This window comes from Armigeres subalbatus, chromosome 3 (assembly GCF_024139115.2).
Source record: "Armigeres subalbatus isolate Guangzhou_Male chromosome 3, GZ_Asu_2, whole genome shotgun sequence".
Classification (NCBI taxonomy): domain Eukaryota; kingdom Metazoa; phylum Arthropoda; class Insecta; order Diptera; family Culicidae; genus Armigeres; species Armigeres subalbatus.
In genome coordinates, this window is record NC_085141.1 from 98,670,140 (window position 1) to 98,722,369 (window position 52,230).

A 52,230-nucleotide genomic window follows, 5' to 3' on the forward strand; every position below is an offset into this window, starting at 1 on the left:
GCCAAATACACTTATTAGACATAATGGCGTTGATACCGCGACTGATGACATCATGGAAGCCTTGGTTGGTTTGGTAGATCATTTGATTCAAACTCCAGGACAGTTTGGAGATCTTACAACATCTCATATGCCTGTATTTGAGACGTAAGTGAAAGACTAATACTCAGAAGACAAAATTGGGTTGACACCGCGGCTGGGGACATCGTGGAAGCCTTGGTTGATTCGGTAGACCATTTGATTCAAACTCCAGGACAATTTGGAGACCTTAGAACATCTCATATACCTGGACTTGAGACGCAAGTGAAAGACAAATACTTGGAGGGCATGATTTTGATGATACCGTGGCTGAGGACATCATGGATACCTTGGTTGATTTGGTAGACCATTTGATTCAAACTCCAAGACTATTTGGAGATCTTATAACATATCACATGCCTGGATTTGGAGAGATCTTACAATACCTCATGTAATACGCAAGTGAATGTATTTAAAAGTATACAACGATCAATAAATTAAGTGAAATAATAATCAAAGATTTAATTTTAATTTAATTTCTGTTGAATTCGATTCCTCCTAGAGGTGTGCGCCACCACCGCCGACGCTTTTGCATCGACGCACAAACCGAAAAATTACGGATATGCGGTCACAGACCGCATCGTGCTTTCGTGCTGTGCGGTTCTTTCTCTCTCTTTGCTGAAGGAAGTTTTTAATACTACCCGAAGCTATTTCAATTTCAACAGTGCTTCTCAGCGCTATTTGTACCCACTGATCCCGATACGATCTATGAGCCTTCGTTTTACGTTGGACCCGTTTGCGGAAGTAAAATTCCGACAAGCTGTGGTAATCCTGCAGCGACACCGATCTGGGAAAAAACCTCTTAGAAGGTAACGTCTCCACGCTCAGCAATGAGCATTAATAAAAACAAGAGGAAAGTTGAATCTCTGAATTCTCCACTTCCTTCTAAGAACCAAGGTTTCAGGACCGTCCTGCCAAAGCGCGGAAAAAATAGAAGGAAGCTGGAGACTTCAGATGTTCCTTCTATCTATAACATTGGAAATAATTCTTCTCCGATCGAACTTTGCAATCAGTTCGATTTGATTCATGACGAAATTGAGCAAATCGAATCTACCTCTAGCCCAGGTGATTCGATCCATGCGAAAAGGCAAAGGTTTCCGCCAATTGTGGTATCTGTTGCCGAGTTTTCTTGCTTTAGGAGTGAGATTTTGAGTAACCTTCAGGGGATCAAGGTTTCATTTCAGATTGCCAGGAAGGGTGACTACCGCGTTCTGCCGGGATCCTTTGACTATCGCAAACGTTTTCTTCAGTATTTAACTGAGAAGCGCCACAAATTCTTCACATACGACGACAAAACTGAGCGATTGTTCAAAGTCGTCTTGAAAGGTCTCCCCAGTGATGATAAATCACTGGAAGAGATTAAAATTGAAATTTCTCAATTACTTGGATGAATGGAATAAATTATGTAAATGTGCTGAATGTGAAAAAGTGTACAACGTGTCATAATAGTATTGACGGTACTAGGACGGTACTCAACATACTAGATCTCAACTAGCCTAATCTTTTGTAATAACTCTTTTATATTCTCTATCTTCTTGTATCATTTTCCGTTAATATATAATTATCACCCCTCAGTTCAATTGTGCGTTAAGCGTTGTTATTAGTTTTCGGCATTAAAGCTGTGCGAGTTTCCATCGGCATCACCAGACTAAGTAAGTTCTACCAAAACAAACGTACTGAAATGGTACATTCATGGTTATTCCAGATCTGTCTTCTCCACATTCACAACAGTCTGCCATGTCAGTAGTTCGTAGCATGATGATCTATCGACAGAAAGCTGGAGCTGGGTGGAGGTTCAATATGGGCACATCGTTTCGGTGGGTGGGTGAGTCACATGCGCACTAGTGCGCCCAAGTGATGGCGGGAAAAATTGAGAACTGCAAGTGAGAACTACGGGAACACGGCCGCGTGCCCGACCCGACAACGAGGCGGCAATGTGAAATTACGCTTCACAAAAAAACCAAATGGATGGGTTGCGGAGCATCGATGAATGGTCGGTGATAGTTTCAAAACGGGCGCGCTTCCAGTTGGTTGTCGCAGTTTGAACGGTTCGGTTGATTCTTTGACAAAATTTGGTGAAGTGCATGAAATTAGTTCAAAGAATGCTTCTGTTTGTTTGCGAAGTGACTACGAGGTGAATGAAAGGTAGCGAACGAAAGTTAATTCAATTAGGATTGAATTACACCGGCTCGCGTCCAGCTTGAGACGGTTTTCGGAACTGGTGACGTATCTGAAGACGATTAACTACCCGAAGTGTTGTGTGTTACGTTGTTGTTGGAGAGCATTACAATGTTCAATAATATGAAGTGGTTGTTGATTTTGGCGATGCAGATGTTGAGTGGAGGTGGACTGTTGGCGCTTCAGGATTCGTCCAACGAGAATCGCGCATCTTCATCGCAGCAGTACTGCACCGATTTAAATCCACAAACTGGGCTGGACGTCGATCAAGTAAGAGAAGATCAGGCGTTTTCTGCACGGAAGTTTTTAATTGAATCAGCCAGTTTTTATTCGTGAAACTTTCATACATAGCGCATTGCCCAACGGGTCGGGACGGGACACGATGAAGTCATTTAGATTGTTATGTGTTGTTATGAACACCGAGTTCCGATCCGCGAGTTTTGTTCCCTGTAGGGCGCAATTGTAGTTGGGTGTATTTTTATTATTTCGTACACATGAACGTATTGAAGCGTTAAATGATTTGGAACAGCTCAGTTTGCAGGAAGGGTGTTTCCCTTAATGGGATGGGTGAGTGCGGTTCATCGTTGTTGGGAAACCATAATTCTATAAAGCTGATAGTGAGGCCAAACTTTCTGTGGATCTTGATAATAATTGGATGCGCAATTTTACTCGCCTGGCATGATTAAAAAATACCGTTCAGAGTAATGATGTCATGTTTGGCTGGCTGACCATCCACGCCTATAGATGCGACTAACAGCATTTCTATGCAAATTAAATTGGTGCATAGCAGTCCTATTGGAGTCTTATTGGTCATCAATAACTACCAATTATTTCTAATCAACTTGCAATGTACGCTACCATGTACTGATATACAATCTGTTCGATTAAATAGATGGCATCTGCACTATGGCAACATTATTAGTTCTAGAAAATGATTACACATTAATTTAGAAAAAATGCTCTCTTTTTTTCTTCTGATTGATGAGTTAATCAAACTCTGGACACTGAGTATACTGGCCCCACATATATTGATTTTTTTTAACGATTATCATTCGACAGTCTCGTTTAAATGCTGTACAAATGATTCATAATAGTGACTGAAAACTGAACCATGATTATGCCACTAAGAAGTAATTAATGTTGGACAAGACGGAGACCGATGGGTCAGCTCGTGTATTAGTGGATGAGAATTGTGGAAAGGATGAGTGCTAAATTAGGTACAAAATAAATATAAAATCGATTGCAGTTCTCGTGTATAAGATATACCTATGCAAATAAAGCAATAATGACGAGCCACAAATTTTCTTTTCGTGTTTTATAGCGCCTTTAGTAGAATTGCATGTTACAAAAAATATCTCATATCAGAAGAACTATATTAATATGACTATAGTCTAATGGCTACAGTTTTGAAAATTGATATTTTTTTTTCATTGACATGAATTTTAAAATGACTTCAGTTCTTCACATATCATGGTATCGTCAGTCCTAATAAAGCAACTGGTAGAGGAATTTACAAAGCAAATTATATTAACAAAGCAAATTATAACTAAACACGTCAAAAAAAACATTCCAACTATGGTTGTAAACGCGTATCCAGGTATCCAACGGTTGGCTATCCAATGGCTCTGTTCTTCGGAGTTGAATCGCTGCCGCCAGATAAGATACCCAAACTTAGTGCATCACGTCGATCCAAACCAACTAAAAATGGAAACTTTTCAAAGCGAAGGGTTATCACAAAAAAAAAACTCGGTGCGGAGGATTTTTGCAATAAGCTGATCAGAACGTCAGTTAAGCGAGGACGACAGTCAGATCGCAGTCAAACAAAAGGTAAAAACCGCAGAACGCTTGGCTCATTCGAAATCGACAGTTTTCATATTCCTGCCACACAGGGGTTGGTCGGTTGATACAATATGTTAGCGAGGTTGGATAGGAAACTGCCCAAGCGGACCATGCTGAGTGCCCGGGAGGGCCAAGCTAGATCTAGATCTGGTAGTACACCCTTCAACTTTGAGGAAGCGGATATTCTGTAGCTGGATCGATAAATGCCAAACTTTGGACATCGTCAAATCACATGTTCTACTGAGTTTTGTACTTCGCAGATTTCACAAATTGTTCGGAAGGGCCTACCGCCGAAATGATGTGAGAATCGGTTGAGACCTATGGGAAGGCGGGAGATGACTTGCTGTTCATTGAGACTGGATATGTCGTTTCATGGTGCCGTGGATCCTTTTACCTTCCCTAGCAGCGTGGTCATGGAAGCTGTCCATTGGTTCTTCCAATCCTAGCTGACGATATTTTTGATCCAGGCATTAGCAAATGAGGAATCTTGTGGTTTTTCGGATGTAGCAGAAGCATATGCAACGGCTTTTTGACAAATAGACACCTGCACACGATGGGAAAATGGGAGGACACCTGCTTCGGCCCAGGCACCCTCAGCGGGTGTAAACGGATGAAGTCCGTAAGCTATGCGGAGGCACTGGTTGAAGACTGGGGAAAGTATGTTGACAAGCTCGTAAAGCAGTCTGCTGTCGAAACGAAAGACAGTCCGAAGTCGAAGGACCTTGACGAGTTTCAGGCTTTGGAATAGGCTGTCTATTAATCTTGAGACTAGTACTGGAGAGACTGCCCGTTGCACACATACCCACGGACACTTTTCCCGGCCGAGATGGTGACTGGACCAGTTAGTAAAAACAAAATTATATCACAATTATATGAATATGTGTTACAATAATTATTCTGTTATAATTTTTCTGTCTTAGATGAAGAACAGAAGTATTCGCGATCGTCATCACAAAATTATAACTAAATATAATATAATTATTCATACGTATTGCAATATTTGTAACACAACCAGTAATAACTTTGTTCTTCTCAATAACATAATTTATTATAATTGTAAGTATTTTCATCACTTTTGATGTAATCGATGTTTGTTCCATTGAGAACATATTTAGTAATGTTTTTGTTAAAACTAGAAGAACTTTTATACATTTTTTGTTATTTTAACTACTAATGGTACATATTTTATACCAACCTCTGTTATTAAAAAATGATGTAACATAATAACAAGATCTGATATAAATCTGTTATCGGGGAAGCCGACCGACGAGGCCCACCGAAGAACTGCATTAAAAGTTGCTTGGGTTCTTATATGCGTTCGCGCCGGAGTGCTTCCGACGACCACAAGCTGAATGTCGTCCGCGTAGATAAAGATGTAGATGTTTTTGGGTAGGCTATGGAAGACCCTGTTCGTGGCAATCAGAAAGAAGGTCACCGCCAGAACAGACCCTTGCGGACGGTGATGGAGGTTCTAAACAAAAGCTGAAATGTTACCAGTGGAACCACATTCCACTAGCTGCTTCAGCACTAGGGGAGCCAAGTACGGTGGAATGCCTTTGAAATATCCAGAGAAACTAGATCGAAGTGATTCCCTTGGCCGAAGGCGCTTTGGAGTACGTTTCGTAATGTACGAACTAGCCACATACACGCTAAAAATGAACTACTAAAAATTTGAGTAAAATATACTACTTCAATAAAATTATGATTGCGCGATAAACTTTTTTTCATCTGTCGTATCAAAAAATGATGAAAGGTCATACTTAACTTCCAGGAAATCATTATTTTATTAAAATAATATCTTTTACTCTGGGCCCTCCTTAGCCGTGCGGTAAGACGCGCGGCTACAAAGCAAGACCATGCTGAGGGTGGCTGGGTTCGATTCCCGGTGCCGGTCTAGATAATTTTCGGATTGGATATTGTCTCGACTTCCCTGGGCATAAAAGTATCATCGTGTTAGCGTCATTATATACGAATGCAAAAATGGTAACTTGGCTTAGAAACCTCGCAGTTAATAACTGTGGAAGTGTTTAATGAACACTGAGCTGCGATGCGGCTGTTTCCCAGTGTGGGTATGTAATGCCAATAAGAAGAAGAAGAAGAAGGGCGGCTGGGTTCGATTTTCGGTCTGGTCTAAGCAATTTTCTGGTTGAAAATTGTCTTGACTTCCCTGGGCACATAGGGTATCTGTTCCTATATCAATAACAATAAGGCAATGCGCATATGACATGCATTGATTTCTCACCCAATAATCAAGAAACATGTGAATAATTATGCTCGGCTCATGTAATTTTTAATTGAAAACAATTTGGTAACTTCAAAAATGAAATTTTCATCACATTACAGAAGTATTTAGCTAAAAACATCATTACCGTCATGCACCTATTTCAATAACATTCAAAAACAGTTAATCCTATGCCTGTACCTATATCAATAATACTGTTTCCAACATAAAATACGCACACTATTACATGTGTGTATACGTAACGATATGATTGCAGTGATGCCGAATTCTTCAATATTTTGTATTTGAGTTGAAATATAATTACAAAATTGCTGTTTTTGTTGCAGTTTTCCATCTTATCAGTTCAATTTTGTGTTTGTCATAATTTATCTTTTCGATATAATTTATTTTACAAACATAAGAGTTGAATTTCACAATGAAAGTTCATTCAAGCATTTTTAAATAAAAATGTTGGTCGGCAACCCTTGCAGATACTGCCAGCCATGTAAACAGTTTGGAATACGGACAAGGATAATTGAGACGTTGTTCGAAAGAAACCTATATCAAACTATAGGAAATCACGTTGGTTTTTTAAATTTAATTATATTCATAGTGAAAATGTGATGTGCTTTATGTGCTGTGAAGTGAATTTTGAAGGGATACAATTGTTTTAGCCCGAAATTGAGTGGAAAACAACGGCGTGAAAACAGATGAATCTGCTAGTAGCAATCGAGCAGTGCATCAAACCATCAGTTCAAAGGTAGGAAAATGCAAATAAAAGTGCTTTCTAATTTTATCTTTTAATAATTTGATTTTTGTAAATTAAAACATTACTCAAACAAAATTTTGAATAATATTCCAAACATTCAAGAATGTGTTCCATCCATTATTGTGTACATACGATGTGAGAAATTGTAAATAAATTGATTTTTTATTTGGTTTATCGACGGTTGGGATTAATATACGGGCTGTTATTAATATGGGAACAGATACCCTAAGTATCATTTATAAATTTGTACAATACAGCTACTTGCTAAATTTTATAGATTCCGAAATATCCTATCTTGCAGAAAGTCACATGTGCAATGAATTCCGAACTAAACTAATCTTCAACAAAATGGTTTTGACCTTCCGAAGAACTTTGTAGAAGACGACTACTTTTTTAATCTTACCGCTTCCAAGATATATTAGATACCCGACCAGTTAGTCAAAACAAAAGTTTATCACAATTATATCAATATGTGTTACAAATAACAATACTTGTAATAATATTGTTATAAATTCTCTGTCAAAGATGGAGGAAAGAAAATTTGATGATCGCCATAACATGATTATAACATAATGTGTTATGTTTATCTGCACCGAAAAAAATTGCCTACATTTTTGGTAGATAGGAATTGGAAAAAAACGAACAGTGGGTAATGTCTATGACATAACCGCTAAGTGGACGTAGGACTTGACTATGCCTTTAAGATACATAATATGTCCAAATTTCTCACATCAACTATTTTGCATAAATAATCGGCGTTGCATACCATTCCTTGGCAAAATCTTCTCATCAAACCGACACAGAAATCAAATCTACCTTGAACAAGAATCATCAAAAAAAATTCAGGAAGTATCTGGCCGGTCACGAAATATTAGCCTCGATAGTGGCAACCTTCCCACTGAAGGACTGCCTGAAATAAACCACAAGTTGGCTCAGCAGGGGATGTAGACTGTATCTCAGCCCTGCCACTGAAGAGCCTTCTAATCCGTGCGATAGCGACTGAAGGAGAACATTATTTTTAACTCTTAGAGTCTTGAAAAAGGCTGTTTGCTTCGCCTAAGTGCAAAAAGTAATAAAACGATCTTTTCAAATAACCGCGAATTTCTAGTGATGGTATAAAAAAGACTGAATGCTCTGCGAGCGAATGCACTTTTCTTTTATACCTTATTTTGAATCTTCTCTGCTTCCCAATTGGTGGGCCAATCAGCTAGTGTCTTGTATCCCGCTTCTTTGTCAGCCAAAGCGTCATCATCATCAACGCGTTCGAGAAGAGCTTCTTCTTTTTTACGCTTGTTGCTCGCTGCTGGCGTCTATTTACTAACGGGACTTTTCGCTAGCCAATAAGCCGGATGTAGTATATTAGACGTGCATTACCGTACAACTTATGATGAAATGCACAATATGTCAGTAGTCCTTAAATGTGTAGATCTTGCATTTGTTATGTGTTCGGCAACACTGTTCATGATGATGATTGTTGCTGAGATGGTGACAGCTCAGTCTTGTTTACCCGCAGCGACGGACGGACGCGATCCTACAACTGGTGACGAGGATGGGATCATAAAAGGTAAATATTTCGAAAACACGGGTATATTGAAACCATTGGATACTTTTCCCTGTAGAGGGAAAAACTGTAGAGGATAGCATTCCTTGTTTGGGTTTTGCGGAGCGAAAACGATGACTTCGCTGCCGATTGGATGAAATAAAGATGCGAGAATTGACGAGAATTCTCCGTGGCGTCGAACTTTGAGAGAATCAAAGTGATTCTCATGGAGTTGGCGGGAATCTGAAGGATTCCTCCAGTATTAGTTGCGAGAATTTTAAGAATTCTCCAGGGGGCAAAGTTCGAGAGAATGTTTGACATTCTCGTGGAGAAGCGGAAATATTTTGGATTTCCCAGATGAAGCAAATCAGGCAGAATCTGTAGATTCTGAAGGTATAGAGAAAATGTTTGGCATTTTCGTGGAGCAAGCAGAAGTTTATAGGATTTCCCGGACGATGAGTTGTCATGCGGAATCTGTGAATTCTGCAGTAGTCATTGTGGTGCGGAGAGCTTCCTTGAAATGTGAAAGGGCGGAAGTCTTCTGGTTTTCCGGAAAAAAGTTTCATTGATTTTGATAGTTGTTGTTTTTCTCAGAGAGCGCGGAGTCCGGAGTCTATGAGATCTACTGAAGCAGGAAAATATAGAATTTTGATGAGAATGACATGCAAATATTACATGGATTACCTCTGAGCACTTGGAGGTTGGAAAAGTAATACATGTTGATGACAGTGAGTGTCGACCCCGGAGAGAAAAGAAATAATGAATGAATTATGATAAGTGGAGGACCAGTATTGGGGCCCTCCTTAGCCGTGCGGTAAGACGCGCGGCTACAAAGCAAGACCATGCTGAGGGTGGCTGGGTTCGATTCCCGGTGCCGGTCTAAGCAATTTTCGGATTGGAAATTGTCTCGACTTCCCTGGGCATAAAAGTATCATCGTGTTAGCCTCATGATATACGAATGCAAAAATGGTAACCTGGCTTAGAAACCTCGCAGTTAATAACTGTGGAAGTGCTTAATGAACACTAAGCTGCGAGGCGGCTCTGTCCCAGTGTGGGGATGTAATGCCAATAAGAAGAAGAAGAAGAAGAAGGACCAGTATTCATATGGTAAAGTCCATTGTTGGCGCTACAATGAAAATGAAGAGATCTGTATTGAAAAGATGCTCCTGTTGCATAACATAAGCCTTCTTGGCATCTGGTTACATTTGACAGGATTGTTGGATTAGTTGGAGATTAAAAATTAAGAAGAGATTGCAGAGGGTGCAGAGGTGCACTCATGGGTGTTTATCGGTGTATTTCACAAAATTCTGTTCTAAGGTATTACCGAGCATCGAATGCTAAGAAGCTAAATTTTGGAAGTTTGGAGAAAACATGTTCATGAATTGACAGTGATGTTTTCACTTACTAAAGACCAATTTTCAGTTTGGTGCATAGTAGAGTTTATTTGATTGTTCGCAGTTAGGCGGTTTGGTAGAGCGTATTGTGCCGTGACTAGTTGCTTAAGAGCGATGCTATCTTTGTCGTCGGAGTAAGACAAGTGGATTCGAGGTGCATGATTCAAGATGCACTAAATAACTAAATATAGTCTTTGTTGCGACCCTTGGAACTTCGCTTGGCTTAGCAGTAAGATGTATGGCTACAACGTTGGATGTGTTAAAGGCGGCTGGGTTCATTTACGACCCTATCTTGAGATTTGTGAGGTTGGAAATTATCAAACTCTCGACTATCATCATGTAATCATGTAAATAACTGAAAAGTGCTGGAGACAGCGATGACCCGGTTCGAGATGTTAAGTCATTAAAGTGGAAAGAGAGATATTGTGTTTCTTCATTGTCTGTGCAATATGATGCGCAGCTGCAATTCGCGAGTGGGCGGTGTTCGATTCTTGTTCCGTTGTAAAGGATTCCAGAATGATAGATCCATTGGTGGGTAAAGGTAGAGTTCTGTAGGAGTAGGAAGAGTACTGACATGTGCCGCATTGGACAGGTCTCCTGATCGTTTGGAACGCAATTTCGTATGGGTATGGAAGATGAATAAATATTGTTCCAATTCTGCCAGTGTCGACACTTTGTAAAACACGCTCTTCAGGTAAAGTAATACCCCTTCGTGTAGGCTTCACGATGAGTGTATGTATATGGAAGGAAGTGAATATTATTATTTGGTTTTTAAATCTTCATGCTTGGAAATTGTGGAAATACTTGATTCGATGGAAGTGGCTTCAGTTGTGCATTGCAACGAGACCGATGATACATGACGTTGGTAGGTGTGATAAGGCAAGCTGATTTGTGCGAGCGAAGGCGTTTAAGCTTGATTCTCGGTTTGGTTTAGGATGCTTTCTGGTGGGAAACATTCTTGATCCCTGGGAATAGTATACCCATTGTGATTTCCACACAAGATAAATACTCATGCAATGGCGGGAATAGAAAAGCTTTCAATTAAGGAAGTGCAGAGAGAATACTAAGTTCAAGTTGGAATATTGAGCCATTGGAGGAAAAGAAGAAGTGTGTTATAAGATGGGTTGTGATGTAGCAACGAAGAGGCTAGACCTGACTATTTGTGATTTAGTATGGTATTTGAATTTGGTAGTTTCACATGAGTGTTGGATTTTTGTTGGTGGCTTTGAAGAAGACAGTTTCTGTCTGCAATTACCTGAACCCTGTCGAAGAATGGTCGAATTCTTTATCCGAGGGCATTTGTCAAAATATAGTAAAGTTCCTTTTGAAATACGTGGAACTGTATATAATGAAAGAGTCGATGCATAAAAAATCAGAGTAGTTCAAACCGGTGTGTGGTGTGAGGGTTAATTTGTAGTATGTTGAAGGTATGCCCGCTGGTGCTAGTGTGCTTATGGTTTGTTTGTCACATTTTACTGTTGCGCTAAAATTCACTAATTGCCACTGAGTTCTGGAGTTTCTTAGTTTGTGTAGTATATACCTACACAAGTGTTTGTTGATATTGAGATTGAATGCCGGGCAGTTCACGTTAGCAGGGGATTTCAAATCTTGGCCAGTATTCTATAAACACTTGCGCTTTAATTCTGGGCGTGGATAGATCTATCGACATACGAGGAGCTAAGAAAAACGAGATTACATCGGTGGCGTACGACTTTTGAACGGCAAAGCTACTTCATATGACCGAAGGTTTAAAGGGGGTTTAGGCTTGATATGATAGGGGGACTGCTATTGAATCCATACCCTTGACGATTTATTGTGTGATAGGTATACGAAACGCACTATTCCAGTAGGATTACTATGAAGTTGTGAAGGAGAGGTGTGTATACTTGTTCTTGAGTTCTCCCTGAGGCAAACATATTCTCACGTTGTACGATGTTTATCTGGACAAACTTTGTGCATAATTATGAGGTCATCAATAACTTGAGATGTGAGTACGAGTTTAAATGTTGAAGAAGTTGCTTGAAACGTTTGCTTCATCAAAAGTCCTTTTCTTTATATCCAATTAGCCTACATTGGATACTGTTTGGTCGAAAAGTGATCTGCGTTGGATAGCGCTTTTGGGTTCATAACCTAGACAATATTATTTAAAAAAAAGACGTATATACTGATATGTTTTGAATGTTATTTACGGTTTTTGTAGAAGTACATGGAGACATGCCAGGTATGCTAGAATACTTATCGGAAAAGTTAACAATATCTATGGATTATCAATAATATGATTATTATTGATTGGATTATGGTGAGCGGTGAACATTATTGATTAAACTATGATGACTTGTAGGCTTATGCAACGAAAGTTGCCTTATGTCAGAAAACGATTTGAAAGATCCATTCGAATGTTTCATCTACAGGAATAGTGCAGGAATCAGCATCCTAACGCTTCATGAGACATTCAGATGATGGGGTAATTTTCAAAATTAATAGATGCTAATTGTGGAAAATCACCGGCCATGGTCGCCTATATAGAAAGAAAAGGGAGGAAGGACATGCAGGAATAGGATTATACTGCAAAAGGTGTATATATAGTGCCAGTCATTCGTGGCAGAAGTGTTGGTAATAATGAGTCGTGACTAAGACAGTTCTTGTGAAGATTTACAGATTTGAAGTGAAGTGAAGTTGAAGATGGAATCCATTATTAAGACACTGGTATTAATCTTGAATTCTTTGTGGGATTGCAGCGATGGTTAGAACGCGTGCATTGTAGTTTATTCAAATCGATTTGGACTGTAATAATGTATCAGATGGTAACAAGTCAACCAAATTGATGGTGAATCTATTCTAGAGACATTTACCAGATGGCAACAGTAAATACAATGACCATTTACTTTAATTTAGGCTAAAGTTCGTCTGGCATAACTTGCTATGATATCTTGAGTGGGTGTGAAAACGTTAAGTAATTCAATATGTATAACCCAAACATGTTTGCCATTTTTATATCAAAAGGGGGATTGTAGTATATTAGACGTGCATTACCGTACAACTTATGATGAAATGCACAATATGTCAGTAGTCCTTAAATGTGTAGATCTTGCATTTGTTATGTGTTCGGCAACACTGTTCATGATGATGATTGTTGCTGAGATGGTGACAGCTCAGTCTTGTTTACCCGCAGCGACGGACGGACGCGATCCTACACCGGACAAGCGAGCTTAGAATTGCAGTTCAGGTGGGAAGTACGTGTTCTTTTCTGAGACAACATTGTTAGTAGTAGAAGGAAGGAAACACCCGGACATGGGATTTCGGGTGATAAGATTTAGAATTGGTAACATGGGACGATCATTCAGTCACGTTCGCTTTGTGTGCGGTCAGTATCAAACAATGTTTATCTACATATTTTTTTATCAATGCCCAAAAATCCAACATTTAATGAAAAATCGATTGATAGTTTATTAATGTTTGAGCTGTTATCGATGTTTTTTTTATCCAAATAAGATTATGTGAGAGATTTGGACATCTTATGAATCTTTAATGGCATGGTCAAGCGAAGTCCTTTGTCCACTTCGCGGTTAAATCAGAAAAATTATCCACTGTTAGTTTTGACGCTATTTATGAAAATCACGCATAAAATTTTATCTCTAGAATATTGGATTTGGCACCCAAGTACAATTTCTATCCCGAAGGGTATTGAAAGAATTGAAATTGATCTCTATTATTGGCTCTCTGAAGAACCGTTTGTTTTTTGGACATACATGCTGCATCATGTGGCTTTTCTTCAGCCTGTCCCGGCTCAGCACCGATGCCGGCCGGTCTCGGCTCGACTCTGCTGCTGCTGCCGGTATCTGCTCAGCATTGCTGCTTTGTCGGGTATGTAGGGTGGACTGCTGATGTACTGGCTAGGTTTCGGCTGATGATGGTCGCTTCGATGGTTTCGAGCCGAAAAAGCGGTCGGTGCAGACTTCATTCCCTGCTAAAATGTGTGAGTGCTGTTCAATCGATGATGCGGTTGCTTCGCTTGTCCCGGTCAGAATGAAAGGAAAAAATCGCGTTGCGCTATTTTATGGCTTCTCGGCAGACCCAGCGGCTGCTCATTCGCTGGTGTCTGCACCAATCAAAACGTGGTAATGGAATGATGCAGGAATTATGCGGTACCCATATTTATAGGTTCCCTTGATCTCAATGTTTTTCATTGAAAACAGTTTCATGCCTATTGGAACAAGTTTTTCGGGTCTTATCAAGCATGGACATGGAAGGCATACTTGAAATCTGTCGATTGAGGGGCTTACCGCAGAAATTCGTCCACTGATACGAACGCTATTAACGTTTAAAATCTTTCAACATAGCGTAACGCGGTCGATTTGAATATTTTGAAATGACACCCGGTATAGTAAAGAGAGACGTAAGTCCTACGTCAAAAACATCACTAGACTAATGGGAGAGCTACATTCTATTGAAATCATTCAAATTTTGAACATATACATATAATTTACGGTCTCATGGAAATAGTTTAGCGGGCCCGAACATTGACTCGGATCACTACCTTAGAACGGTGCTTAGCACGGTACTTTTTGATATCTAACGCTTGTCAGTTGAAAGAGTTGCTGAACAGTACCACCAGAAGCTGGACGAACGGATAGGAGATGCTACCGGATCTGGTGACATCAACAGATTCTGGTGACATCAACGAAGCTGTGACAACAACAGCGCAGGAAGTGTTAGGCACTGCACAGCAACGCCAACCAGATGGTTGGTTGGACAAGTGACAAAATCTAGTGGCTCGTACCCGTTGCAACAGTGAGCGGTACAGTGTAGCAAGGGCAGAAGAGAAACGAATCCACCACAGAAAAAAAGGCAACACAAAAAAATGAGATAGTGATAGCAGAAGCGCAGGAGAACACGGATAGAAACGATATGCGGTGGTTTTACGCAACTTTCAATGGCGCGTGGCATGTGCACCATGTGCAGTGACCGAGAGGGGAATTTGCTGACAGACAAGACTATGGTTGACGTGAAAGGAGTACTTCGAAGATTTATTGAGCGGTGAAAATGAAGGTGTATTAAGGAGCAGGATAGACATAGTCGGCGACGGTCAACCTGTGGAACCACCAACGCAGGACGAGGTAAAGAAGGCTCTAAACGAGCTGTGGGCTACTTCTCCGATCTTCCACGATCTCTTGCCCTCTGCAGCACCCGAGTCACTTTTCAAAGCTTTCTTGGCTTCGGATTTAAATTGGCCAACATGACGCGATAAAAGGAATATGCAGGCGATTTGGTGGATAGGGGTCATTTCAATTTAAATCACCCTGATGTCAAGCTATCACTAAAGTGTCTCCCGATTTTAGTGACGACTACACAAATTTAGTCAAAACTTTACAGAATCCTTGTGTGCTATGATAAATGATAGTTGTCTTTCTCAAGCTTTCTTCCTTGAAGAGCTTCGAGCTAATAGACACATTTGTTTAGAAAATTGTACTTTATAATCCGTAACTACAAATCACTTGTCGAACTTGTTTTCTAGCAGGCAGATCTAATTAAAAAATGTTGGCGACATGTTTTCAAGTCATGGCAACACAAAAAAAAGTCAAATTCAATGATTTCGTAATTTTTCAACCTTCGTACCACGTTGGAGATAATATATGATAAACATGCTGTTTCACATTTTAAATGTTGACAATGAAAACACATTCAGAAGTTAGTGCATTGATAGTTAGCATTATCTAAATGTTTCATCTGAGAAATTTGCTTTGAATATGTTTATTTTTCCCTGATTTAATTGAAATTTCCCTGCGGATTCCCGGTTTTTCCATGTTGAACGAAATCCCCTGAGTACTCCCGGGTTTCCAGGTTTTTCCAGAGAGTAGACACCATGTTCTCAGAATGGGTAATAATATAGATCTTTCCTCTCTATTATGCACGGAAGATCATCTATGAATTCTTTGGGAAAATCTTCAGTCCGCTAGATTTCCTAGACTTCTTAAAGGTTTTCTATGAAAAGGGAAAAAAATCTTTATCAAAATATTCCAACTGATTATTTTCTAAACAATGTCTAGAAGTAGAAAACACTGAAGAAACTGCAGAAACTCATTCAACAGGGATCATTTTCTCAATTTCCGCTTGAAACATTATCCTGGATTTAGTCAAGTGACTCTCAAGATTTTTTTTAATGATCCTTCTATAAAAAGATTCTCAGAGTGTGTTATCAATGCTCATCCAAGTGTTCTTGTCTTCTACCACTTGCACAATAAATCTCCTTTATTTTGTTAGGTACAACTCATCCCAAAGATTCGTTACATTCTTTATCACTAGGCTTCGACACAGAACTGAATAGTGCAATTGAGGCCCCAGCAATCAGGTTCCGCAGGTCGGCCAACCCTGCACAACAATCCCAGCAGATTGCCGGCGTCGTTCAGTGAACAGAAGCGTATATGAATACACAAGTGACTAATCGTTGTTGCTTGTTGACTGGCATTACCACTCTACTTTTGCTAATGAATGTAAAACATTCATCTGCTGATACATTCTCCAATACACTAATAAACATTTATTACACTAGAATGGATCTATATTCAACGACGTGCGTTAGAGCTAGAAAAACATCTATTTGTTGAATTTGCATGCTTCAATTACTGCCATTAATACGTTCGTATGTTGTCTCCCCATCCCAACAAAACAGATCATGGGCCTCTGGTACGGCAGCGAGGTGATCACTCACATCGGTAGCGAGGAAGGCGAATCGATCTACGACACTTGCGTGGTGATTCACCTATCTGATATATCCAATTCGGTTAGTAGGTAGAGGGCAAAATGTTCTCGAATTTGCTCCATCAATCATTGGAGTAATTGCCAACAGGCGAGATGGCTTCAATTGACTAATTGTGTTTACTCGTTTTCCCCTTTTGGTAGACATCGTCCAGTGAAAGTCCACTGCGGGACAATGGACCGGAAGTTCGATTCGGCACAACGTACGGCTACCCGGGTGATAGAAGCCAAGGTCGCTACGATGCGGACGGGAATCGACGCTACCAGACACAACAGCAGCAGCAACAGCAACAACATCAATATCAGTACAACTACCGACAGCAGACAACCTTCCGCTATCTGCGGCTGATTTGGGACGAAAAGGACCACACGTTGGAGTACACCCTCCGATTCAACTCCACGCGGCCCGGATTTTGGATTTCATCGGCCCCGCAGTCCGGATCGATGATCCAGTTGCCGTATGTGCAGTTTACGGGGACGGTTCAGGTGCTGAAGGCCATCAACAACCAGCTGGTGCTGACATTCTGCCAGAGTGTTCCTGGGGGACAACTTTTCTCGGTGGTGCTTACGAGACAGCCTATGGGACTTTCACCTGAGGTACGTACCGCACCCGTAAGTTCGAATGAGGTTTCTGCCGTTGTGGCTGGGATTTTTTGCAATAGTGCGACCACGTTTAGACCTGTAAAACCGTTTATATTTTACCGTCCAATATTTCTTTCTTATTTTTTTTAGGAAAATCAAAGCATTCGGAATTTCCTGCGACGAAAGCACCTCTCGACCACTTCAATGAGAAAAGTTTGTTTCAGCGCAGCAACCAATCGAGCCTCGTTAGGAATGGCCACAAGCGTCCTAACTGTTCTCTTGCTGTTAGTTTTCGCGAAAAACAATTAAAGTATCACGTCAAGATTATCCTTACTTCTCAATCCCTCCATTTCCAAAGAGCTAACAATGCCTATTTATTTAATGGTCAGGACTGCTGCGATTCAGTTTATTTTAGTCATAGGTTTTTGAGTAATTGTGTTATTTAAAAAAACAGGAGAAAGTTGAATCTAAATTCTAAGTGTGCTGTGCAGATCATTACATTTATATTTATGTAGTATTTAGTACCTATCTATAACGCAAAAATCCGAACGCATATAGCTGGTAAGATGCTTTTTACTTTTCGATCGAATTCATCTGTGTCATAATCGGAGCCATTAGTTGGAGTCGTAAAAACAATTAAACAAACGATAAAAACTATGTAAGAAACATAAATAAAAAGTCGTTCCGTGAACTACTCATTTAATTAGTCTAATTTTAGTTAGGCACCCTCTTCACACTACACTGATATCTTGTACTGGATACAACGGTGCGAACAATAACGGATCGGGTAAACAAATTCCGCCGCTGGACTCGGCTCGCGCTTCGCATTCTCCGTGACCCTGATGGTGGCTAATTAACTAATTATTCCGTAGCATAAAACTTATTGGGGACACGCTCGTCACGTCCTCACTCCGGCGAACAGCTGTGAACGATATAGACACCGATCCCAGTATAGAAAGGCCAACCAGCCCACACTATTCTGATTGTGCCCCTAAGCGGTTATCACGACACTTCATCATCGTTAGTATCCGTTGGAAATTAACACCCAGGGCTTCTGTACGTCGTTGCTTTTGGACGTTAAGTATAGTAGCGTCACTACGTAACTCGCTTCTGAAGCTTGATTTTTTCTGCTTAATAAGATTTTAAAACGTTAATTCTGCGATAAACCCTCTCTCAGTCTGTATTGGTGGAAGGGATTTATGGAAACTTCGAGATATCAGACGTCCATAAGAAGTTGATGACCGCCTTATCAACGCAGTCAATGATCTGTTTCTAATATCTAACGACTCAAGAGACAAAACTGTAGAATATGTATCATTATAAAGAATGATAATATTAAGCGCGAGTTAGTCTAATATGAAACGAAAATTAAGCGAAGATATGCTTCATTTGTGGTTAACGCCAGCATGCAGCACGCTCCAGGCTGCACTCCGACGGGATGACGAGCGAACGTAATCTATTCGGATTGACCCCGTTTGTGTTGTTCTGTGACACTGTGCACCAAAATGAAACAAAAAATGTTTTCGACCGTATGTACGGGTAATTGAAACATCAATTAGCTGGTCAATCAATCATCAATTTGGACGGTCGCTGGTAGTAGATAAGGCTATTAATGTGGATGCTGACTTCGATCAGATGACCAAAAGATGAATGATAGGTTAAATAAGTAAGCATGAAATGGTACTTTTAGAAAGAAGGTTTTTCGTGATGGATTTTTTTTGTAGATAATTGAAGCAATCTACATTAGACAAGTGAAAAATATGATATTTTATTTATTTAATTTAGCTAATGTTTTATTATATAAATTTCTAACGTTTTATTTTATATTAATTTCAACGATCAAGCATCAGCTTGGAATACATATTCAAGTCTCGGTTTAAGTTTATAGGGTAGTAACAATATTGCAAGAACACTTTGAACACAATGAACAGATTTGCTGAAAAAAAGAAGAAAATCCATCCAGCCGTTTCAATTTGCGCGGATTTGAACACAGACCAGTTCATGACGAGCTCGGTGGTCTAGTGGCTATCGCTTCTGCCTTATAAGCAGGAGGTCGTGGGTTCAATTCCAGGCTTGTCCCTTTCCTACTTTGTATTTGCATCTTAGTTCTTTCTGTGTTTCACGTTATACCATAACGATTTCTACTGTTATAACCTTCCACACAATCCCAAAAAAAACTTACCGTGACACCTATGAGAGGTCGTAGAGTTCTCTGCATCTTTCTTAAGTAGGTGTCCAACAAACCATCCTTCCCCATCCCCTAGTCTGTGTTCAAATTAGCATTAGCATTAGCATTTAGCAGTTCACACAAATTCGTAGGTGGTACAAGCCAAGACTATTGTATGAGATTGGTATCACCTTCATCCGTTACCACAGATATTGATTTGGGACTAATCACTAACTCTTAGATGAAAGCAATGCATTCTCCAATAGTCGAGATCAGTCCTGGCCACGTCATTGTAAATGCTGAGATGACTCTGAGAAAACTCTACGACATCTCCATAGGTCCCCCACGGGAGGTTTTTTGGAATTGTTAGTATGGAAGGTGTTATAACAGTAGGAATTGTTTTGGTGAAACGGGAAACACAGAAAGAACTAAGATAGAAATACAAAGTAGGGGACGAGCCTGGAATTGAACCCACGACCTCCTGCTAGACCGCCGAGCTCGTAGCTGAAGCATGCATAAAATGCATTTTTGATCCATTCTTGTAAATATTCTTTTACAAAGTATTTAATTTGACAGATCATATCTAGTTGAGAAAATGTTATTAAATACTCACGTGGAACTTAACTTTGGTCAACTTGTGAATGTATTACGAATTCTTTCTTGCAACTGAAAGATGTTGAAAATTTCAACTATTTTTGCGCTGTTTTATTCGTGTAAAGGTAATGTAACAAATTTATATACCAAACCATAACCAACTTATAGATTTGAAAGATGTATTTTTCTACTCTAATTCAACAAACTGTGTTACTAGTCTTCTGAACTGCTGTTATGATTTTTTTTGTTACCTTAATGGTGGAGTGTCTCACTTGTCTAAAATATAATTGATAGGGGAAGGTGGTCGGTTATCGGCACCCTTTTGTTCTTGGTTGACAACTTTCACCCAATTGAACAAAGTGGTGATATTTGCATACCAATGGAAGTCTATAGTCAGAAGCTAATAACTGGGGAAGAAATTTGATTTATTTTATCTTTTAGAAAATTGTTAAAAATAATTTTGTTAGGTGTTTATTTTATGCCGTTTATAAAAAGGTAGTATGAAGACGTACATGTTCAATGAACATTGTTCATGATAGAATTAGAGATGAAAGTATAGATTTGATAAATCCGTTAGGAGGGAGTTCCCGTATGAAGAGAGAGGGAAGAGTATCTGTGTGGAAGCTGATATCTCTCCACTGGCTTCCGCACTAATTCTCTTCCCGCCCACCACGATGCTCGTGGAGGACCAACGCGCACTTGGAGTTTTCGAAAGGAAAGTGATGCGTACCATCTATGGTGGGGTGCAGATGGCGGACGGTATGTGGAGGAGGCGAATGAACCACGAGATGCATGAGCTGCTGGGAGAACCATCCATCGTTCACACCGCGAAAATCGGACGACTGCTTTGGGCCGGGCACGTAGCCAGAATGTCGGACAGTAACCTGGTGAAAATGGTTCTCGACAACGATCCGACGGGCACAAAAAGGCGAGGTGCACAACGGGCAAGGTGGATCGATCAGGTGGAAGATGACTTGCGGACCCTCCGTAGACTGCGTGGTTGGCGACGTGTAGCCATGGACCGAGCCGAATGGAGAAGACTTTTATATACCGCACAGGCCACTTCGGCCTTAGTCTGAATAAATGAAATGAACTTGGACAAGTGAGCCTTCTGGCCAACTGCAGAAGGTTGGAGTGAACGTGAATTCCGAACCGTGGACCCCACGACCAACACTGCATTCAAGCATAACATCTATAACAGCGGCGACGGAAAAGCAGAGCATGGAGTTGGTTTCGTAATAAACTTCTTCAATTACAGCCTAATCAACGTTTACGCACCGACAAGCGATAAATCCAACGCCGTGAAGGACACGTTTTATGACTGTCTTGATAAAGCTTATGGAGAGTGCCCAAAGAATAACGTAAAAATTGTTATCGGAGACGCTAACGCTCAGGTCGGTAGAAAGGACTTTTTCCGTCCCATAATCGGTAGGGAGAGTCTTCATTCCGCTACCAATGACAACGGCCTACGGCTAGTAATTTCGCTGTTGCCGGAAGGATGGCCATCAGTAGCACCCAAATGGTGAAACTTGCAACCAGATAGACCATGTTCTGGTAGATGGGCGCTATTTCTCGGATGTTATTGATGTTCGGACATTCAGAGGTCCGAACATTGACTCTACCACTACTCACTACCTCGTTGTCAGTAAAATTCGATCACGGTTGTCAACTGTATCGAACGAAAAATCACAGCGAACGATGCGTTACAATATCCAGCGATTGTCAGCGGAAGGAGTATCGGCTGAGAACCGCCAGAAGCTCGACGAACGGATAAGTGCAATCAACGTTAGCGACAACATCAACGATCTATGGGAGTCGATCCATGGAGCGATGAGCACAACAGCACGAGAAGTGGCAGGCACTGCACAGAGGCGATCCAGGACGGGTTGGTTCGATGTGGAGTGTCAGAGAGTGACAGACGCGAAGAACGTTGCCAGAAGCCGAATGTTGGAATATTGTAACCGATCGAATAGAGATCGGTATAAGGAAGCAAGAGCAGCCGAAAAACGAATCAACCACAGGAAGTAAAAAGAGTACGAAGAACAAGTGATAAGCGAGGCGCAGGAAAAAATAATATGTGGAGGTTCTACGAGACTGTCAATGGCGTGTGGAGAAAGACAGAGCCATCTCCCGTTATGTCGCATGAAACATGAGTTGTACCAGGAGTATAAAGGGCTAGATATTATTTAGCTTCTACAACACGGCAGAATACGATGGGCTGGACACGTTGTTCGTATGCCGGAACCCGGAAGAGGCCGCAGGCTTCGTGGAAGGCTGCGTACAAGATGGCTTTTTGCAGCTGAATAGGACCTGAGGGCACTCAATGTTCAGGACGACTGGAAGCGATTGGCCCAGGATCGAGTCCAGTGGAGAAGGATACTCCATTCAAAGTAGGTACATCGAAGAGCTGTAGTCCATCAAGTATAAAGTATCAAATCATATCTTTTGAACAGTATAGCCATGATGGGATGCTAACGGTTTAACCAGATGTAGAAAACTGCCAATGGTATGGGCTCCAGAACAATTTGGAGTGCCTGGAACATTTTCACAGGGCAAAGCTGAATAATAAATCACACCCTTGGCCTCTGTGAGCCTGTATGGACATAAACAGTTAACTCGATTCCATATCAGCTGTAGCTTACCTGAATACACGAACGTCAGCTGTAGTTTACCTGAAGCGATCTAAACTCCAGATAATTTGAAGAACCTAGAACATCTGTAGTAATACTTACTGTAGCATGTCTGTTCACATTTCTGAAATTTTTTAAAGCTTAATTCTCGAAAAAACAGAATCAAAACCAATCGAAAAACGACGAAAATACTGAAACATGAATGCAGATTTGGTGCGAATTTACATAACGGTTTTAGGGTTTTTTGTGGGGCCCTCCTTAGCCGTGCGGTAAGACGCGCAGCTACAAAGCAAAACCATGCTGAGGGTGGCTGGGTTCGATTCCCGGTGCCGGTCTACGCAATTTTCGGATTGGAAATTGTCTCGACTTCCCTGGGCATAAAAGTATCATCGTGCTAGCCTCATGATATACGAATGCAAAAATGGTAATCTGGCTTAGAAACCTGTGGAAGTGCTTAATGAACACTAAGCTGCTCTGTCCCAGTGTGAGGATGCCAATAAGAAGAAGAGAAGAAGAGTTTTAGGGTTTCGCGCGGATTTGGCGCGGATTTAGTTTTAGAAGAAAATTTAATAAATAAAAAGCTAGATCTAAGAACGTTTATTTAAAAATTAGTTTCATGTCATTCTAAATGGGCTTTATTTTCATTAGCAAATGTTTGAGACCAGTTTTGGTAAAAACTCAAATTCTCAAAACTTAAACATGATTCAAATCAAGCACGAGGCAAACCTCACCTGACTCATGGCCCAGATAATTGTGCATGATTTGACTCGCGAATTGCATCATTGCGTGATTTTTGCATGTTCTTCTTCGTTAAATTCATCGGAATAACTTTCTTTGCTTGAAACAATGGAAAACAAATCCATACGTAAACATAAAATACGTTTCGATTGGGTATTGACACTTTTTGGAGTGAAATCATTTTTCGGCGAATGAGCGAAACGATGCGATTCTGCGTGAAAAGCTCATGCGCGATGCTCTCCATGCAGAATCGCAAGCGAATCAGCTCGCGCACGAGGCTTCGGTGAGTGAGATTTGAGCATGATTCTACCAACACTGGTTGAGACCTAAACTTACGTTTGAAGGCTATTAACATTATTTTTCGGATATGTCCAACCCCTTATTGAACGGGCATGCATTATACTCTTGAGCATTCTGTAAACAAATGTTATGAGGAGAGGGGCGCCACCTTTGGCCATTTTCAATCTATTCTGAAATATCACAAAATATGTCTATTGAAGGACATGAACACCCATTTTCACTTTGTTAATTTCTTTGTAATTCCGAAGTATTTGTCAGTATCTGATTGATTAGTTATTTTACGATGAACTACATAGCATGATAGAATCATATCATTTTTTTGAAGTTTTTCGTTGGAACACTTTATATTGCTTTCAAAACATTCATCTAGAACGAAGAAGCGTGTATACAACAATTGAAAACACAAAAATGTTCTTTGATTTGATGCTTCATTTTAATACCTAAGTGCTTCCGCAGAAAGTCGTCGAAAAATCAAAAGATGATTCTCAAGTTATTTCTGAGGTTTTTCGCGATATTTTTGGATAACTACGATGGTATTTATTACAGGATTATTAACAGAAAACGAAGAAACTTGAGGATCCTTGTTTAAATTCCTTGCTAATAAATTCCCACAGCCTAAAGAGAATTTTTGCAGAATTTAAAATCCGAAAAATCCCCGGGGCAAGTGGGACCTAAAAAAACGCTAGTTCAGCAAAATCGCTAACGCAGCCTTAGAAAACAGGGTATTTCATTAACCACGGATACATCATTATATGCTTCAGTTGTTGAAGTGTAGACGTGTTGTAAGCCATTTTTTCAGTTACAAAAATATTGGGTAGTGACATAAATAAATTTACCTGTGGGACCCACTTACCCCTTCAAACGGGGCAAGTGGGACCTATTCTGCTCTATACTGTCGAACGAAGCTAATTTGAAGAATGTAGATATAATGTTCATGTAATTTCTGAGTCGTAGTATTTCAGATCATGGATGGAGTTTTATTGCTTGTCAGACTTTTGTTTTTGGCAAAAGAAAGGGATTACAATGTTAGCAGATATAAAAACAAGACAACAGCCAGTTTACTGTTTAATTGTCTGTTGTCTGGTTTTACATTAGCTTACTTTCTAACCAAATGTGCTAGATGGAAGAGATAAGCAAATCTTTGTTCACTTTTCGAATGAATGTTTCTCTGTTTAACATAAATTATTACATAAATTAGAACTTCAAAAGGAACGTTTTTATTCAAGCGTTGTTTTAAATTTGTAATAGAACGAAATGGCCAATTTATGTCTTAAGCACTTTATTTATCTGAAAATCTGTTAATCTGATGCGAAGTTTAAAAATCACAAAACACAAGACAAAACCTGTTGATCTATTGTAGCATAAATGGATTCTTTGCACTGTAAACGGAAAAAAATGCATAGTTATAACCATTGCTCTTTTCCATGAGGGAGATAAAAGTGAAATACACATTTGGTAAATCAACTGTACATTACTTCTTAACAACTAAACCAACGATATCAACTGCATTTGATTCAGATCCATATGATATATGAGTGTCGAAGTTATTCTTCACTAGACAACAATCTAAAAACAGGTAAAATGGCTCTATCGAAAATGTTGTTCAAATATGTCCCACTTGCCCCATGTATGTTAAAAATCAAGGGAAAGTGAAAATTGCAGATTTTGGCTTTAATCAAAAGTTTTAAATAGTTTTTGATGTCACACAATTATTTAATTGCTCAAAATGTTCACTTTCCACATCAATGATGAATTTAGAAACGACTAGGGTATCTGTTCCCATATTAATAACAGCCCGTATATTAATCCCAACCGTCGATAAACCAAATAAAAAATCAATTTATTTACAATTTCTCACATCGTATGTACACAATAATGGATGGAACACATTCTTGAATGTTTGGAATATTATTCAAAATTTTGTTTGAGTAATGTTTTAATTTACAAAAATCAAATTATTAAAAGATAAAATTAGAAAGCACTTTTATTTGCATTTTCCTACCTTTGAACTGATGGTTTGATGCACTGCTCGATTGCTACTAGCAGATTCATCTGTTTTCACGCCGTTGTTTTCCACTCAATTTCGGGCTAAAACAATTGTATCCCTTCAAAATTCACTTCACAGCACATAAAGCACATCACATTTTCACTATGAATATAATTAAATTTAAAAAACCAACGCGATTTCCTATAGTTTGATATAGGTTTCTTTCGAACAACGTCTCAATTATCCTTGTCCGTATTCCAAACTGTTTACATGGCTGGCAGTATCTGCAAGGGTTGCCGACCAACATTTTTATTTAAAAAATGCTTGAATGAACTTTCATTGTGAAATTCAACTCTTATGTTTGTAAAATAAATTATATCGAAAAGATAAATTATGACAAACACAAAATTGAACTGATAAGATGGAAAAGTGCAAAAAAAAAGCAATTTTGTAATTATATTTCAACTCAAATACAAAATATTGAAGAATTCGGCATCACTGCAATCATATCGTTACGTATACACACATGTAATAGTGTGCGTATTTTATGTTGAAACAGTATTATTGATATAGGTACAGGCATAGGATTAACTGTTTTTGAATGTTATTGAAATAGGTGCATGACGGTAATGATGTTTTTAGCTAAATACTTCTGTAATGTGATGAAAATTTCATTTTTGAAGTTACCAAATTGTTTTCAATTAAAAATTACATGAGCCGAGCATAATTATTCACATGTTTCTTGATTATTGGGTGAGAAATCAATGCATGTCATATGCGCATTGCCTTATTGTTATTGATATAGGAACAGATACCCTATTTTGTTGGAAATCTATTGAATTAAAATAAAAGTAATAGATTTTGCCGGTAGTTTAAAGTCATGATTAAACATTACCATTAGTATGGTGCCGCAAATGGTTTTGATTTCATTTTTTTTGTGTCAGGCGAATTCGTTGATAATTCTGCTTCATCTTTCTAGAACATTGTTGCCATTAAAAACGTTCACCGATTAATCGGCAGTCATAGTACCCACTTACCCCGTATTTTCACTTGCCCCGGGGTACCTTAAATAAATTTTTTGGAGGAATTTCCGTGGATTTTCTTCAATTTCTGCACAAAATTCTAAAGCGATTTACGCAGGAATTCAAGAAGTGATTTTCGCGAGTAGACTCTGAAGATTTTCCGCAGGTTGTTTTTGAAGAATTCACTTGAAAATTCCCAAATAAATTTCAGAATAATTTCTCAGGGGAGGTTTTGTACAATTAAGGAGCGACTTCTGCAGCAGGAATTCTCGGAGAAGTTTTCGCAGATATTCTAGGAGATTTTGGTCGAAATTCCAGTACGGTCAAAATCAAATAAAAACGGTCAAAAAATTGCAAATTATTTTCCATTACAAATGTTATCGGAACTCATGCATGCACTCTTAAAGAAACTTGTTACAAGAATTGAAGAAGAAATAACTCACAACTAACGGACTAATTTTTGCTAAAGTTTACGCAAATTATTCTGCCAAATTCCCAAAGACATTTCTGTTGAAATTTGTGAAAATATTCCTCTGGAATTTTCAAAGGAATTTACGCTTGAAAATCAGGATGCTGACTGGCAAATCAACGGAGCTTGAATAACCGTGTTTGATATTGTATTATTTGTTTCTTGATACGAATTCAAATAATTGTTTTACTGAAGTTTCATTTAAAACCGGAGGTGCATTGTCTAATTCTTTTATCTCTACGCAATTTTGTCTTGTGATCAATAATTACAACAAAGTTGTATAATTTATTGCTTCAGAAGAAATTACGGTTTTGGACGATTTTTTATTATTGGTTAACTTTATCTATAATCAGTTATAATCAAATCTGACCTGAACATTCTTCGTACCAATGTATATTGTGCCGAACTTTATAGAGTTCAATCAACAAAAAATCAACTGACAATAAGGGAACAAAACATGCCGAAACCACCGGTGCTTATTGAATTAGTTTTGACTGTTTGGTTCTTGTTCAGGCCCATCTGGAGTGGTTGTAATACTAAGTGCAGGTTACTTAGTATATAGAGAAAATACTAAGTTGGATAGGCAGTCCAATTTCCAGTTTAAATGTATAGCCAATAAATAAGAATATAGCAAACTTGAATAGAAGACGTTCAGTAAATTTTGATAAAAAAATGTTCAACCGTCTAAGACGAGTTTAGTACTCTCCATTAAATGGAAAGTACTAAACTCGTCTTAGACGGTTGAATACATTCCACTAAAAAGAGCTTATATTATTTCGAAAAAAAAATTTCGTGTATTTCCTTACAATTGTCGTGTGGATTTGGCACGGAATGGATTTCATGTCGCGCGAAAATGGCGCAGATTTGATTTTAGTCGGCGCGGAAAATATTTCAGGATCTCCGTAGCAACCCTGTAATCCCCGTAAGTTATGCAATTACTGATCAACCAGCAATGTTTGATATTCCTCTTTACTTGAACATCCCAAATTTTCCATACAAACTTGCGTCTTGGATTTTGAAGCCGCGTTCCAATTTTTTTTTCAAAATTATTTTTCACCAGGGGTCACTAGAGACCCCAAACCTCAGTTAATTTTTGTTTTCATCTTGCAGGGAGAATTTTTTTCATAATTTGTTGCGCAGTGCTATTATAGTGAGAGCGTTGTCTGACAGTTCTAACTATTTCTAAATTATTTGAATATGAAAAAATCCAAGAATTTCTCTTACGGAGACTTCCTTAAGAATTCCTTCAGAACTTTCTCCAGGAAAAAATTTACAAGAAATACTCACAAAAAATGTTTCAGGGATTTCTTCGGTTATTGAACCATTTGTTTAAGAAAATGCATATGTAACATTTTTGGCCAAAATGAGATTTTCCTCGTCCAAAAATACGTATTCTGGCAAAAAATACGAAAAAAATGTTTGAAATTTGTTTCGTTTGTTTGAGAAACTACATACGTGCACGCACTTTGAAGAGCAATTATGGAGTACTGCTTGCAGTTTTTGTACTGGAAGTGCTCCAGGGTGTTTTTCCAAAAACTAATGATCTGTAACGAAAAAATCGAAAGATTCGGTGCAAATTTGTTCAAAAACAGTTTTTTGTTGTTTTCTCGAAATTGTTTAAAATTGATATATACAGTTTCTCAAATAAATGATTCTATTATTTCAGAAATATCTGAAAGAATTTTCTTATTTTGAACATTCTTCAAGTAATTTTTTCGGAGTAATTCCAGTAATTCCTAAATTTCTTCGTGAACTCCATGGAGAAATCCTAGGGATTCCTTCAAAATTCTTTTCAGATCTTCCTGAAGGAATTTCTTCAGAATTTTACACAGGTTTTTTTTTGAAAAGTCCTTTATGAATTTTATCGGATATTCCTTTGAGAAATCCTCCATCCAGAAACTCCATTTGGCCATCCTTTAGGAATTCTTTCAAGAAATTCATTCTGACATTCTTTGGAAATTTAATGAGATTTTCGAATAAAACGTATGCGAATGCTGAATCGTATGCCCAGGAAGATGCGTGCGAGGTCCAAGTAAAGCACTGGATTCTCCTTTGTGTACGAGAAATGTAAAAAGGTAAAAAGTTGTGCCTTTCTCATACAAAAAAAGACAAATTAAAATAAAATCACTCCTGTCTAAAACCTAGCTTTTATAAATTCCTAGTATATTTGGAATCATTTTTGTTGTGTGATATTTTTATTGAAGCAATCTTAACAATCTTCTTGCAGCAAAGTTTACCATTTACATTGCTTCTACTATTGCCACCCTTTCTTTCAATTCGATTTACAGTGTCGACGTATCACGCGTACAACACTCAATCGGTGTCAATAAATTTTCATACTTTTATCGCTATGTCATAGAAATATTTTGCACTCGTTGTGATCAATATCCGTTCAATTTCAATACTAATCTTTTTTTTCGGAACAGCTTAAGAAACTTTATCTACTATGCCAAAATCGACGAAATGCGACGCATGTACCTATTATTAAATTGAATTTATTGACGCATGCGGAATTACAATTACAGTCAAAACTCGGACTTTCGACATTACCCAGTCAATCGAAGAGCTTTTCTAGCTATTTGATTAGATATGCAGTTTTTTCTATTTTTTTGCCTTCAATAATTGTGGATTAAATAGAAAAATCTAATTTCTTATACCTTTTACATTTCAGTTACCGTTAATTCTCGCGCATCCTATTTTCAAATTTCTCCACATGCTCGCGATATCGTGTCGAGGCTTCGAATGATGCAATATCATCCAACCGCCTATCATGTTTCTATGCGTCTTTTCTTTGAGAACATGTTCTTCCATAAAGTGCAGTAAATAGATGGAATATGTTCGGAAGGATAACAATCTAAACAAAACGTTCAAGGTGTTGCATGCTGAATATGCTGAAGCACGAGTTGTTTTAATTCGAAAAAAAGCACGCATTCATTATGCTGATCAGTGAGCCCCTCACAAACTTGATGAATGATGAAACTTTTACCATCTCGTGATCATGGTACTTTTCTAATTTATTTGCCCAGGTTAGTAATACAGCAGCTGATTTCACTTTCTGTTGCTCTCATCGATTCTGCGTGACGAGTGTTTGATTTGCAAACAGTGTGTCAAACTTTCCGGTCCTGATAAGGGACGCATGTTTGTATTGTATTGGCTAGACCGGTTGAATCCTGTGGAATAATTGAACTTGAGTTCTTCGGAAATGGGCAGTCGATAGTGAAGCGGAAAAAACCAGATCACACAATCGAACAATCCGGAGCAGCTGATCCGTTATTGCCGTAACACCTTATCGAAAAGTGCTTGATAAAGATAACAACGATTGGGCGTCATCAGGTGGAAATACTGGGGTCTGTTCATAAATTAACGGATTTTGGGGTTGGACAATCGCAACCGTTTTGCGATTTTGGCGTTACTTATTTTGCAAACAAACATTTAGTTATGGATTCCGTGGAATGCAAGCGTTTCTCTCAAAAGCTTATTCCTTCACCTGATACTTGAAAACTTATTCCATATTATTATTATTATTATATATAATTTGCCTTCCAATGTTTTTTCAAGAATCATGTTCGTCCAAATCGCAAATCGGTCTGTCGGTTATGTCTGTATGTGTGTGTGTATGTGGTGGATGTGTACAAATTTTGTAGACTCACTTTTGGGAACGCTAGGTTTATTAATCAGGGTTTTTTTTTAATTCAAGGGCTAGAAATAGCCTAATACAAGCTGCGTAAAAGTGTCCCCAGTGTAATGACTAACTAAGGATCGACTTCCTCACTTGAAAAGTATGGACACTTAAGTACTGCTTGATAGTAGTGGTTAAAAAACCGCTTAGCAACCGCATTTCGAAAGAGTCGCCTAATTGTAATTTCAGACTGATAGGGTATAGGCAGATATTTCCGGCTGGCTTTTGCGCTTCGGCACTGCCCGCCAAAGCCTTAATTACATCTTTAAGTTCAATTTCAAATAGTTACGTCGTAAATTCTTGAGTGAGCATACACGATAACGGAGGAGTTTTAGCAAAATAATGTTTCTGTTTTTAGTTTACGGGTCTATGCACGGTTTTGTTAAAAAGCGCTCGACAACAACCAATCTAATGACCTTTGTGAATAATCTCTCTACGGAAATTGAAAGTCGTCGACAAGTGGATGCCATATATTTTGATTTTTCGAAGGCGTTCGACAAGGTTCCTCATGATCTCGCAATAGCCAAATTCCGACACCTTGGATTACCCGAATGGCTCACTGGATGGCTACAGTCTTATCTGAGTGGAAGAAAGGCGTTTGTCAACATAAATGGATCATGTTCTCGCACTATTGTCATCACATCAGGCGTCCCTCAAGGCAGCGTTCTGGGACCTTTGTTGTTCATTCTCTTCGTGAACGATTTGTGCTACCGTTTAAAATCGCATCTGTTGCTCTATGCCGATGATCTCAAAATTTACAAAGTAATCTCATCGTATCTTGACTGCTGTGCCCTTCAAGCTGATATTGACGAGCTTCAGCTATGGTGCATCGAAAATGGAATGGAACTGAACGTTGGCAAATGTAAGGTTATTTCGTTTTCACGCCGCCAATTTCAAACTGAGTTTGAATATTGCGTCAACTCGGTTGCCCTGGATCGAGTTCAAGCTATCCGTGATTTGGGTGTAATTATAGACAGTAAACTTAGATTCAATGAGCACGTTAGTACGACAACAGCAAAAGCATTCGCGGCACTGGGATTTATTCGTCGCAACACATACGGTTTCACGGATGTTCACGCTCTGAAGGCTTTATACTGCTCGATCGTTCGTAGCATAATGGAATACGCAGTGTGTGTATGGTCACCCCATCACACAACTCAAATCATTCGTATGGAGAGGGTTCAACGCAGCTTCGTACGATACGCACTTCGACAGCTTCCATGGAACGACCCATCTAATCTTCCAGACTATTGCAACCGTTGCAGATTAATCGATTTAGAAACATTAGATTTGAGACGAAAAAACTTGCTAGACTTTTCATGTTTGATCTCATCGTGAATAACGTAGATAGCCCTTCACTCTTGAGAAACATCAATTTTTATGCACCTTCTCGTCAGCTCCGCGTGAGAGACCTTTTCCTTGTTAGAAGACATAGAACTACCTACGGTTATAACAACCCACTTGACAATTGTGTTAGACTTTTTAATAATGTTAGTGATGTTTTTGATTTTAATGTGTCAAAGTCCGTGTTTAAAAGTAGAATTAGAAACTTAGTATAGAAATCAGTCAGTGGAATTTATAAATTCGAGACGAAGACAAGAATAAATAAATTTCCAGAACGTTCCAGAATTAGACCCGGCCGATATGCCACCCGTAATCCTATCTCAAAAAGAAAGAAAGGTCATGCTATTATAATAGATTTTAATATTATAATATTATTTAATATTGGGTACGGATAAGGAGCGATTAATACATACATTAACGCAATTCATTGCGATTGAAAAGTTTCGGCGTTTAAACATAATTTATTTACACTTATGAATCAAACAAAAACATTACTGCGAACAGCTATAGCAACTTATGTCCAGTAAGCATGCGAATTGATATTTATTTTCTGTGACTTGATGGTTCTCTAATTCGCGAACGTAATTTTCCATTTGATCTTATCACACACGAGGCGCACCGGTTGCTGTCGTTGCTATAGTTGACGTTGGGCTTAAGTAATCGTTCCTGTAAATTGAAGTCATTTGATATTGAAAAATAAGATCTGGGGTATCGCATCGTTAGCATTGTGTATTGAAAGACATAATTCGCCGGAAAACATCGTGTTTTGAATGCTGATCACGTCTGTTTCGAGGGTTGTGTTACTAATGCTAATTAGAATTTCCGAATTATAAAGTTTTTCATCGCAACTTCTCTACGTAAAACTTTCATGAAACAGTTTATGAAATAATATTGCGTTAATAAATTTGTACATGACTAAGTAGATAAATAAAGAAGAAAATAAAATCAAGAAAGAAAAGTTTGTGAAAAAACACATTTGCCGAAACCCGGGATTGAACCGGGGACATTTAGATCTTCAGTCTAACGCTCTCCCAACTGAGCTATTTCGGCTACATGTTTCATGATAAAAATGCTGTGATAATTTATTGTGTCGGCAACTGATAATGACTTGGCACTGTCCATTTGAGCCGTTCAATAAAAGACCAATAATTGAAATCAGTCCAAAGATCTGTTCTGCTGTGCTGCTGTGAGTGTAGTGTATTTGAACATGGTAGGCAATATATACTTTTATTTTGTATGGGGACTGTATTGATGCTCCCGCAATACAGTGACGATCTTGTGGAAGATTATATACAGATTTTCTTGGTGCTTACGTTTTTTACATATTTTTATATTTTTTATATTTTTCGGTAAAAATCGTCATTTTAATTTCTTCAGCGCTTTTCAATCAAAAACCAATGTTTATATGGAGTTCTGGAAATGGTCAGTCTAGAAGAAGTTGATCGGTTTAGATTTTTTTTTTAAAATAATTACTTCACTAGCTCGTGCTTCAAGATGCAATAAAAAGTTAACGAAAGTTTGGGGTCCCTAATGAGCGAAGTCGAAGCATGTACGAGACATTGAAGACGGCCTCTCTGTTGAGGTCGATATACGTATCTCTAAAGTTACAATCATGTGATGGAATTAAACGGGATAGTATTAACTCATCTTATGACACGTGTATATGTGTGTGAGTGTATTTTCAATCTAATCTCCCTCCAGTGTCCGGCAGTGGTATTATGGAAGAAAGCTGTCTGGAATAAAGCCAGCTTTAGCCCGGGAGTTAGAAGGTGTTAGCTCTACTGCTCTACTTCCACTTGCAATAAGCCCCGCGTGTTTATGTTTATGTGATTTTTAAATCCAGCGCGCATTCAGTTTTGGAATCATTTGAAAGCATATTGAAACAATCTCACCAAGTTCCGGATAAATAACAGAGGAAGTGAAGATCACTTCTAGTTTCCACGAATAATTCGCTTCACTCTTCCAGAGCTATTCTGAGCAATTCGTTATTGATCCATGTATTTCTGATATTATCACAGAGCTGCACATATTTCATTAAAGACATCGCCGTATACAAACTACACAAACGATCTCGCGCACTTAATTAAGAAATAAACTTTCTTAAAGGTCACCAAAGACGTAAGTTTCAAACTTCAGTTCATTTATTTTTTTTTCTTCTCGTACATATTTAAAATATAAACATTAGAATCTATTTCTTAGGGAACGAACCAGAGGGGGGACAACGGATTTTTTTCATATGGAGTTTGGCAAGTATGACAGTACCCTCTTATTTGGCGCATAAATTTATACTCCAATGTAAAAATGCTCATATACTATAATAAATTGTGGTGGTATTTGTAAAAATTTGTATTGTTTATCGTTTTTACAAGAGAGAGTGGTGTCGAAAGCACATATTAAATTAAGGATCGCAACGGACAAAAATACACCAAATCCGTAAATATGTAGTGTTTTCACTTTATTCCTTACGCGAAATATGCAAATAAATAATTATGTTGGCAGAAGAAACTCTGTGCTGAGCAGAAACAGATGTTTCTTGCATTATCCAAACTTTGTGCGTTTCAGAACATTCTCACTCACTGTAGTGTTTATTTTTCATAGACTACAGCGTAGTGTTAGTGCCGTCGGCATTCGCTCGATTGGTGGCAACAAATATTTGACAGCTTAGCACCCGCGGAACGAACAAAAACGTGACAGCAAATTCGAAAGCAACTATCCGCGCGCATGGTTTGCTGCGATTTTGAATTAAATGCAGATTCAATATGGAATAGGAATCAAATGCTGCAAATGTTCTGCGGCCCGCTTCAACAGTTCAAAAAGCTGTGCAGTCCTTGATAGGGAGCTGGGAGCAACTGAGCTAGAACATCCTTTTCGTATATTTGTATCGTAAATCATATCTTTTGAACAGCATAGCCATGATGGGATGCTAACGATTTAACCAGATGTAGATGACTACCAACGGTATAAGCTCCAGAACAATTTGGAGTGACTGGAACATTTGCGCAGGGAAAAACTGAATTGTAAATAATACCCTTGGACTCTGTGAGCCTGTATGGACATAATTAGTTAACTTCGATTCCATATGAGGTGTAGTTTATCTGGAAAACAAAATGATTTAAACTCTAGCATAATTTGGAGAGCCTAGAACAATTATAGGAGTATTTACTGCCTGTTGCCCGTTAACATTTCTCAGATTGTTTAAAGCTTAATTTTCGAAAAAAAAACAGAATCAATTGGAAAACAACACACGTGTCTCTTTTGATCTAATTTTTTTTCAAAAGTTTTTTTTACTAAGGGTCGAGACCCCAAACCCCAGTTGATCTTTGGTTTCAGCTTAAAATAAGATTTTCGGATTCTGTTTTGCGTTGGCGGAAAGTGAAGAGTGCGCTAAACGCGTGTTTTTATCGGACGCAGAACGATCGCGCGATCTTTGAAATGCTTAGTTCTATTTTGTGCGGGTGAGCAAATTACTTTGACAAAACTTACTTTGACAACTACGCACAAAATAATTATTGACTCGCTTACCAAGGCAACTTATTGTAGATTACCTTCTCATTTAACCAACTATACGTTTCCTGTGGCTCTCACGGAGATGTAGATGATTCCTCGGTCTCTTGTAGTAATGAGTGTCGAACTAATTCTCGAACTAAATTCTAAATAATTCTAAATTGACTGTGAGGATTTGGCCGGCGTCGTTATTGGTCTTGAATTAATGAAACTCCAAAACATGTACCGTGAGATTAGTTTTCTCATAGAGAAAAAGACGTCTCACCAAATATTACCAATGTAGTCCACTCTGGTGGATTTCGAAAGACAACACAGCAGCGCCGCGGTGTCACAAAAGGCAAGCAATGTAGTGAAAAGACATGTCGGGGGGTGTTCAAACGTATGATGCAATATGCAGTATGACATGTCTGACGTTAGTTGCCTTAGATGCCGTTAGATGCAAGATGGTGTGATTGTAGTAGTAGTAGTAGTACAATTCTTCTTTATTTATACATTTTTGTTCTACAATTATCTGTTTTACATATAAAGTGATCGGCCGGCTTGGCCCTCCAACTTTGATTTTAGATAATGTCAATGTTAATGAACATTTTTTTAATTTTAATTTATCATTACGGCCTTTAAGAGGCGCTAGAGTGTTTTTAAAATTTGATAACCTAACTACTATGTACACTAATATCAATATGTACAATAAACATTTGATAACCTAGATTGGAACTAGCGCCCTAAGCCGGTGTTGAACAAAATCTAGAATTAAGAAAACACCTAAATAAAGAATAAAAAAAAATAGCGCCCTAATCGCTTCTTGGTCCGAGTGCAGGCAACGGACCCTAAACTTTTCTTTACACTCACCAAAGCGTTCATGTAAGGTTTTTATCCCAGCCAGACGGTGGACCTCAGATGTTCTTGTCCTGGGAGGGGTGTTGAGGATCATCCTCAGGAATTTGTTTTGGACCCGTTGAAGTATGAGATGGTGGGTTTTAGAGCAGCTGTCCCAGACCAGCATGCCGTATTCGATCACAGGGAGGATGATTTGCTTGTAGACAGCAAGCTTATTTTTCAGGGACAATGACGACCGACGGTTTATTAAAGGATACAGTAGTTTTAACAAAACGTCAATCTGTTGCCTGAAAATAAGCTTGCTGTCGAGGGTCATGCCAAGGTAGTCGGCCTCATTGGTCCATTCCACATTCGTGCCATTGAGGATGATTTTGCAGTCCCCAGGCGGAACATGTTTAGGGTATTTAGAGTGGGGAAAATTATTACCTGGGGCTTCGCCGCGTTGTTGATACAAATCTTCCAGCTGGAGAGGTACTCTGTCAGGGCATCCAGGCCTCGTTGGAGTTTTTCCACTAGCGCTCTGATCACTCTACCGTTGTAGACGATGGAGGTGTCATCTGCGAACAGAGACATAATGCCACCTTCTGGAGGTTATGGCATGTCGGAGGTGAACAGATTGAAAAGCAGGGGCCCGAGGATATTGCCCTGGGGAACGCCTGCGACGATGTTGTGCTCATTGGAAATCGCTCCGCTGATTGAGACCCGGAATGTCCTTGCCGACAGGTAATTGTTGATGATTTTCACCAGGTAGCTGGGAAGATTGTAGCGTTGTAGTTTGTACACCATGCCATCATGCCATATATTGTCAAATGCCTTCTCGACATCGAGTAAGGCCATGGCGGATGTTTTCGAGACAATTTTGTTCCATCTGAGGACGTTGGTAACTCGAGTCAGTTGGTGTACAGTTGTATGACCGCGTCGGAATCCAAACTGTTCCTCGAGCAAGATGTTGAGATTTTCAGCAGACTCAAGTAACCGGAATGAATGAATGGATGAATAGCTTTTTCGAATAGCTTGGATAACCCTGAGAGAAGGCTGATGGGTCGATAACTTTTGGGGGAGGAAGGATCCTTCTCAGGCTTTCGGATGGGGATGACTTTCGCTGACTTCCAGGGCGATGGGAAGTAGCTGAGCCGGAGACACTGATTCAAGATCAGCGAGAGAATGGAGCACTCATGTGTTTGAGCTCGGGATTCAGGATGCTGTCGAAGCTTGGGGCTTTCATGTTCTTCGATGATTTGATATAGGCCGTCAATTCGCCAGCTGAGATCTCCAACTCCTCCAAGAAGTCGTTAGTAATCAAATGGATATTGTTAGCAGGCTCGTTGACGACTGCTTCGTGTGGACTGACGATGTTCTGCCCAAGATTGTGTGAGCTGACGAAGTGACGACCTATTTCAGCGACCTTCTCTGCAGGAGTTATCAAGCGATCAAGTATGCAGAGTGGCTTAGAAATACCATATATCTATGCCCACCAAGTTTCATTCGATTCTGAGATGGTGCTGCCAGCCCCATAGAAGGGTTGGCGCGAAATTCGTCCGTAACTGCTGGTGCCGATTGACCGAGGAGCCCACTTCCACCACCACCGGATAGTGATCCTGGTAGACGACCGACTGCGAGACGTGATCGTTCATGTTGGTTATGTATAGGTCGAGGGTTGCATGGATACCGGACCGACTCAGCCGTGTGGGGGAATCCGGGCTCAAGATCGTGTAGTGGCCTTCCTCCGTGTCGTTGCTTCAGATGGTGCCGTTCCGATTGCTGCGACTGTTGCCCCAGGCTTGATGTTTGGCATTCAGGTCGCCGGCAATGATGTACTGCCCTTGTCTCCGCGTTAGCTTGACGATGTCCCATCCCATCCCATGTCCCATCGAACTATCGCCGGCTTTAGCTTGAGTAGTCACTTCGACACCGATGGCCTCGATGATGTTCAGCTGGAAGCTTGGTAGCAGACAACAGTTGATGTTGTATCGGAGTGCGATGGCCACACCCCCTCCCCTGGACGGCCGGTCGAGTCGCACGATGCGGAAGTTTGGGATGTGGACGCTCACCTCTGGTTTAAGGTGCGTTTCAGTGATGAACGCCACGTCGATTTCCTTCTCCTCGAGGAAATCAGCCAGTTCGATGCTTTTGCTCTTTAGCGAGCAAGCGTTCCAGTTGACCAGGCCCACCCTAGCAGCCATTTTCAATGATGAACATGCCAAGTGTGAAGACCTGGTCGAAGCGGGTTTTGCAGCCGCGCAGCCGATTGGCGAGCTGCGCGAAGATCGGCATTATTTGCTCCGGAGTGTACAGCGGGGCAGATTCTTCCGGTGGGACGGCTTCGTTCTCCGACTGCCGACGGAGCCCAGGAGGAGGGAGTGGGGGCCATTTGCTGGTGGATGGTGCCGACGATACTGGAGCTTGGACCGATGCAGCTGCTGCTGCCAGTCGCTTGTGCGGCTGTAGCGATGGGAGTATTGGAATCACACGACGGGGAGCCGGGGTGGCTGGAAAGTTCACCTCGTTGATTACAGGAACACGGTTCTTCTTCGGAATGGTCCTGGTGGAAGCCTTCTTCCGGATTTCCAGGAACTCGGCTCGCTTTGGGCAGCCTTTTGTGGTCTTCTTCTTCTTCGTTGGCATTACATACCCCACTGGGACATTGCCGCCTCGCAGCTTAGTGTTCATTAAGCACTTCCACAGTTATTAACTGCGAGGTTTCTAAGCCAAGTTACCATTTCTGCATTCGTATATCATGAGGCTAACACGATGATACCTTTATGCCCAGGGAAGTCGAGACAATTTCCAATCCGAAAATTGCCTAGACCGGCACCGGGAATCGAACCCAGCCACCCTCAGCATGGTCTTGCTTTGTAGCCGCGCGTCTTACCGCACGGCTAAGGAGGGCCCCTTTGTGGTGGCCCGGTAATTGTCGCCACAGTTGGCGCACTTGGGATCGGCCACCTCTATTTTGTCGCACTCGTCTGTCGGATGGGATTCGCCACACTTGTTGCAGCGCGGCTTTATGCGGCAGTTCCTGGTGCCGTGCCCGAAATTAAAGCAGTTGGTGCATTGCGTGACGTCGCGGTGCACTGGCCGATATCGCTCCCAGACTTTTGGTCCTCGAGCCCCAGGGTCGATTTAGAGGAGGTGAGTAGGTTTTCGGACCTTATTAAAGCAGATTTGGGAGTTAGTTTTTAACCAAATTTTACTCACATTCGATTAGACAGATGGGGTTGCAAATCTAGCGATGGTGTTGCTAGTCTAGTGGCGTTGGAGGTTGTTGGTCTACCGGCGGCCGATTGATCACTCGAAGGGGCTTAGCGTCGTGGAACAGGTGACCTCCAAAGAAAAGCTTCCGGATGGGAGGGGCGTCTACCGGTACGGGGGCGACGGCTTTGCGACTTCCACTATCACAACTAATAGCGAGTTGCTCCGAATGGCCGCAGATGGGTAGCGTGGTTTTGATGATGGGCGAATGTTCCCCAAGCTTGTAGCGGAATAGCCGCCGATGGTCAGTCGACGAGGTGAGGAAGCTTGGCGTATTGTCGACGAAGGGCATCTGCGGCCGCACCCTGCAACGGTTGCTTCGAAATGTGGTGGGCAACTTACAATCAAGGGGTGCTTGACGGTGTACGGAAGATCTTGAAGGCTGGAATCGAGCGTTCGTCGATGGGCGGTCCACCAGGTAGGAAAAAACGTGCCACCGTGGAATTTTCGGTAGCCGGATCCTAGACGATTCCTCAGATCGATGGTTGTCGATTCTGTATGCTCCGGGTGGCGACTGGTATGCTCCGGGTGGCCTCTACTGGGTGATAAATACCCAAGCAAGGGGCGGTTAACGATCCTAGAAAAACAGGCAACGCTGAATTGTCGGCTCACAACAATGTTCGACGAGAACATTCGGTCACCGGTTGGTCCGTTCGGGCTTTCTGGCTTTCACTCTATAGTTGGGACTCTATTGTCCAGACATGTGACGCCTTACTTTCGAAAAAAACAGGTTCACTTACTATCGAGAAGAGTTTGCACCACTTCACTGTCTGACGGTTTAGACACAAGAGAGCTACTACCGCCAATCTCGTTATCGTCATCTCCATACCAAAGCGACACACTTTCCGTCTTGTCATAATTTTCTATGACAATTCCGAAGATTCAAGAAAATTGCACGCGAAACGAAATTTCTTTTAGTTGGAGAAGGCCTAAAGCAGGATCACAGTTTTTAAAATTTACATACGAAATAGTCACCAAGGTATGGTACATGGAATTTTTTCAGTCAATGGAGAAATCATCTATCGTCGATTGGTGAACATGGTTCTTGGTAGTTATGCGATGGAAATAATAACAATAATAACAACAGTAAAATCAAAATTCAAGAATAACATTACTTTAATTTTTATTTAACATTCAATCGCCGAAGGTAATGAATTACAAATTTAGTTTAATAACTTTTCCTTGAATGTGAACGGATAGTATTCAATAATGGAAATTGGAAAACCACAGCTTGTTTCCATTTATTTATTTTTCTATTATTCTGTTTCGACCATTTCAACAAGCTGTATCACATGCTGTATTCAGTGAGCACAAAAGATGACAGTAAAATTCTATTTAAATAATATGGCTATCATTCATTTTCGTGCCTTCGACAGGAATGGAACCCCTGCTGGGAATACCTTTCATTAGGCTAGATATATCTTATTCATACGCATGCAATTTCTAAACTACTATTTCATAGCATTGATTTTATTGTTCAGGCAGTCTTAAAGGGTGGATGGCCGCTAAAAATTAAATTGCTTTTGAAGAGACGTTATTCAATTATTGAGGTTGCCTGTACTTGCATATTTTCTAATCTAACAGTACTTGGAAAATGGCAAAAAATAATAACATTTATTGCACATGTAGGAGGAATGAAGGCTTTGTAAAATTTGGCTATGCGATTATTAAGTTTTTTTTTCCTAAACATGCTGAAATTTGGTTAATACAGTAATTCGATATTAAAAAAAATATGTCGGCCTTATTAGAGCGCAATATGCTTCAAATACAACTCTGGCAATAATAAAAATAAAATTGCCTAATCCAATATTTGTCCTATCTCATTTTGATTGGTGCAACATCGTTTTCTGCTTCTAAATTCAATATAATAATTGCTCATTTGCCACAAACAGTGTAAGTCTGTTAATACTACATTACATTCCTATGAATCGGATTGTCGTCATCCAAACTATTGCTATAACTCAGTCTAATTGTCCTTGTGCACGGTTTGCTTTCGACCAGATGGGTCCGCCGAACAGCCCCAATCGATCCGTGGCACCCATCTGCGTACGGTAGAGGCGCAACTTTGATGAGGGAACAGCTCCTCAAACACTTGTCGGTAGTAGAAGGCTTCCTTCGTTGGTGGTGGGTTGATAGGAAACCGCTCGGCAGCTTTCGAGAATTCAGCATCACTCACGTGGGAAGCCGCATACTCGGTTATTGTGTCAATCCACGAATATCCAACCCCATCGGAGAACTGCTCCTTTTGGCGCCATAACACTTCCGCTGGGAGATAATCTCGGGCAAAAGCTTGTCGTAGGATGTATTTTTCCATCGATTGAACTTTTCCGTTGATTTTAGTCTTGGGCATGCGGTCTTCAGGGCGAATGCTCATTACGTAGTCGATGAAATCGGTATCAAGAAAGGGAACTCGGAGCTCCAGACCCCAAGCGGAAGTACCTTTGTTGGCTCGTAAACAGTCCGAGTAGTGTAGGTTCTTCACTCGCATCACTGTCTCCTTGTGGAATTCAGCTGCGTTAGGGGCTTGATGAAAGTATAAATAACCTCCGAACAATTCGTCTGCGCCTTCGCCGGACAACACCATTTTAATGCCTTCGCTTTTGATGAATCTTGAAAGCAACAACAAAGGAATCGTACATCGAACAGTAGTTATGTCATACGTTTCCGCGTGTAGAATGGCATCTCGAATGTAGTTAAGCCCCTCATCAATGGTGAAAAGCACCTCGGTATGATCACTGCCAATGTAGTCAGCAACCATTCGCCCAAACTCAAAGTCCGGTCCACCGGGAAGCCCAACACTGTAAGTTTTCAATCGGTAATCATTGCCGTGGCGTTTTCGCATGATTTTGGTGGCGATTGATGCAATCAAACTGGAATCGAGACCTCCACTGAGTAACGCTCCCATGGGAACATCGCACTGCAAATGCGACAGTACTGCGTCTTCGAGATACTGTTTCAACTTCTCTGAATCCACCTGGGTCTCGGGTATTTCGTACATCCATTGAGGTTGATAGTAACATTTTGGTTCTAACTTTAGCCTAGAACCATAGTGCATGTGGCCCGGTGGAAAGATTTCAACTTCTGTGCACTTTTCCACTAAACATTTCATTTCACTCGCAACCCACACGTTTTTCTCGCTATCCATTCCACTGTACAACGGAATTATTCCGATTGGGTCACGCGCCACCAGTACGTTTCCGTTCTTCTTATCGTACAGCACAAAAGCGAACATTCCGCGAATCGTCTGCATTAACGCCTCAACGCCAAACTTCTCATAATAACCAATGATGACATCGCAATCACTCCTGGGAACGTACACGTCCTCGTCTGGCTTCCGGGCTTCGTTGATTTCCTTTGCCATTTGCCGGTAGTTGTAAATTTCACCGTTGGCCGCCAACAGCACCTGACCGTCTTGGGACAGGAACGGCTGACTTCCAGTTTTTACACCAATCACACACAACCTTTCCTGGACCAGCACGAAGCCATCGCCTGTATCCACCACCAGACCGGAGTGGTCAGGGCCACGGTGTCTTTGTTTCGCTGACTGGCGGAAGGCCAGCTCCCGCAGGGACTCGGTTCGGTTATTGTGATGATACAGGCTGGACCCAGCATTGTACTCGGTGTTGAGAAAAATCGAAAAGATGCCACACATTATGTTATCAATCGATTACAAATTTGTGCGAATTCAACTTTTCTGTTGCTGTGACTGAATGCAGTCAATTGAATGATAATGCTGAATGGTCAAGGTAAAACTAATAGCGAGCGACGATGCGAAAGCTGCATTTATAAAGGGTAAAGGTAGATGAGAGCCAATTGGATGGATGGACTGAGTTGAGCAAACAGTCAACGCGCGCTGTTGGCATGAGAGAGTGGATCGTTAGGTGTTCGATTAGTTCGTGAAATATTAGAGAGGAACTTTCATCGGTATGATTTACAAAATTGAATGTTCTATATAGAAAAACTAAAATTCATCCCTCAATGGTGATGAAAGTTGGATGAAAAAAGTTTGCTTTAGATTCGATCATAATAAATTGCTTTATATTCCTTATCTTATCTTCTTCTTCATATTGGCATTACATCCCCACACTGGGACAGAGCCGCCTCGTAGCTTAGTGTTCATTAAGCACTTCCACAGTTATTATTATTAGCGAGGTTTCTAAGCCAAGTTACCATTTTTGCATTCGTATATCATGAGGCTAACACGATGATACTTTTATGCTCAGGAAAGTCGAGACAATTTCTCACCTAGACCGGCACCGGGAATCGAACCCAGCCACCCTCAGCTTGGTCTTGTTTTGTAGCCGCGCGTCTTACCGCACGGCTTATAGTGTTCGCCAATTTTTGATTCTATTTCTACGTTTCCGCAATCATATTTTTACTTTTCTTGAACAACAAAATTATACTGGAAGGCTGTTATTTTTTTTCAACTCCAACTCAACATTCAAAAGCTACAACGAAATTCATGTATTTAATGGTCAATAAAGATTAGCGTCATAACGATAAAAGTAATGTCTCTGTAATGCTTTGGAGGCTATCATTCCTCAACGAATAGACGATCATCAATTTTCAGGCGAACAAAACTGATTACGGTGAAGTTTTGGCAGAATAATATCGCTATCACTGGCTTTTGTTAATTATTTCCTAAGTAACAAAGTCATAAATAAAACGACATAATTGGTATAAAGTAAAAGCACTGCATGCTAAAACTTAAAATAAATTTAAAATGTTTTCAATACCTTGATACTCTTTAACAATTTGGTGACATCAAAAATGAGATTCATGTCACATTTAAGTAGTATTTAATTGAAAAACATCATCACCACCATGCACCCATTTCAATAACATTCAAGAACAGTTAATCCTATGCCGGTACCAAAGGCGCGGCCACCTTCCGAGACGTGGGTAGGACAAAAAAATCGAATAAGAGAAATGACAAAGTTCGCGTGTGTCACACATGTTATATGTCGAAAATACATTTTATAGGTCAAAATAATATTTTGTTACCTTGAAACTACTTTACTGACATAAAAAAACTGAAATATGAACAAACGATTTAAAACTTATTCAATATGGAAGAAATATTATTTTAGACTAGTTACTAGCGGGGCTGTGCAAGTTTTACCTATTACTGGGTTGTCAAATCTATAAAATACTTTTAGGGAATTTCATGGACTTTCCGGAGATCCTCTTGGATTACCAATTTTTCGAACATCCTCAGATAATTTATAAAACTCTCTAAGGCTATTCAGGCAACATTACATTTTCAGAGTTTATAGAACATTTACAAGAAACAAGATCTTTGAGCATCTTCACAAACTTCTAGAAGTGGTTATGGATTTCTGTAAATTTTGTAAAATATTTAATCATTAAACGATTATTACACACTTTTAGAAATTTGTATCTTCAAAAACATTGCTACGATCTACCAGGAAAGATCAATAATCTTTCAGGGTGTTCAGTACTATTTAGATGTTTCAGTACATTTTCAGAAATTGCAAGAATTATGTTACTCTGAATTTTAAACTTCTAACATTTTTCTAACACATTTCTTCAGAACAAACGCCCGGGAATGCATCCAGTGATTTCATCAGCAATTCTTCTGGGAATACTTTCAGGATTTCATCTGGGAATTTCGGCATTAATTCCTCCTAGTATTTCCCATGGAAACTTTCCGTAAAAAATCTTAACAACTTTCGATGCGAATTAGAAAAAAAAATCCCTTGGAAATTCAGAAGCATTTTTTTGTGGAGATTCGAAAAAATCTATTCGGAAATTAATTTGATATTTTATCCGAGAATAACTTCTGATATTTCTCCGTAAATTCCTTCAGGAACTTCTCCAAGAATTATTTCAGGACTTTCTTGTGGGAATTCCTACGGAAGTGCTTGTGGGAGTACCTCCGGGAGCTCATCCAGGAGTTTTACCAAGAGTTCCTCCGGGAATCCCTCCAGGAACTTCACAGGGAATTCCTGGATTCGAGGTGAGCCAGCCTTGGACTGAAAACTTCCCAAATAAAGATATTAATAATATTTGAGGTTATGGCTTTCAGTCTTCTTATGCTCAAAACCGGGTCTTACGTTTTTATCCGACGTTTCGGTTACATATATTGTACCTTTATCAAGGAGTTAACTAAGTTCGGTTTTATTGTTACATTGTCTTAGCATTTCCTAATAAAAAGGGACTTTGTTAACTTAGCGACTTAGAATTACTCTGATATTTTCTACGGGAATTCTTCCGGATGTTCCTCCGGAAATTACTCTGGGAATTCCTCTTCTGAGGTGTATCTCCCGGAGGAGTTCCCGAAGGAGGAGCCGGAGGAGCTCCCATAAGAACTCTCGAAAGATTTTTTTTATTTGTTTATTTACTAGTCTTCGATTTAAAAGTCGTACAGACAGATATCATTACTAACTAATCTTATTTCTAAACATACATTTTGACAAATTAAAATCGAAATTAAAAGACACTTCGTTGAAACGTCGACAACAGACATCTAACGGATTATTCTGCCCAAATAGAGTGCGATGCATAGGTAAGCGAAGAAAATTGGTTTGGCGAGTCGTTCTGGCGGGGACGTTTAAATTAGTGCTGTTCAAAAGCATCGGGCAATCTACGTTGTTACACAGTATGTCGAACAAAAACAGGCGTTGTAGCAATGTTCTCCTGCTAGTCAAAGTCGGCAAATTAATAAGAATGCAACGATTTTCATAGGGTGCCAGTCGAACAGGGTCATTCCACGGCAGCAAGCGAAGGGCAAATCGAATGAAGTTGCGTTGTATTCGTTCGATGCGCTCGATTTGCACCGCATGATAAGGCGCCCATACGAGCCCACCATATTCTAGTACGCTACGTACCAGAGCACAGTAGAGCGTCTTTAGACAGTAAACATCTTCAAACTGCTGGGTATTCCGTTTGATAAAATCAAGCACCGCGTACGCCTTGGCGGTCGTTGAAGCTATCTGCTGGGTAAAGTTTAGCTTATCATCCAGCAGAACGCCGAGATCTTTGATGGTGTTCACGCGATCGATGCTTTCTGTTGATATCCTATAGTCAAAGATGGTAGTACTCCTTGTTCGATTGAAAGTGATGACATTACATTTGCGGATATTAACTTCCATTCCATTTAGCGTGTACCAGTTGAGCAGAGCATCGATATCGGCTTGGATGGCACAGCATTCAACCAATGATGAAATGATTCGATAAAATTTCAAATCGTCTGCAAACATCTGCTTGGGAGATTTTATCGCATCGCAGAGGTCGGTGACGAATAACACAAAAAGAAGTGGACCGAGGTGACTACCTTGAGGCACGCCTGATGTGATGGGGAAAGGATCCGATCTCGTTCCATCGATGCGTACATATGCGCTGCGCTCAGTTAGGTATGACAGGATCCAGCAAGTCAGCCAACTAGGAAAACCCATTCTATGTAGTTTCTTCACTGCCAAAGAATGCGGTACTTTGTCGAATGCTTTTGTGAAATCGATGTAGATAGCATCAACTTGATTTCGCTTTTCAATTGCGTTGACTAGCGAGGAAACATAAACCATCAGGTTGGTAGAGGTCGAACGTTTTTTAACAAAACCATGCTGGAATACCGATATGATGTGATGCACATGGGGATAAAGCGAATCGTGGATGAGGCTTTCAAACATTTTCGGCAGGCAGCTCAGGATGGAAATACCTCGGTAGTTTTCCACGTTGTGAATATTCCCAGCTTTATGGATGGGAATGATGGCAGCGACTTTCCAGGCACTTGGAAAAACACCTTCTGCGATGGAACGGTTGAAAAGTATGCTTGCGGGAACGGAAATTGAAGTGGCACAGTTCTTTATTAAAAACGGTGATAGGCGGTCGGGTCCCGCACCTTTGGAAGCATCAATTCCTTGAAGCTTGAGTTACACATCCTCGGCAGAAAAGTGAAAATGTACGCATCCGACGAAGGTGATCGGTTATTACTTAGCACACTTCGAAAGAACGACGAGAACAAATTTGTCAAATCAGATGGCGTTTCAGCTGGAATAACGTTATAATGAACACGTCGAGGAATTCCGTTGCTCTGCTTTCGGCTTCTCATGAACGACCAGAATGATTTGGGATCCTGCTTAATATTCTCTTCAGTGCGACGAATGTAGCAGCTAAAGCATTGCGCATGTAAATAATTGTATTCGCCTTCTATGACACGCAGCTCAACTTTTTGCTGTTCATTCCTCGAACGAAAGTATCTTTTCCGGGCCTTGCGTAGACGATTTCGAAGATGTTGTAGCTCGTTGTTCCACCACGGCTGCCTTTTACGCAAAGCTCGACGACCCTTTTTCAGCGGAACAGCATTTGGAAGAATTTCATGTAGTCGATGATAGAAATTATCAACCGCGTTGTTGATGCTGCAGCCCGTCAGATAATCTTCCCAGCGAACGGCGGCAATCGTTGTATTCAGCAAAGCAAAATCACATTTGCTAAAATCAAAATTGAAGGAATTCTAACCACCCCAGTCGTAACGTTTGCTTGCTGTTTCATATTTTAAAACAATCGGTTTGTGGTGTTCGTCAAGTTTCAATAATGGTAAAGGTGGCACAAGCAATTCCACATATTTATCATCATTGACAAATGCTAAATCGAGAAGCTTTCCATTCATATTTGTCAAGTCGTGCAAAGCTAGGCAACACTATTTTGACCACGATCTGTTCCAATCGTTCGTTATCCGCAACGCTAACAGACATACTCTGCAGTTAATTTCTTACACCAATTAACACTCCGCCGCCACGTAGGTAACGCCACGTAGGAGGAACTCCTAGAAGAATTCCTAAGTTTCTGAAGAAAGCCTAAATGATTTCCTGAAAAAAAGCCTGAATGAGTTCCTGGCAGAGCTACTGGTGGAATTCCAAAAGGAGCTCTCGGAGGAAATCTCGTAGGAACTTCCTGAGGAATTTCTGAAGAATCTCCTCTGAGAATTTTCAAAGGAACACCCGGAGGAAATGTCAGTGAAACTTTCAGAAGAATCCTCGGAAAAAATCGTGGAAAATTCATCTTATAGACAAATCTCGTCTAGCTGAAACCTTTGTAGGGGTATATAGCTGGACCATCGCCATCGTCAGAGGACATCCCGAAGAATTCCCTGAGGAGCTCCCAGAGAAATTCTCGGAGGAGCTTCTGGGTGAATTTCTATATAAATTCCTGAAGAAAACTAAATGAATTCCAGAAAAAAAGCCTGAATGAATTCCCAGAGGAAATTCTGGAGAATTTCCTGGAAGAATTTTCAGAGGAACCTCCGTAGGAGCTGCCGATAGAACTACTGGAATAATTCTCGGAGAAAATCCTGGAGGAACTTTTGGAGGAACTGCCGGTGGAACTCCTGGAAGAATTCCCGCAGGAGTTTTTGGAGAAACTCCTGGAGGATCTCCCAGTGGAAATCTTGATGTTTTCACCGGAATTCTTTCAGGATTACTTTGGGAATTAATCTAGGAATTCTTCCGAAAATTTCATTTTCGGTATAATTTCTGTATAAATGTTTGGTGAAATTCCAGGAGAAATTCTTTGAAATTTTCACAAGAAATTATTTGAAAATTTCTGGCAAAATTTTATGGAATTTACACAAGAGTTATGACCAGAGCTACCCGAGCAGACGGAAAAAGCTCAAAAATCTCAAATCTGATGTCGCCCTAGCATATCCTTGTTTAGATTTTGAGCTTTTTGAAACGAGCTCACTAGTCGACGTGGGCTAAATCCCTATTGGAAAAAATGTGGCATAGACTATACATAAATTTTCTTAGTGAATAATCAATCTCTATCCTACCGAATTAACGAAATAACGAAATTTTTTGTAGTATCGTGGGGATGCGCAGGTACTGTCGGTCTCTAGTATCAACAATAACTACACACCAAGGATGTTATCGATCATTTAGTGATTTGCGTTTAATCATTTAGTAGTTTCCTTCCATCCTTTAGATATTTATATGGTATGTTCTCACCAAAATCATGGGTAGGACAATGCTTCGACTGTCCTACCCAGGTATTTTCATGCGAAGGACATGTCCTACTTGTCTCACCCACTCCCGGCGCCACTGGCCGGTACCTATTTCAATAATACTATTTCTAACATAAACTACGCATTAGGGTGGTTTAAAATTTCAATTTTGCTCCAACGCTCATCTGATACTTTATCATGTTCTGAGTGTCCTCCGAAAATTTGAGCTCATTCGGATTAAAACTGATTTAGCACAAGCCGTTTCAAGTTTGCATGCAAATTAGTATGGGGAAATTTATTTTTTCATTATACTGTTAATGACGCTTCCCCATTAAGCGCAAGCTAAAAGAAAACCTACAAGCTAAAAGGAATACTCAACAGCCTTCACCCAACGAAAACCGCATGTTGATTAATCGCCCTAATAATTAGTAATCGATTTTAATACAGGTTGCGAATCTTTAATCATAATCGTTAAACTTCTTTGAGGGCATCACTGAAATGTGCAGTGCATCATAGTAGCCTGAATTTGTGTGTGCTATCTATAGCGCCACGAGCAGCAATATTGCCTGTTTAGGAGTTACGCAATTAGCTCCAGAAAACTACGATATAGAATAAATTCGATTACTAAGTATTGGAACGATTAATTAAGATGCGGTTTTCGCTGAGTGAAAGCTCTTGAGTAATCCTTTTGGCTATGTAGGTTTTCTTTTAACCTGCGATTAATGAGGAAACGCCATAATCAGTATAATGAAAAAATAAATTTCCTCATATTAATTTACATGCAAACTTGAAACGGCTTGTGCTAAATCAGTTTTAATCCAAATAAGCTCAAATTTCCAGAGGACACTCAAAACATGATAAAGAATCAGATAAGCGTTATGGAGCAAAATCGACTTTTTGAACCACCCTACTACGCATACTTTTACTCGTGTGTATACGTAACGATATAATTGCAGTGATGCCGAATTTTTCAATGTTTTGTGTTGTTGTAGGAACAACTGAAATATTAGAAATATAATTGCAAAATTACAGTTTTTGATGCAGTTTTCCATCTTATCAGTTCAATTTTTATCTATTCGATATACCTTATTTTACAAACATAAGAGTTCACAATGAAAGTTTATTCAAGCATTTTTTGAAATAACAATCCAGGTCGGCAACCCTTGCAGATACTATAAGCCATGTAAATAGTTTAGAATACGGACAAGGATAATGGTGACGTTGTTCGAAAGAAACCTATATCAAACTATAGCAAATCGCGTTGGTTTTTCAAATATAATAATATTTACAGTGAAAATGTGATGTGTTTAATGTGATGTGCTTTATGTGTTGGGCAGTGAATTTCGAAAGAATACATTCGTTCTGGCTTGAAATTGAGTTGAAAACAGGCGAGGCGGTTGCGGGGTTTCTGAATTGCGTTTGTTTTTCAATGTTTCATCGGTGATACTTGTTATAGATTTTGTTTAATATTAATTCTAACGGATGTTGCGTCTCGCGACGCTCACTAATAATGCAGAACATGGAAAGAAATCTGGAAAAACTAAACGGTAAATTCTTTTGATTTCACAACAATATCGAACACTCTGCCAAAATGTTCTAAAAAAATAACATCATCGGAAGAAGCAAGCACGTTTGTTGTGCATAACAAGGGCCAGGATTCGCGACTCAGTATCATGCGGTATCTGGGGCAGCAGGGACTATGTCCAAGGGCTTGACGATCCCTCCCCAGGCCATCTGTGAGTTGTGGCGCCTGCCTAGGATGTGGTGGGGTTTGACAGTGGGCCCTGTTAAACCTTTAAAAAAAACTGCATGTATCCGCAAGTAGGCTCCGCCAAAACGACCGTGTGCTGCTCAAAGCGCACAAACCCAAGTCCTGGTGTTAGGTTGGACGCTAAACAGCCCTGACGGCCCTCCGACGAGGCAGGAGGTTTGCACAGGCCGCAAGCCGTCTTTAAAAACAACCATTACGAACGACACAGAAGATAATACGACTCGATACATTCGGCAACGACCTAGGCGACGAATAATGGATCACGATTGAAAGCTTGGAACATGGAACTGCAAGTCGCTAGGTTTCGCAGGTTGCGACAGGATGATCTACGATGAATTACATCCCCGCAACTTCGACGTCGTGGCGCTGCAGGAAATCTGCTGGACAGGAAAAACGGGCATCGAGCGGCTACCTCTTGCCAAAGCTGTGGCACCACCAAAGAGCTGGAACCGGCTTCTTAGTGCTGGGAAAAATACACCAACGCATGATTGGGTGGCAGCCAATCAACGCAAGGATGTGCAAGCTGAGGATAAAAGGCCGATTCTTGAACTATAGCATCATCAACGTGCACTGCTCACACGAAGGGAGACCCGACGACGAGAAAGAAGCGTTCTACGCACAGCT

At 40.1% G+C, this 52,230-nt stretch overlaps 2 protein-coding genes and 1 non-coding gene across 3 annotated transcripts; 1 reads left to right on the forward strand and 2 right to left on the reverse strand.

Moving 5' to 3' along the window:
- Nucleotides 1–1,980: 1,980 nt before the first annotated feature.
- On the forward strand, nt 1,981–18,052 carry LOC134227184 (uncharacterized). Its single transcript, XM_062708503.1, has 4 exons — nt 1,981–2,523; nt 16,687–16,797; nt 16,917–17,369; nt 17,505–18,052. The coding sequence occupies exons 1-4, from the start codon at nt 2,365–2,367 to the stop codon at nt 17,661–17,663; spliced, it is 882 nt and encodes a 293-aa protein (XP_062564487.1). The 5' UTR covers nt 1,981–2,364; the 3' UTR covers nt 17,664–18,052.
- A 15,209-nt stretch (nt 18,053–33,261) lies between these two features.
- Trnaf-gaa (transfer RNA phenylalanine (anticodon GAA)) lies at nt 33,262–33,334 on the reverse strand. The gene has a single exon. It is a non-coding gene; the product is annotated as a tRNA-Phe (tRNA).
- A 7,641-nt stretch (nt 33,335–40,975) lies between these two features.
- On the reverse strand, nt 40,976–43,617 carry LOC134226209 (uncharacterized). Its single transcript, XM_062706823.1, has one exon. The coding sequence runs from the start codon at nt 43,527–43,529 to the stop codon at nt 41,844–41,846; it is 1,686 nt and encodes a 561-aa protein (XP_062562807.1). The 5' UTR covers nt 43,530–43,617; the 3' UTR covers nt 40,976–41,843.
- Between the last annotated feature and the right edge of the window lie 8,613 nt (nt 43,618–52,230).

Bases quoted from the DNA above. Each gene is read 5' to 3' on its own strand.
- LOC134226209 (XM_062706823.1), bottom strand. From the start codon at position 43,529: ATGTGTGGCATCTTTTCGATTTTTCTCAACACCGAGTACAATGCTGGG.
- LOC134227184 (XM_062708503.1), top strand. From the start codon at position 2,365: ATGTTCAATAATATGAAGTGGTTGTTGATTTTGGCGATGCAGATGTTG. The intron at 2,524-16,686 runs GTAAGAGAAGAT...CCAACAAAACAG, and splicing joins CTGGGCTGGACGTCGATCAA to ATCATGGGCCTCTGGTACGG. The intron at 17,370-17,504 runs GTACGTACCGCA...TATTTTTTTTAG, and splicing joins CTATGGGACTTTCACCTGAG to GAAAATCAAAGCATTCGGAA.